Source organism: Cervus canadensis, chromosome 19 (genome assembly GCF_019320065.1).
Source record: "Cervus canadensis isolate Bull #8, Minnesota chromosome 19, ASM1932006v1, whole genome shotgun sequence".
Classification (NCBI taxonomy): domain Eukaryota; kingdom Metazoa; phylum Chordata; class Mammalia; order Artiodactyla; family Cervidae; genus Cervus; species Cervus canadensis.
In genome coordinates this window covers 10,934,975-11,007,063 of record NC_057404.1, presented here as the reverse complement: position 1 = coordinate 11,007,063, position 72,089 = coordinate 10,934,975, and the positions used below count along the sequence as shown (strand labels likewise).

Below are 72,089 nucleotides of genomic sequence, written 5' to 3'. Positions count from 1 at the left end.
TATGGATCACAAAAAACTGTAGAAAATTCTTGAAGAGATAGTAATACCAGACCACCTTACTAGCCTCCTGAGAAACCTATAGGCAAGTCAGTAAAGCAACAGTTAGAATGGAACATGAAACTACAGACTGGTTCCAAGTTGGGAAAGGAGTAGATCTGTGCTGTATATTGTTATCTTGCTTGTTTAACTGATATGTAGAGTACATCATGCGAAATGTCAGGCTGGATGAAGCACAGTGGAATCAAGATTGCCAGGAGAAATACCAATAACCTCAGATATGCAGATGACACTACTCTAATGGCAGAAAGTGAGGAAGAGCTAAAGAGCCTCTTGATGAAGATGGAAGAGGAGAGTGAAAAAGTTGGCTTAAAACTCAGCATTCAAAAAGCAAAGATTGTGACATCTGGCTCCATCACTTCATGGCAAATAGATGGGGGAAAAAGTGGAAACAGTGACAGACTTTCTTTTCTTGGGCTCCAAAGTGACAGGTACAATGACTGCAGCCATGAAATGAAAAGACACCTGCTCCTTCCAAGAAAAGCTTTGATAAACCGAGACGGCATATTGAAAAGCAGAGATATAAGTTTGTCAGTGAAGGTGCATATTGTCAAAGCTATGGTTTCCCCAGTCGTCATATATGGATGTGAGAGTTGGACCATAAAGAAGACTGAGCACTAAAGAATTGATTCTTCTGAAGTGTGGTGTTGGAGAAGACACTTGACAACAAGGAGATCAAACAAGTCAATCCTAAATTAACTCTTGAATATTCATTGGAAGGACTGATACTGAACCTGAAGTTCCAATACTTTGGCCACCCGATGTGAAGAGCCACCTGACTGTAAAGACCCTGGTGCTGGGAAAGTTTGAGGGTAGGAAGACAAGCAGGCAACAGAGGTTGAGATGGTTAGATGGTGATTCAATCATGGACTGAATGAACATGAGTTTGAGCAAACTCTGGGAGATAGTGAAAGGGAGAGAAGCCTGGCATGCTGCTGTCCATGGGGTCACAAAGAGTTGGACACAACTAAGCAACTGAACAATAATATACAACTTATATTGGCATATATATACATGCACATAACCATAGTATTCCAGGAGTTGTGACAATACCACAGACATGTATATACAGAACTGTCCTTAAATTTGTATTATTACCTATAAAAGGATCTTTAGGAAATATTACCTATAGGAAAATAGCATTTCCCCCCTCTAATCCAAACTAGGTATTGGAATCTTCATATCTGAAGCATGGACACTTAACTAGATACAGGCTGATCAAAGATGTCATTCTTAGGTCTGTCAAATGTGTTAACTTAGCCTCTCATTCAAGAGATATTTTTTGATCACTTATAGTGTAACCTTAAACACTTCAACAGAAAGTTACAGAAAAAAAGCCAATAAGTTTGATTCATTTAATGCAGAATGCATTTAATGAAGCACTATGATTATAAATAGACTCTAGCTATTATCTCCTTATTGAAATGGATGAAAAATAATGCAGCTTTCACCCAGTATGTACCAAACAAAAGGTGCAATAAAAAGTGGCTTTGAAATATATGAGCTTTCAGACAACAGTGTTAGTCACATCTTACTCACTGACCTTTCTAGTAGAAGGGACATTCAGTAAGCTGTTATAAGAAGATGGCATTTTTGGAAGTAATAAAACTCTTTACTGTGAGTCAGCTGTTAACAGGACTGCCATTTCTTGACTGATGAGTTTCTAGAGATGTAAAAATCCACCTAGGTGCTTTATGGACTTTGCCACTGTTCAGAAGATGCAGTGGCTTATCTCAAAAGAGTTAATAATGGTATCATTTGCAGCCCCTGGATGCTTAATTATCAATAAGAAATCAAAAGAAAGAAGTGATGATTGGTAAGTTGCACTCTGTAGGAATAAGTGCCAACGTAACACAGCTAGTATGCAGAGTGAGTGCTTCTTATGAGTAAAACTTCATTCTCAGGGATCTCCAAAAGTTTAGGGGCTAGCATGTTTAAATTAGGCTCTCTCTCAGTTCAATGTCAGGTCCTAATCCTGTTTTTGATTGAAAGGTATATGGCTTTCAGCATTTATCTTTATTCTGATTTATCTTAAAATGCTCAAATTCTTGAATTTAATGAAATGGATTAACGTGTTCAATTGTATTCTTCATTCCTCCTCTGGCTTATCTGAGCAACTATCTGTAGTTTTCATTAAAACTTGTCTAAGTTGGAAATTAGGTTATTATATCTGTATTATCTAACATACTTGAGTGCTACTTGCCCTTCTATAGTAAAATGTGTTATTTGTTAATTCATGTCCTTCTTTTTATCAGTGCTTTATGCAGTGTGGAATTAATGGAACCTCAATGTGATACATCCTCTCTTGAACGGTAGTAAGTTGCTATAGCACATACTCACTGCATGAGAGATTGTGAAAGGATTTATTTTAAAAATTCTTTACAATCGCTATTGGAAACCCAAAGATCAGGCATGTCTGCACATGTAGCCCGGAATAAAACTTGAAAGAAAAATATTACAGTTCATTATATATACATAAAAAAAAAGAATGACAAATCACAACATGATATTTAACATGTTGCAAATCTATCACTGTATGTAGCCCTCAAGCTTTGTTCATTTCTCCCACACCACAAAATAAATAACAGCATATATATTTATAGATGAGGGTCCAGTGAGGATAATTAACATGTAAAATTTATGATTTATTTGTGATGGGAACAATCCACAGATCTTTATACACATCATCATATATTTTCATGTTATTTTAGCTGTTCATGATCATGCTTCTTTGATCTATTGTCAACTTAACAAAAAGTCTTGATGCTTGAAAAGACCTTAAGGATTGTCCCTGGGGCTACCAAGTATATTTTCTCGATGAGGACTCTGTGGTTAATAGAGGTTAATAGCCACAAGTATTGGCTACCACAAAACGAGAGCAGCATATGAAGACCTAAGACTAAAACTCGGACCTTGGAAATTTCCAGTATTTACTTTTCTCTGCATTACATCCTTTTCTGTGGAACAGTATGGAAAAGATATCATATGGTATTCTTTAGTCACTATGCTAAAGACTGAATATTTGTCCCCCCGCCCCCACAACTGTCCAAATTCATATGTTGAAATTTAATACCCAGTGTATGTAGAGATGGGGCTTTTAAGAGATGATTAGGTCATGAGATCCCATCTCTAAATGCCATCACATTGAATGAGATCAGGAGAGACTCTAAAGAGACTCATACAAAAGAGATTCCAGACAGCTCCTTGGCCCCTTTTATCACTGGAGACCCAACAAAAAGATTGTGTATCAACCAAGGCATAGCCTTGTGCGTGTCACCAGGCATAGCTGCTGGCACCTTGATCTTGGAATTACCAGTCTCAAGAAGTATATGACTTAAATTTATTTTGTTTATAAGCTACCCCATCTTATGATATTTTTGTCATAGCAGCCAAAGCAGACTAGAACCTAGTGTAAGGCATTTTAGCTTTTGTATTTATCTTGTTCTGCCCCACAAGTCTAATATTTTGCCATTTAGTGTGTAAAAACACAAACCTAATAAGTGCTCTTACTATTCCTCTTCTGGTAAATATGTTGACTGTGGGTTTGCATTAAATAAGTTGAAGGAATAGTTCGTGTATCAAGAAGTGAATTTACCCTGCTTCCAACTTAATTTTGAGACACACAAACTTAATAGGGGATATAATAGGAAAATACGTTTGTCACTGGGATTCCCAGGTGGCTGGCCCAGTGTTAAAGAAACTTCCTGCCAATGCAGGAGACATGAATTTCATCCCTGGGTCAGGAAGATCCTCTGGAGAAGGGAATGGTTACCCACTCCAGTATTCTTATCTGGGAGAATCCCATGGACAGAGGAGCATGGTGGTACAGTCCACGGGGTCACAACAGTTGGACACAAATTAGTGACTAAGCAATAACAAATATTTTGTCACTATTGAAAAGTGTGAGTGTATGTTAGATTTTAAAATAGTTTACATCTTTAAAAATATATCTTATGCTAAAGAAATTACAGAAACTTAGAAGACAAACATGCTTAAAAGGAAAAAGAGAAGTATAGAAAATTCCTATTGCAGTATTTTATTACATATTTTGCAAAGCAGAAGCAGAGTCAGAATCAACTTTGAAGATTTAGAGAGAAAGCTTGGATTTTCAGAATGACATATAGTCTACATCCTCCACCTCCCTCATTTTAATGCTGAAATTAAGGACGTGATCCTGATTCTAAATTGTTATGGTCATGATGCTAGACCCTGACCTACATGCCGATCTTCCAATAGTCGACAAAGTCACAACTTCTTAAATTGTTAAAAGTGCTCAAATATATTAGACTCGGGCTGACATTGGTGTACTGATTTTGACTTGGGCTTTGATAAATTCATATCAAGTCTAAAAGACAATCATTACTTAGTTAAGTGGTACAAAAGAAATAAATAATGGTTAGTTTTCTAAAAGAAGGAAGAAAAACTGTTATTTTGTTTTTAACATCTGAAATATATGGCAAATGGGACCTCAGTAAATCTGGAAATTTAATAACTTTCTACCCTGATGTGAATTTCTCCACTTTCAATAGTACTTTGCAGGACTTCCCTAGTAGCTCAGTGGCTGACATTCCACATTCCCAAAGCAAGGGGGCCTGAGTTCAATCCCTGGTCAGGGAACTAGATCCCACTTGCTGCAACTTAAAAGAAAAGAAAAGAAAAAATCCTGCATCCCACAACTAAGACCCTGTGCAGCCAAAAAACAAATAAAATAAAATATTAAAAAATAGTACTTTGTTACTTCATCCATAAGATGAACATAAAATAAAACAGAGAGCAAGTTTCACAGAAGGTCACAACATGTTCCCATGAGAACCCAGATTCAACACAGGGTACTGATACAACTAAAATAAGTACTAGGAAAATAGATGAAAATAAATGCATTCCACCAGAAGATGATGAAGGAAATAAATTGAGCCCTCTAGGAGGCCTATATCAAAATTTAAATATTAAGCAATAATTTAAAATGAAGTTTGCCTTCATTTGATTCTGAAGTATTATTTGAAGTTTATTCCTCTTTTCCTAAACTGAAAGTTCTTGACTCCACCACGACAACAAATTCAATTAGTAAGTTAAAATTAGATGGTAAGAGATATATATAAAAGACATTAAGTAAGAAAAAGTTGGTTGAACGGTTCCCAGGAAAGCAATATTAGTTGAAAGGCTTTTATTCCATTATGAAATAATTAATACTAGCAGAAATCTGTTTCCTACAAAGATCTCCTCAGAATAATACACTCAGTATCAGTTCAGTTCAGTCGCTCAGTCGTGTCCGACTCTGTGACCCCATGGACTGTAGCACACCAGGCTTCTTTGTCCATCACCAACTCCAGGAGCTTACTCAAACTCAAGTCCATCCCATCAGTGAGGCCATCCAACCATTTCAACCTCTGTCCTCCCCTTCTGCACCTGCCTTCAATCTTTCCCAACACCAGTGTCTTTTCCAATGAGTCGGCTTTTTGCATCAGGTGGCCAAAGTATTGGAATTTCCACTTCAGCAGTCCTTCCAATGAATATTCAGGACTGATTTCCTTTAGGATTGACTGGTTGGATTTCTTTGCAATCCAAGAGACTCTCAAGAGTCTTCTCCAACACCACAGTTCAAAAGCATCAATTCTTCCACACTTAGCTTTCTTTATAATCCAACTCTTATACATGACTACCGGAAAAACCATAGCTTTGACTAGATGGACCTTTATTGGTTAAAGTAATGTCTCTGCTTTTTAATATGCTGTCTAGGTTGCTCATAGCTTTTCTTCCAAGGAGCAAATGCCTTTTAATTTCATGGCTGCAATCACCATCTGCAGTGATTTTGGAGCCCAAGAAAATAAAGTCTCTCACTGTTTCCATTGTTTCCCCATCTATTTGCCACGAAGTGATGGGACTGGATGCCATGATTGTAGTTCTCTGAATGTCGAGTTTTAAGCCAACTTTTTCACTCTCCTCTTTTGCTTTCACTTTCATCAAAAAGCTCTTTAGTTCTTCTTCGCTTTCTGCCATAAGGTATATAAATCCTCAAGACTAACACCTAATAACTCAATTTTTAAAAAACAAAAAATGAAACAAAACAAAGCACAATGCTATAATGTTAACTTTCAATCCAGCCATTGTGATCTAAAGAAAGTCGATCAGTTTTCCAACCTACCCCAAGTACAGTAGAAGGAAAGACATATTAGTGTGTGTGAAACAAACTTTGCACTGCAAAGACTGAAATTTAAGCACTTCTAAATATAAGTAAGAATTGTATCTGCTGTGATTCAAATCATTTATGCACCGATGGATATTTGGAGCAACAGTGCAGTGCACAGACCAGGAACCACATGTACAGACATGAAGGAAAAATACTCTAACATCTTCCCAGGTAATCCCCAATAACCTCTCTCTAGGAGGAGTAAGAAAGAGACTGATAATCAGCACTAAAAGTAAAAAAGAATTGTACATATAATGGCTATTTATGTAGCAAGTTGATTAAATATAGACCTATATTAATCTTTATAAATATATAAGCAAAATTGAGTTGTATTAATCAGAGGCGCTTTATTTTGATATACTTTTCCATAATATAAATATTTATAAAAATCCAAATATTTAATTCTGAATTTATATTAGTTCATAGATAGATATTTATTTATATGGTTTAGGCTTACCTTCCCTACCAAAACTCAATGTCTTAGGGGAAGAAACTCTCCTATTCATCTTATTTTAGTAGTAGTAAAATGTCTGACATACATAGTATGTGTTCAGTAATTGAATGTGAAACATTAATGGAATCCATTGTACAATACGAGATCATATAACATACTTATATCTGTTTTAAATAAATCATTACTCAATTTGTTCATAAATAAAAAGTGTTCATAAATAAAAAGAAGTAGGCAACATTTTTTTTCAGGTTGTCACCAACATATTATCTATCCATTTACAACTATCCATTTCAGGTCATCCTCTGCACTAATAATCATGATTGTATATTTTTCATATTTTTATTTTCACACCAATTTTGACAACCTCTAGTAAATTGATTAGAAATATCCCTTCTTTAGGAACAAATATCCTTTAGTGTGCTACATTGAGTGTTGTTACATTCACTTTCAAATCTTGACACTTTAACAATGCTTTAAATACACTCATAGCAGACATCCTAGCAAAAACAAATACTGATATTTCTTCAAAGCAATTAAAAGCAGAACTCAAAATTATGCTGTCCCAAATATTTCTTTCACAGAATGAAAAAATAAATTATATTTTTGAAGGAAGCATTTAGAAAATTATTTCTACCCAAATTTGAACATGCATTTTAATAATGCCTTAATTAGATCGAGTTAACTAATGTTATGTTCGAATTGCTCCTTCAAATATTCCTGCTACATTTCAAATTTTGATCACACACTGAGTTAAAAGCTCTATCAGAGTAATCTCTTTACTTCTAGTTTCAACAGTTCCATAGCTTTTTGTCAATATGGTCATTATATCAGGGTCATAGCAAGCTGATCTAGCCCCAGGAAACAGTCAAATATACTAGACTCAAAGCCCTGCAATTCATAAGTATCCTCATAGAATTTTTAATGGATAAGAAAAAAAATCCAGTCTCAGGTATTCATTTCAACATTATTTAATATACTTACATACCAAATTATCATTAACTATCAATGGGGACATATACAATTTGGTACAAATTATTATTAGTAATTTATTAAATATCACATAACAAATGCTTAAAGACAGATCTTGATAATCATTGCTATAGTCTGCCTTTCTTAAAATAATTTATCCTCCCTGAAAAACTACTGAAATCAAAAGCATGTGCTGACTATGATACACTGCAGGATTAAATCTTTACATTTATCGGTGTCTGAAAGTTAATAAAATGAAACTCTAGAGAAATAATAAGATTGCTTTCATTAAGAGTAGAGACTTCCAACCGTTTCCACTGAAGCTAATAATCTGTCATACTGCAGCAGCGGAGCAGTCCTATAGGCTTTATACAGACTTTGCTCTATTCAATGAAGAATGGAAAAATACAGCTTCTCCTAGACAGATGCTCCATATTCATTCTGATAGGCCATGCCATTTGAGAAAAACATTTCTGACCTTGCCTACTCTCAATTCTGGAACCTACTTTACCCACAGTATATATCATAAATGAATTACAAATACCCTATACACATAACCATTCACTTGCACCCTACTGTATTATTATTATTTTTTTTTTTTTACTATTTTTGTCAGGACTTGATTCTCTAAGAAAACTTAATTGCTTGAAAATTAAAGTTTGACTATTTAAGGACCACTTCTTAGCTGTAAACTTTTTAAGGGAAATATTTTAAAATTGTTAGATTTCTCTGGTTCTTTAACAGAATTTATTACTCCATTGTTATGCTAGAAAATTGCTGTAGATGTAATAAAGCTTTTGTGACATATGTAGTTAGCAGGGACATACTATGTATCTTGAATTCTGGAAAAATCTTCTAATGATGGCTTATTTATCTTTAATTCTTGCTTCATGAATTTGACATCTTGGTCAGTAAAACATAGAGCTTCTAAATCCATAATTAAATCAAATGCCATATCAATGTCTCACCTGCCAGGAAACCTTTATTATTATCAGAGCAGAAACATCTGGACCTAAATTTAACTGAAAGCCTAATATTGAAAGCTTTGGTATATGGTATTCAAGATGCAATCTGATATTAATATTCTGGTTATTGTACTATTTCTATTGTCTTGATTTCTATTTTCTTGATCAAAAGAGGTCAGATTTTGATATTGGGGTAGGTGGAATCTTACTGTTACTGTGGAGTATAAAAAGCCAAGGTTTTCACCATGTACTGACAAAGAAGCAATCAGATGTAGTCCATAAATGACACTATGTCTTTTGATAGCAAAAAAAGTAACTGGACTAAATCTACAGTGTTTGCAATCAGACCAAAGGCTTACGCTGATCTCAGAAATTTCATTTACAATATCTAGGCTACTGGGTTTCAATTGACAACTCCATATAGTTTGAAAGGATTGGAGAACAAGTTATTCTGAATAGTACTTGAGACATAGGAAATTAGTTAAATGGCTGCTTTTCTGTTGTTTTCTTTTCAATATTACTTAAAGTTTATCATAATCCCCCTTGCTTTTCCCAATAAATCAGTATGTGGAAGACAGATGGCTACGTGAACCAGGTAAACCATCTGACCAACAGCTTTCATTGTGGGGAAAATTTAACTAGGAATCAAATTATTTTAAGGCCACAATGGTAATCAAACTTCCTACTTCTTCTTGAGTTACTTTGAGTAAAGTCTTTCCAGGGTGTTTTCCATGCGTAACAAAGAGGCCGCCACCAATTTGGGCTAATATCTTATAAAATTCAACACTCCCTCTTTGCTTTCTGCCCCATATCTATGTAAGTTGATATGAAAACCTAAATGCTCCTACATTTAGCACCAGCAGGTCCGAAACTGTAGGTTTCTGCCACGCTGAAACTTTCAGCCTTGTCACACAGTCTAACTATAATAAAAATTGCGGGCCACTCTCCTTTTCCTGCTCTCTCACGATTTTTGGATCTGCTTGGTAGATGCTCTACTTTCCCTAGAAAGCTTCATTATGAAAATAGTACATTTTTTTAATGCCCCACTGGTGTGTGTGTAGTAGTATCATCGGTCTCTAACTCTGGGCCAAATTTGGATGGTGGTCCATCTTGTTTCTGCTGATAGTCTGCAACATTAATTCACCTAAATTTTCTTAGTGATATAACTTCCTTATTATCCTTATAATGCATTTATGATGTTATGATATTCAGTCTCTAATTCCTCATACTGATAACTTGTATTCTTTCTCTCTCTCAATCTCAACTTCTCTTCCTCTCTTTAAATACTTGATCAGTCCATTTAAATATGAATCAACTTTATAGATATTTTACACAGAAGCCGCCCTGGATTTTGTTAACAATATTTGCTATTTCTATTTCATTGATTTCCATTATTATATGAGTCTTTTTTTTCTTATTTAAGGGTTACTTTGTCTCCTTTTTTTGACTTAATAAGATAGACTTTTACACCATGGATTTGATATTATCTTTCTAATTTGAAAGCATTTCAATAAGAATAATTTGTGTCATTTGAGACTCCAGAAAACCACTTTAGCTGAATCCCCAAATTTGAATAGGCTATATGTTCATTTTCATTCATTTTCAAAATATTTTCTAATTTCTCTGTGTTTTTGCAATTAAAAATTATTGTTGTGGTGGTCATGAAGGTTTATTTCATTTCAAATGTCTGGGGTTTTTGTAGAGATTTTGTAATTGAATAATATTATGGACAGAAACATCCTTTATATGATTTTTTAAATGTTTAAAATTTGTTGACAGATGTTTGTCACTAATTTTATGATTTAATTTGTTGAATGCTCTACTAATATTTGATAGTAATATGTTACTATCAAATGGAGTGTTTTGAATGGAGTGCTCTATAAATCATTTTTTCAATTATTTTATATTTATTTATGTATTCAATATGCCCAATCATCATTTATTTGTGTTGATCTCTATTTGTATCTGGTATCATTTCCCTTTTGCCTGAATATCCCTTTTTTTTTTTAACATTTACTGTATTTTATCTTAAAATCCTACTATTCTTTAACATATATTAATTGCAGAACTATTTGTGATAAATTCTCTCATCTATTTTTCTTTAAGGTATATTCTCACTGGATATGATCCAATATTCTATGTTGACAGTTTTTTGTTTTCTTTCCTCACTCTAAAGAAGTTTTTATATTGTCTTCTGGTTTGCATAGTCTGAAGTCATCCCTTTATGTGTTCCCTTGTACAAAAAAAATTGGTTTTTTACTTCTTTAAAGACTTTATTACTTGTTATAAGCAATTTTATTGTGATATGCTTTGGTGCAGAATTTTATAATTTCTTTTTTTGAGTTCTTTAATGTTTATATATTTGTGGACAAATTTTGCAGTAAATTTGGGAAAGTATCACTTAGGTTTTTATAAAAGTGCCTTCACTCATGTTAGATCATTCAATATCAATCTACATATTATTAAGTATCATTTTTTAAAAGTTTTTTTTCAGCCTTTTTCTTTCTCTCCTTTAATCAGTATATTTTGCTGCTATATTTTTTAAGTCCCTGATACTTTCTTTATGCAATGTTTAATCCACGGTTAGTCATATGCAGAGGGGTTTTCAATTCTGATATATTTTTCATCTGTAGGAGTTCTACTTGAGTCTTGTTTTGTATTTTCTATTTATTTGCTCATTACGTTCATTTTTTCCTTTAAATACTCTTAAATAGTTTTTTAACATCTGTTTTAACATCTGTGTCTGCTAATTTCTTATTCCTGGTTTTCTGTGAACTGAATTATATCTTGATGATTCTGCTTTTCATTACGTCTGTTGATGCTATAGTCTGTAATTTTGCATTTCTGAATGTGTAGATTTTGTTTACTTCCTTCACAGGCTATCCATTTAATCACTTCAAGAACAGAACTTTGCATTTACCAAAGTGGCTGAAAAGCAGCCTTTATTCTTAGTGAGCGTGCATGTGTGCGAAGTTGCTTCGTTCACGCCACCCTGTGGACTGTGGCCCGCTGGACTCCTCTGTCCATGGGATTCTCTAGACAAGAATATGGGGCTGAGTTGCTGAGCCCTCCTCCAGAAGATCTTCCTGACCCATGGATCGTACCCACCTCTCTAGTCTCCAACATTGTCAGGCAGGTTCATTACCATCAGTGCCACCTGGGAGACCCCATTCTGGCTGTAATTGACCCTTAATACTAAACCACGACACCTCTGGAGTCTCCCCTGTGCTTGGGAATCCCACACACCCTGACCAAAACGTCTCACTGCCCTGTATGAACTCTGCGGACAGTTCAGTTTACAGCTTTCCAATAGTTTGTGCCTTCTCTGGTATAATTTCTCTCTGCTTACTTAAGGACCAGTACTCAGTAATCTTCTTGCAGTCCAAGGAACTCTCAAGAGTCTTTCCAGCATTACATTTTGAAAGCATCAATACTTTGTAGCTCAGCCTCCTTTATGATCCAACTCTCATATCAGTTCATGACTACAGGAAAAACTGTAGTGTTGGCTACAGATACCTTTGTCAGCAAATTGATGTCTCTGCATCTTGATACACTGTCTAGGTTTGCCATGGCTTTCCTTACAAGGAGCAAGTGTCTTTTAATTTCATGGCTGCAATCACCATCCTCAGTGATCTTGGAGTCTTAGAAAACAAAATCTATCACTGCTTCCAATTTTTTCCCCTTCTATTGGCCATGAAATGATGAGACCAGATCCATGATCTTAGTTTTTTGAATGTAGAGCTTCAAGCCAGCTTTTTCATTCCTCTTTAACCCTCATCAAGAGGCTCTTTAGTTTCTTTTCGCTTTCTGCTTTTAGCATGACATCATCTGCATATCTGAGGTTATCGCTATTTCACTAGGCCATGTTGATTCTCTTGTGATTTATGCAGCCTGGCATTTCACACAATGTACTCTGTGTATAAGTTAAATAAGCAGGATGGCAATATACAGCCTTCTTCATCATACTTGTTTTTCAGTTTTGAAGTAGTCAGTTGCTTCTTGTCCAGTTCCAACTGTAACTTCTTGACCTGCAAATAGGTTTCTCAGGAGACAGGTAAGGTGGTTTAGTACTCCCATCTCTTTAAGAATCTTCCACACTTTGTTGTGATCTAGAGAGTAAAAGTCTTTAGTCAATGAAGTAGAAGTAGATGTGTTTCTGGAATTCCCTTGCTTTCTCTGTGATTCAACGAATGTTGGCATTTTGATTGCTAGTCGATCCTAAAGAAAATCAACCTTGAATATTCACTGGAAGAACTGTTGTTGAAGTTGAAACTCCAGTACTTTGGCCACCTGGTGCAAAGAGCTGACCCATTGGAAAAGACCTTGCTGCTAGGAAAGACTGAAGGCAGTAAGAGAAGGGAGCAGCAGAAGATGAAATGGTTAGATAGCGTCACTGACTTGATGGACATGAATTTGAGCAAACTCGAGGAAATACTGAAGGACAGAGGAACCTGGCAAGCTATAGTCCATGGGGTCACAAAGAGTTGGACATGACTTAGTGATTGAACAACAGCACTCGGTAATCACTCATGAGAACTCCCAAGCAAGTTTTGAAGCCATTTTTGCATAGCTCTTTCATTTCTTTAACTCTGCTTCCTAATATGCTATCGCAAGTCCCTCTAACTCTTAAACTCGTTGCAAATGTCAGGCTTTTTATAGCCCCAATCTGAAAACTGGAATTTGTCTCCAGGGATAAAACTAGAAAGTTGCAGTAATTTTCAAGCTTACCCACTCTGTTCTGTGTGAGAAATCACCCCTACAATACTTAGTGTTCAGTATATGAAAGCAGATATTCCCTCATACTGTTATCCGATATAACAAAAACTATGTGTGGTTCTTGTCCCTCTGCAATATTTACAGTAGAATTTCCAACTACGTTTTAGATAACATATATTTATAAAGTATGGAAATTATAAGAACCTAAATAATTAAAAGTAATATTAATAGCAGTGTTAGTTGTACTAGAAATAGAAGTTGCTGTTATCAGTGACATAGGAACAATATACAATTTACATTCTACATGTGACAGTTTATACTTGTAGGTTTTTTTTTTATTCACCTAGTTAAGTAAAGAGTATTGTTGGTGGGAGAAGCAGTGTAACCCTAGTCCACTGATTAACTCATAGTGAGGGCATTATGTTTAGTTCTGTCCTCTGTTTATGATGCATGATAGTTATCTTCCGATATATAAGAAAGGACTAGGTTGAAGAAATATTTGATCTAAAATGAAAGACTAATGGGTTCAGCTGCCACATTTGTCTGAAACTAAACAATTCCTTAACAATTAAATTTGCCACAAAATTGAAGTTTCTCCTTAGTATTATGAATGAGAGCAGAGAATATCCAGTGCGAAACTAGATCAGATGATGCTTCTTATCCTACCTGAGTGTTTATGATTCTGTTGGTTTTCATATCTCAACATAGTTCTTCAACAAATGGAGAGAAATATGTGAAAAATTATCTAGGAAACTACAATATGAGTGAATCTCTATGATGCCACATTTTCTACTGACTAATGGGAAATATTACCACAGAAAACTTTTTCCTCACATTTATATAAAATCCATAAAAAGAGTGAAGATGCCTGTTTTATTTTTCAGTTTCACATTAACTCTTAGTTTCTGAGTAACTGATTCTCAGAAAGGTATACAATACCTAAGTAGATGTCATGTTTAAAAATTTGTATTATTTCCTAAATTTTATCATATTTTTTATCACTCAGATAAAGGTTGAGTAGCAAGAAAGGCAGCATTCTTGCCAAGGTAAGCATCCTGATTTGACTCAAAGGAAAAAAAGGTCATTGCAAACTCACTTGGCTATTCTGATATGTTGGTACATGATAAATTTTCAGAAAACAATATGCTAATCATGCTCATAATCTTAGGAAGTAATTTTTTGTGGTGATTTATACCACTAACTGAAAGTCATGAAAGTTTTAATTTACTTCTCTTTTAAAAAAGCATAATTATTTTATGTAAGAATATGCTCACAAAAGTATATATTATGTAATTTTAATTATTTAAATGGCTTCTAATTGAAAGTAAATTATGCATATTTATATATGCAAAAATAATAGCAATCTCCATTATTTTTTAAATATTAATTTTAAGTCTGTGGTGGGAAAAAAGTCTCTTCTATGAAGTAGCCTTCTAAACTTTTGAATGTTTCTAGTAGTCCTCAGCTTTGCCACATCAAGTGCTATAGAGAAATAACTCTTGTGTCATTGTATTTTTTATCTTTATATTAAATGCTATGTCATTGTTTTAAGGTATAATGACTATATTATATTCATAAGGGTAAAACTGTAAAACTATGAATGGAAGATAGCCTATTCATAGACTCCATTTCCCTAAAATATACCTTTATTCCTGATGGTAATCATGTGGGGAAAAAGGTTTTGCCTTTCAGACAAGCAAGATTTGGAATGTGAAAGGGTAGCCATCAGTCAAACTGGAAAGTAATAACCTGTCTCTTCTTGACTTTTACCATGAAAACTCTAAAAAATTTTTGGAATCAGTTCCTAGATAGTGGGTCTAAAGACAAAACATACATATTAAAGAAGACTGAAATAAGAAAAGGTACATGCAAAATTGAATTTAACCATTAGACTTGGATGAAAATATAATGAGTATAAGTATTCTAAGACCTGTGGAAGACAGCTTTTCAGATAGCTCTGAGGGACTGCTCCTAAGAGGTAAGGGAAGTTAGATTTTAAAATACAAGTAGCTGGAACATCAAAAGAAAAGAAAAGAAAAATGAATATCTCAAGTCAATTAACTTAATGCCTTTCTTTGAATAGAAAGATGCAAGAGTCAGGGGCCATGAAATTATTCCTCTGATCTGTACCTTAGCTATCTGAGGTCAGTATCTGGCTTTTTTCCCTGAATCCTCTCATGATGCAGGGTCAGGGGGCTGCAGTGGCTGATGGCTTGACGGCCTCCCTTCTTTATTAATATAGCAGGTGACATTCCTTATCCACAGAGAATAAGACAGAGGAGCTGCTGTTTGGGGTAAGAGTAACCACGGATATTTTTGACATATATATATATATGTACACACACACACATACACACACAAAATTGGTATATATATATAGAAATTGTATATCTATATCTATCTATCCATCTATCTATATACACACATAAAATTGACATTTGTCTCAATAAACTCGATTCTATTTTATTTAATGTCAGAGCTGTAATGGGCCATATTAGTAATCATTATTCATAAGATATTACAATTTGGTTCAAGATCATTGTAAAGTAACTTATCTCAAACTTACTGAAAAGGATGAGCACTTTAAAATAAAAAAAAATCACTGATATTTTTGACATTAACTGACATTTTTGACAGTGTAAGTGAAGAGGTCAAGGATTAAATTGGCCATAAAATAGTCTGAGAATTCTTGTCTCTAGAAATTTTCAGTAAACTTTGGGGAGATGTTATTGAGGAACAGAGTTCATAGAGAATAATAGAAAAGAGAATAATATTGTTTAGATAAAGGTTTTTTTTAATCTATATGATTTGTTAGGTTAAATAAGCATAAATCATTTTTTAAATATTTACACTACTTTCTGTTAATATAAAATTAGAATAAAAACAAAAATTCATCACATCAAAATATCCTTCTCAATGAGAGATTTTTCTACCAAGAAAGCAAGTTATGCCATTTTCTAGGAGTTTACTCTAACAAATCTATTTAGTTGCTAAGAAGTGAAGTTTCAGTTCTCAATAAGGAGCAGTTCAGGGTCAGTTGGACATCCAAACTGAATTCATTATTCTCTATTGTAAAGCTCAATTTCTCTATCAAGTTTCAGGGAGTCATTGCCTGACAAATGTCAGAACCACCACTGCAACTTCTAGACCAGGGAACTAAGTATTTCTATACTAGAAGAATTTTTTATTTTTATTTTTTTTTAATTCAAGGGAATACATGAAGACTTAAAGGGATTTCTCACAAAACACATTAGAAAGTTTGAGTCTTTTCAGGAAGTATTGGTGAAAGGAATATTCTGATGTAAAGTGGGAGACTTGTCCCTCTAGTGAAAATGATGGGATGGAAGTGGAACCCTATACTGAGGTCATTGGACAGTATCTCCAGAATTAGCCAGGTTCCATGGCAACTATTGTCATGGGCTATCCTGTTTTTCATTCACTATCCTGCTCCTAACCAGCCAGCTCCCCTGTCTATATTAAGGAACATATGCACCATATAGAATACTGACCAATGACCTAACTCCACCCCTTTCCATAGAAATTTTCTTTGCCCTGAGACTATAAAAAGTGAAAAGAAAGTGAAGTCGCTCAGTCATGTCTGACTCTTCGCGACCCCATGGACTGTAACCTATCATGTTCCTCCATCCATGGGACTTTCCAGGCAAGAGTACTGGAGTCGGTTGGCATTTCCTTTTCCAGAGGGTCTGGAGAGGATCTTCTCCAGAGACTATAAAAAGCGGATGCAATCCCACTAAAGCATTGACTCTCCCTTGAGCCCACCCACTGTTCTAATATCATCTCCCTTTCTGTTCTCCCTTCAGTGTGATCTCTCTGGCCCATCAGGAAGTTGGCCATCTGTCTTTGCTGTGCCCCTCACTACGTCAGCCCTTCGTTCTTAATAAATTCTCTCCATTCTAAAATACCCTGTTTCTGGAAATCCTTTTCCAGCCTGCACTCAGACTGCCTCAACAATGGGGATGAGGGAGGCCTAGAATCTAGCTCTTATCTGAACTCTGTGAACCCAGTTGGAGAGATGGATTGAGTTCTGCATATTATTTGCTAGCAGACATTAGTGAGCTGGAGTACACCAAATTAAGAATTCCTAGCATTGTAACACCTTGAAAATTTTCACTGCATTTATTCTGCATAACATTTGTGGGATAAAATGTGATCAAAAACCTCACTTTTTTTTTTTTTTTTCTTCTGGAGTCTTTCAACTACTATGTATACCACCTCACAACCTTTCCTAAACCCGTTGTTTGCCATACTAGAGGAGGAAAACCTCATTCTCTCCTTGGTTTTGATGACATTTTAGCTATTGTATAAAGCAGGAAGGGTGCATGGGGAACGTTGTATAAGAATGGACTTAATTTAGCCAGAGAGAGGGCAGTATTAAGGCAGGAGAGAAGGATGTTAAGATGTGTACAATCGTAGGTAGATTTCCTCATCTCATTGCTTCTATGAATCAGGTCTTATATAAATTATATTTTATGCAAATTTGGAGGTTCAATTATCTATTGGGAATGAGGGAAACAAAAGGGGGTGGAAATTTGGTAAAGTTTGAAATAGGTGTTATGGAAAATGGGACATTGAAGTAAATGAGAAATACACTAATATTGCTAAGTATTATGAAAGTCTATTGAAATGGTTAATCATTAATTTAGGACAGAACCAATTTGCCTCATGTAATACTTTCTCTAAGTGTTCTCTCATCTCAGGTAAATTGTCCAACACAATGACACAAAGATACAACTGGATATTAAAGTATGTGTTCAAATTGACTTCTTTTCAGTTGAGCTGCTGCTGCTGCTAAGTCATTTCAGTCGTGTCCGACTCTGTGCGACCCCATAGACGGCAGCCCACCAGGCTCCCCCGTCCCTGGGATTCTCCAGGCAAGAACACTGGAGCGGGTTGTCATTTCCTTCTCCAATGCATGAAAGTGAAAAGTGAAAGTGAAGTCGCTCAGTCGTGTCCGACTCTTAGCAACCACATGGACTGCAGCCTACCAGGCTCCTCCGTCCATGGGATTCTCCAGGCAAGAGTACTGGAGTGGGGTGCATTGCCTTCTCCGCCCATATGCCTTAAACATTCTACTAAAATATACGTGTATATACTTAGAAGTCAGGGCTTCTCTGGTGCCTCAGATGGTAAAGCATCTGCCTGCAATGTAGGAGATGCTGCTGCTGCTGCTAAGTCACGTCAGTCGTGTCCGACTCCATGCGACCCCATAGACGGCAGCCCACCAGGCTCCTCCATCCCTGGGATTCTCCAGGCAAGAATAATGGAGTGGGCTACCATTTCCTTCTCCACAATGTAGGAGACTCGGGTTCAATCCCTGGGTCAGGAAGATCCCCTGGAGAAGAGAATAGCAACCCACTCCAGTAACTTTGCCTGGAGAATTCCACAGACTGAGGAGCTTGCTTGGGTACAGTCCATGGGGACACAAAGAGTCAGACACGACTGAGAGACTAGCACTTAAAAACTTAATACTTAGAAGTTACAGCCCTTATAAAGGTATGTTAATCTTTTATCAATTAATTAAACAATATAGTATTAGTAGTATCAATATCTGTTCAGGGTATAGAAAAAACTTTAAGAGGAAAAGATATAGCAGGAAAATCAACAAAGAGGCTAATTGTTACTTAAGTTAATTATGAAGCCAAAAATAATCATTTCATCTAATTTGGAAATCTGAATTGTGAGCACAGCTTTGTGAAAATCAGTCATGTTAGCATATTATAGATGGTTTGAACTCCCAATTATGGAAGGCTCAGAAGATAGCTAATGGCTCATATCACATGAATCTGTAGAGAAAATTAAATATAATATTTAATGAAGCATAGAGACTATTAGTGCTATTACCTATAAACACTTGTAGAAAAATGAAAAGGAAGATTGGTATATGTTGCTCCAAATCCTCAGGTGACATACAGCAAAGTCAGCTGGGAAGGATGAGGAAATATTAGAATGCTGTGAATAGATGGCAGTAACCTTGAATTCCAAACAGAAACAACTCTTAAAAAGAAGGAAATATAATTCTGCTCTAGGACATTCTTTTTAAAGAGAGTACATATTCAAAGATGACCATGAATACTTCCATGATTTCAGACTTGAGAAAAAATTAGCTTTATGACTTCAATTTTATTTTGGATCATTTTAAACTTTCTAGTAATTAAAGAACTTAAAATGGATAGTATGTAAGTCAAGATTTTCCAAAGAAACAGAACCAATAGGATATATACAGATCTTCCTTGACTTATGATGGGGTTTTATCCTGAGAAGCCCATCATAAAATGAAAATTTGTAAGTCAAATTCCTTACTCTCTGAGCCATCAGAGAAACACTGGGCTGGATGAAGCACAAGCTGGAATCAAGATTACCAGGAGAAATATCAATAACCTCAGATATGCAGATGACACCACCCTCATGTAAGAAAGTGAAGAACTAAAGAGCCTCTTGATGAAAGTGAAAGAGGAGAGTGAAAAAGTTGGCTTAAAACTCAACATTCAGAAAATTAAGATCATGGAATCTGGTCACATCACTCCATGACAAATAGATGTGGAAACAGTGACAGACTTTATTTTTGGGGTCTCCAAAGCACTGCAGATGGTGAAATTAATCTCACTGTGAAATTAATTAATTTGGTGAAATTAATTGCACTACAGCCATGAAATTAAAAGATGCTTGCTCCTTGGAAGAAAAATTATGATCAACCTAGACAGCATATTAAACAGCAGAGACATTATTGTGCCAACAAAGGTCCATATAGTCAAAGCTATCATTTTTCCAGTAGTCATGTATGGATGTGAGAGTTGGACTATAAAGAAAGCTGAGAACTGAAGAATTGATGCTTTTGAACTGTGGAGTTGGAGAAGACTCTTGAGAGTCCCTTGGACTGCAAGGAGATCAAAACAGTCCATCCTAAAGGAAATCAGTCCTGAATATTCATTAGAAGGGCTGAGGCTAAAGCTGAAATTTCAATACTTTGGCCACCTGATGCAAATAACTGACTCATTTGAAAAGGCTCTGATGCTGGGAAAGATTGAAGGTGGCAGGAGAAGGGGATGACAGAGGATGAGATGGTTGGATAGCATCACCAACTCAATGAACATGAGTTTGGGTGGACTCCGGGAGTTGGTGATGGACAGGGAGGCCTGGCGTGCTGCAGTCCATGGGGTCACAGAATCAGAGACACCTGAGCAACTAAACTGAATTGAACTTGTAAGTCAGAACTTCATTTTATTCACCTAAGAAGCTGAACATTATAGCTTACTGTAACCTGCCTTGGTTCAGTAGTAAAGAATCTGTGTGCCAGTGTAGGAGATGTGGGTTGAATCCCTGGGTTGGGAAGATCCCCTGGAGAAGGAAATGGCAACCCACTCCAGTATTTTCTGGGAAATTCACAGACAGAGGGGCCTGGCAGGCTACAGTCCATGGGGTCACAAAAGAGTCAGACAGGACTTAGCAACTAAGCAGCAATAAATCAACCTACCTTAAATGTGCTTAGAACATTTCCCTTAGCCTACAGTTGGACAGAATTAGCTAACACAAAGCTTATTTCATAAAAATGTGTTGAATAGCTCATGCAACTTATTGGATAATGTACTGAAATTGAAAAACAAAATGATTATATGGGTACTGAATGGGCTTGAGTTTACCCTTGTGATCTTATGGTTCACCAGGAGCTGCAGCTCTCTGCCACCTCCCAGCATCATGAAAGGATAGTTCAAGGCATATCACTAGCACAGGAAAACATCAAAATTCAAAATTTGAAGTACAGTGTCTACTAAATGCATATCATTTTTGCACCTTTATATAAAGTTGAAAGTCATAAGTCAAATCGTCATAAATCATGGATCATTTGTCTAGATATCCCCAATTATTAGTAAATATATTTATTTATAATTGGCTTACATGATTATGGAGCTTTGTGATCTGCAGTCTTTGAGCTGGGGTGACAGTTAGTGGTGTAACTCAGTCTGAGTCCATAGGCTCAAGAACAAAGATGTCAATATCTGAAGGCAGGGGAAGATGGATGTCTCAGATCAAAAAAAGAGTAAATTTGCCTTTCTGTCACCTTTTTGCTTTCTTCAGACCCTCAATAGATTGGATGATGCTCATCCACTTTGGTGAGGGTGATCTTCTTTAGGTTACCAATTGAAATGCTGATCTCTTCCAGAAGCACCCTCACAGACACATTCAGAAATGTTTTGGCAACTCTCTGGTTGCCTGTAGTCCAGTCACATTGACACATAAAATTACATCTCAAGTAGTTAATTCAAAACATGGACTTTCAATCTGGATCAGCCTGAATTGAACTCATGCCCTGGTACTGCAATGCTGGCCTATTGTATACATCTCAATAGATCAATTTTAAACAGTAATGATGGTAACTTCTATAAAAGGAGAAAGATAAGGTGCTTGAACTGGAAGAGAAAATAAACATACCATAAAAGTCATCTCAACAATAAATAACAAACAATTTTCATCTTACTGGGAATTCTAAATAACTGATACTGGTGGTCCAGAGGCACTGTGTAGAAATTTGGGGTCAATATTAAAACTTATCAGTGAAAAATATTATCTTTAATTAATAATGTCTATCCTGGACACAGGATAGGGAGGTGTGTATTCTGTGGATTTACCAATCCCAGTCTCTTATAAGTGTCTTTCTGTTTTGAAACTTCTCACACTCATCTTAGAAAACAAAATACTGAAACCTAGACAGATAGTATGTCTGATAAGAAGAAATGTGGGACTAGCTATTGGTCTTTCTATTATTATCATAGTTCATTCCATTTTTGTTGCTATTACTTGGATTCTTAAAGTAATAACATGAATTTATTACTGTATGTATTATTCTAGATTCAGTCTAATCACTTAAATTCTATTTCAGTATTACCAATTTAAATTGAGCAAGCATATTTTATTTATTACTATGCTAATGTGAAAAAAGAAATATAACTACTAGGGGTTGGTTGTTTAAGTTAAAACTTTTATATTTACTAATAATGTCAATAAGGCCCTGTGATTATAAAGAACGCTTAAAAATCAAATGGAAAGAGATAAGACATAATCAAGAGACTAGAGCTTGTTTCATTTTTAAAAGTCTTTGAAATACACGACAAGCTAACAAGAAACAATTTCATTTTGACAAAATCACATTGTTTCAACCTACATTTGATTTGAATAACTCCTTTGAGTTAACTACCATTCTAATAAATTTAAATTTATGAGATTGTATTCCACAGATATAGCATAACTAAAACACATCGGTTATTTCACATTTCCCTTGGATCAGTCTATGGGTGCCTTCTGTTCTTGCTTTATTGGCAAGTACATGATCTCTTGATATCCAATAGGAGCCGTATCTCCTTATGGGCCAAATGCCTGATTATTAAAGAAGTGGCAGCTACTTTTTAACATGCCCCGAATGGCAACCTCTGTTTCCCTTCTGTACTTAAACACATATGTTTTCTTGTGCTATCCCAAAATTTTCATTGGTCTTCTGCCATGTATATCCTAAAAGTATAAGGAACCCTCTCTTTTGCCAAACAGACTGTTAAAGCACTGTCTCTAGGGGGAGGTTATAAAAAATATTATTTTTTTAATTTGGACTTTATACAATTTGAAGTGAAGTGAAGTGAAGTGAATTCACTCAGCTGTGTCCAACTCTTCGCGGCCCCACGGACTGTAGCTTACCGGGCTCCTCCATCCATGGGATTTTCCAGGCAAGAGTACTGGAGTAGGTTGCCATTTCCTTCTCCAGAGGATCTTCCCAACCCAGGGATCGAATCCAGGTCTCCCACATTGTAGGCAGACACTTTACAATCTAAGCCTCCAGGGAAGTCCATTTAGGTAATCCTTATTTTAAAATAATACAGTATACTTACTTTTACAAATATGGAATATTTTTTTAAAGATTGCTATTGCACTTTAAATTTCTCTACAATTTTCTAGGCTGTTTATAGAATTATTAATGAAACATCATCACAATGAATGGTACATAATATTATTCATGAGCTTGTCATGAGAAGCATGATATATCTATTAGCATTGTGCTTGTTGGTGTTCAGTCTTTGTCAAATATGACTCTTCGCAGCCCCATGGACTGCAACATGCCAGGCTCTTCTATCTTCCACTATCCCTAGAGTTAGTTCAAATTCATGTCCATTGAGATGCTGTCTACCCATCTCATTCCCTGCCACCTGTGTCTCCTTTTTCCTCCAATCTTCCAGCATCAGGGTCTTTTCCAATGAGTCAGCTCTTCATATCAAGTGACCAAAATATTAGACTGTCAGAACAGTCCTTCTAATAAATATTCAGGGTTGACTTCCTATAGGATTGACTGGTTTGATCTTCTTGCAGTCCAAAAAGGACTCTCAAGAGTCTTCTCCAGCAACCCAATTCGAAAGCATCAGTTCTTTGATACTCAGCCTCCTTCATGGTCCAACCCTCACATCCATTGTAGAAGGAAATGGCAACCCACTCCAGTGTTCTTGCCTGGAGAATCCCATGGATAGAGGAGCCTGGTGGGCTACAGTCCATGGAGTCTCAAAGAGTTGGACACGACTGAGCGAACACCTACTCACTCACATCCGTACATGATTACGGGAAAAACCAGAGCTTTGACTTATGTGGGATTTGTCGGCAAAGTGATTTCTCTGCATTTTACTATGTCTCTAACTTTGTCAGTGCTTTCCTTCCAAGGAGCAAGTGTGTATTAATTTCATGGCTGCAGTCACCATCTGCAACAATTTTGGAGCCCAAGAAAATAAAATCTGTCAATGTTTCCACTTTTCCTCCTTATGAGAATTCCACGGACAGAGGAGCCTGGTGGGCTGCAGTCCATGGGTCCCAAAGAATTGGACACAACTCAGTGACTAACACTTACACTTGCCAGCAAAGAGTATATCACTTTTCCTTTATAGGAAAATGCCCTCTTTTGCCTTCATTTTGAAAAGATGTGTTTGTAGGATATAAAATTTTTCAATGACAAGCTTTTGTTCCCTTTCAGCAGATTAATGTTGTCATTCTACTGTTTTCTGTTATGCGTGTTCTGAATTCTGCCATTATTGTTACGTCTTCTATGTGATTTCTTTTTTTCTCAATTGTTTTGTTAGGTAGTTAGAATAGGAGAAAGGAGTCCAGAATGGCAGTGGCTAAAAGACAAAGAAGGGAAAAGCCCACAAAAATAGAGCAAAGGGCAGTCCAAGGACTGGAGTGAGGGAGGACCTCAGGTAAAACAAACAGCGCTCTTGGCTAGCCCTATTTACTTAGAGCAGGCCCAGGTGGAGGAGAAAAAAAAAAAAAAAACATATAAAAAGAAGAGCCAAAATTCGGCTGGGGGCTTCTCTTCTCTTCTTGACTTTTGGCTCAGCCCACCCTCACACGTGGAGGATGTATTCTCCTTTGGTTTCTAAATAAAACTGAGCTGTAACATGGAGCCATAAACACTGGTCTGTCCGAGAAAATTACACAGGGCTTTAACACTGGTCCATCTGTCACTTCAAATCTTTGTTGGGACGAGATAGAACCAAGGAAAGTACACACTCCCCAGACAGTTTTAAAGATTTTTACTTTTTAACCTTTGGTTTTCTGTTACTTGCTTATGATGTGCCCAGCTATGGTTTTCTTTGTTTTTATTCTGTAATGGTGTCTTGAAAATCTTGGATCAGAGATTGTAGTCTGCATTAAACCTGCGTCTTCCACACTGCAGACACATAATTTACCATCTGAACCACCAGAGAAATCCAATTTGTATATAGCTGACCTTTTCTTCAGCTTTGAGAGGCTGCTTGTCTTCTGCATAAGGAAGACAAAGTAATTCTCAACTCCACACGTACCATTCACACCCTGTCCTGTCATGTAACCACCATTAATTACCTGGTGAATGTATTTTCTAACCTTTATTTATGCTCATAATCACATATATGTTGGTTTTAAAAATTAATATTACACTTATTCCTTTGTACTTAGTGTGACAATTTGACGAAATATTATAACTATTATTCCAGGTGAAATAGTGGCATGCTAGTTCCATATTAGAGTATTAGCATAATTAATTCAACCATTCCCTTAGAATATTCAAGTGGTTTGCAGTTTTTAACCACTTTTTAAATTATAAGTAAAGATATTATTTTAGAAAGATATATTTTGGAAAGACCACTCCAGAAGACAGGAAATCCCTAAACTTAAAGGAAAAGTCAGCTACATAGAAATTATTTACATAGTGGACTTTAAGATTTGAATAAATCATTTGGAAGGAAATAAAATATAGACTAAGGCTAGTTGGGACAAAAAGGCAGAGAAACATTTTAGGAAAGTACATCTGTGTGGGGAGAGTGCAAACAATTCATTGTTAACAATTTGAAATGGGAGACAATAAATTACAAAAGATGACACCTAACTAATATTCACAGACAAGATAGTAAAAGTCCACTGAGTGAGTTTGTTCTGTCGACTCCATTTTTTTTTTTTTTTTTTTTGGCTGATTTTTCCTGTTTCATTTAAGGGTCTTCCCTAGTAACTGAGATGGTAAAGAATCAGCCTGAATTGCTGAAGACCCAGGTTCAATATCTGGGCTGGGAAGATGCCCTGGAGAAGCAAATGGCAACCACATTCCAGTATTCTTCCCTGGAGAATACCATGGACAGACCATGGGGTCACCAAGAGTCAGACATGACTGAGCAACTGTTTCAAATATATCAAAATAATAATGTTATTAATTTAAACTCAAGTGTTTTCATTCTGTTTCTTAGTCTGTGAAGAAGGAGCATAATTCAATTCATTTCTACTTTTTTTTATGATTCCTAAGGATATTCTCATTTTATAAAGAAGAAAAGAAAATGAATGTGGGTTAAATAATAATTGTTTAATGTGAAATACAACTATCAATTATAGAAATTCATTAATTAAATTAAATATTTGCCAACAGTTCTATACACTTCCATTATTTTCAAGATTTTCCATCAAAACAGATTCATTAAATTTTGTATGTTAATCAGAATGTTTACAATTTAATTTTGCCTAACATTGCTTTGCATTTAGGTTTTGAAATCTTTTTCCATTATAATTTTGGAGCAATTAGCTCACAAGAAAAAAAGTAATTTGCAGGTTTGTATAATTGCACAGATGTTAGTTTGCTATACTAGAAAGAAAAAAATAGCAGGATCCTAAGATTCTCTTTCAAAGAGAAAATGAAAAGACAAGAACATGCACACATTAAGTTGTTCTTAATAATTCCTATAAATCTATTTAAAAATTGCACACAGTGAATTGAGCTTAATAAAAATGTGGTATAGAAAGTTGTCTCTGTGCTCCTGAGATTAGTCTAAGCAACTTAGAAAACTAATTAGTATATGGGAAAAATGTAATTAAGAATAACTAAGGAACCATTGTGGATGAGTTACCTTTTTTATCACTTACTCTTTTATAAACTTAAAGACAGAGAATCAAAGATGAAGAAATTATTTTCCATTAAATGTACCGAAGATTAAGAACTTAAATTTGAGACAGCTTTATCAGTTGACTCTTCTTTGTTGAGAGGGTTTTTAAAAAGTTCAGTTGTGAAGATCATAAAGGTGGGCATAAACCTCAAATTTTATGCAAGTATTTAATTACTCCTAACTTAACTGTCCCTCAAACTTGTTCTGAAATATCCTAATGCGAAGAGTATTATATATTACATATGTACATTTGGATTAGAGAAAGCTTTCATTAATATTAATATTTAATTTAATCTTCATTAAAATAGTTGTATGTATAAAATTAATTTTAATGTGTATGCTATTTTATTATATATATACTCTTCCCAGTTCTGATCTACTGACTTAGTCTGTACACATAGAAATATCAATTCCTTTGACACAGTTACATTTAACTAATTAGTATCATTATTACTTTAAATAATAAATAGTTTTAAAATATAGTAGATGAACTGCATGACCTTATACTAAATAAGTCAGTGTTAGTCACTCAGACGTCCCCGACTCTTTGCAACCCAATGGACTGCAGCCCACCAGGCTCCTCTGTCCATGAAATTTTCCAGGCCAGGATACTAGAGTGGGTTGCCATTTCCTTCTCCAGGGGATCTTCCCAAACCAGGGATTCAACCCGGGTCTCCTGCACTGCAGGCAGATTCTTTACGGACTGAGCTACAAAGGAAGTCCCATGACCTTATACCACCTAGTCATTATCAAGACATCTTCCCACTTCTTTCCATCATTGAGTTCTTAAGGAACTTTCCTCTCAGTCTGCCCTTATCTCATGCTTTTAATAAAGTGGCTAATACATGACCTTATTCATCCTTGACTGTGAGGTACAATGGCAAACCAGATTTTCCACTGGGATGCTATGGCTGACATCTTCAAAAGTAATGTAGAATTATCGATGATGGAACTTTAGAAGTTTCAGAATTCAAGTTCACCTTGAGTAAACTTTGATGCTTATCTGAAGCTCATTCAAATCTTCTGAATCAGTAAAATCGAGCTGTAAATGTCATTAAGCAGACTTTTTCGTGAGATTTAGTATATTTTAACTTCTGTTCCAAACTAGGAATACCAAGAAGACAATTTCTCTTGCAATGTCCTTGTGGCTCTTTTTCAGGTCTTAAATCAAAAGGTGAGAATGGAAATCAAAGGGAAAATAACAGAATCTAAGTTTACTAAGATAGGTAGATTGACAGATATAGATATATACAGACACACAGGTTTATGTAATATGGAAATTTTTATAAAATGCAGATGGAAAAATTAGAAAACATGATATTTTTTCTGTAGTTTTCAAAACTAAAGTGTGTCTGGATTCAGTTTTCTCATTCAATGAGTGTGTGGAATTAATAGAATGTATGTCATTAATGGGTTTTCAGGACCAGAAAAAGAATCCATCTATGAAACTCTATTTCTATCCACTAAAAAGCCATACTGTCAATGTAGATATTAAGGAAATCTAGAAGGAACATTTTAGTACCTAAGTGCCTTCAAATCTTATGCTGAGAAGGAATGACATAAAATCAGGACCAATGTCATATCTCTATAATATTAGTTATATATCTACATACATAAATTTATATTTTGACTTTTTTTATTTCAAATACTGATAATTAAATGGAATGCTGGGCATGGTGACTAAAGCTCAGTAGTAACAGAAAGGAAAATAAATCAGGTTATAGACACACTTCCTGCATTTGACTGTCAAGGTTGCTGCTTTTTTGCCATTTGATCTTGGTCAACTGAATTTAAGAAACTTCTTGTTACCAATCTGTAAATATGGGTAATGATAACAGTTAATTCATTATTGTTGGTGAATGTAAAAAATATGTGTTAATCTCTTAGCACAGTGCCAAACATAAAATTAGTATTAATGTCATTCTTAGTATTATTTCTCTAAACTTTTTTCTCTATACCTTATATGTCATGAACTGTAGAGTAGGGTTTATAATGTTTTAGCTTCCTATATTCAAACTGTTACATTTCCTATGAAATTTCCTTTTTTGAATATCTTGTCAACTCCCTGGTGCTCTACTCTTCCACTTTTCTGTCATCCAGATGTCTTGCAATTATTCCTTATTCATTCTTCAAGAACATAAACTTGCATTACATTTCATACATAAATTATTACATATACCCTGTGAAATATGTCAACAACAGGAACTCTCCCAATTTTGAAATCATGTCAAGAAACAACAGAATTGGAATAACTCACTGGTTCAAAATTGGGAAAGGAGTATGTCAAAGCTGTATATTGTCACCTTGCTTATTTAATGTATATGTAGAGTACATCTTGCAAAATGCCTGGCTGGATGAAGCACAAGCTGGCATCAAGATTGCCAGGAGAAATATCAACAACCTCAGATATGCAGGTGACACCACTCTAATGGCAGAAAGTGAGGAAGAACTAAAGAGCCTCTTGATGAAGGTGAAAGTGAAAAAGTTGGCTTAAAGCTCAACATTCAGAAAATTGAGACCATGGCATCCAGTCCCATCACTTCATGGCAAGTAGAAGGGGAAAAGTGGCAGCAGTGACAGATTTTATTTTCTTGGGTTCCAAAATCACTGCTGATGGTGATTGCAACCATGAAATTAAAAGATGCTTGCTCCTAGCAAGGAAAGCTATAACAAATCTAGACATCACATTAAAAAGCAGAGACATCACTTTGCTGACAAAGTTACATACAGTCAAAGCTATAGTTTTTCCAGTAGTCATTTACAGATATAAGAGTTGGACCATAAAAAAGGCTGAGTGACAAAGAATTGATGCTTTCAAACTGTGGTGCTGAAGATTCTTAAGAGTCCGTTGGACAGCAAGGAGAGCAAACCAGTTAATCCTAAAGGAATCAACCCTGAATATTTTTAGCAAGGATTGATGCTGAGGCTGAAGCTCAAATTCTTTGGCCACTTGATGTGAAGAGCTGACTCATTGGAAAAACACTGATGGTGGGAAAGATTGAAGGCAAAAGGAGAAAAGGGTGCAGAGGATGAGATGGTCAGATAGCATCACCAACTCAATAGACATGAATTTGAGCAAACTCCAGGAAATAGTGAAGGATAGAGGAGCCTGGCATTCTGCAGTCCATGGGGTAGCAAAGTGAAGTGAAGCGAAAGTCACCCAGTCAAGTCCAACTCTATGGAATTCTCCAGGCCAGGATACTAGAGTGGGTAGCTGTTTCCTTCTCCAGGATATATTCCCAACCTAGGCATCGAACCCAGGTCTCCTGCATTGCAGGTGGATACTTTACCAGCTAGCTGAGACACAAGGGAAGCCCAAGAATACTGGAGTGGGTAGCCTATCCCTTCTCCAGGGGATCTTCCCAACCCAGGAATCGAACCAGGGTCTCCTGCTTTGCAGGTGGATTCTTTACCAGCTGAGCCATCAAGGAAGCCCAAAGCGACCATAAATACATATATAGGAATCAAGTGAATGTTATTAAGTAAATAAGACCCCAAAATCTATGGGTGTTGCTGTTTTTAAAAGTAGGGACAAATTTTGAAAGTTAGAACAAATTAAAATTTAAAATATGTTAAAACTGTCTGTGACTTCAGTTATGACCAATCCATAAGTATGCTTGCACATGATATATATGAATATGATTCAACATTTAAGTGGACCAAACAGAAAGCTTCCAAATTATAAGCGCACCAAGAAAAAAAAAAAAAACGCAAAGGTAGATCATACACTTTATTTTTTAAAATGTTTAATGTCATTTGACTTAACAATAAAATCAATTGAAATTTTAAATGCTAAATGTATTTCATTATTCCCTTTACAGAGTAGTAAAATATTCAGTGCAAAATATCTGCAAGTCCAAACACAAAAGTGTAGTGAAGTTAGAGTACAATGTGAGGACATAATATTCCAAATCAACTTCAGTTCTCAAAATTTAATTTGACCAAGATAAAAAAATAATTAGAAATGTGTTCTGTGTTAGTAAAACATGAAATAAACATTAATGTTTATTAACAGAACTTTTAAAAATTATAATTATATATAGTTTAGAATATTAAAGAGTCATGAAACATCTATAAACAGTTTCTTATAACTAGTAAATGAAACAGATTTCAAGACAAAATGTGTAAGACTAATGTTGATTTTGAATGAAAAAAATGTTATCAAATAATTGTTGGTTACAGCCTAGAGGACTACTGACTGTTACTTTCAATGTTCTATACTTCTATATTTTTAGAAAGTTTTGCAACAGAATACATTACTCTTGTAATAATACTAAAGACATTTTCTTTAAAAATACACACTTCCTTGCTGCATAGTCTTTTGGTTGAACAACCCAAACTAATGATAAGTTCCTATAACATGTGCTAACTTTATAGGATGAACAATTCCTTCATCAACTAAATATGAAAAGATAACCTGAGACTGGGTAAAGTTAGAGTAGCTTATTTCCCAGTATTGTGAAAATTAAAATGTAAGCCTCATTTGTTAAAAAATAATCAGGAAATTCATTATTATTTTCTAGGAGTTATATCGCTAAATCTAACTATCCTATATGACATTTTGTAAATAATCCCATGATGCCTGTGGGCAAAGTTCCATAACCTGTGGAGAATTGCATTATGGTAGATACATATGTGACCCAAAGAAGCCTACCTAAAAATATTAGAAATTTATACCATGTGGCACAGAACTTTCTATATTACCTTTGATGGAGAACAATTCAGTTGTGTGTCAGGGCACAATAACTTACCCTTGCAGTAATTACTGGGATGAGTCACAAAGAATTGGATTCAAAGGTCTCAAAAGACTAAGAGGGCTCTTTTTATTAAAGGACTTATGTTAGTGCTATTTACTTCCTGCTGATCTTTTATAAATCTTGCTAGTCTCATAAATCTTCTTAGCCTCCTTTCAATCTCTTTTTTATATGTTAATACATTTTAAGAAGGGAAAGATGATGCCAATTTTCTCCTGGTATTATTGCCTTAAGGAGCAGAAAGGGAAGACCCAAGCTTTAGGAAAATGAATGCTCATATAATGAATTGGATTAGTAAATTAACACCAAACTGTATACATACAAAATAGACCAACAGTTATTTCTGCATTCCTATACAAATTGATAAAGAGTCAGTTTATTTATGACTTTTACTATCACACATTTTTTACATACTCATTTTTATAATAGTAAAATAGAGATAATATCCAAAATACTTCCAAATAATATTTAATAAGTGAATAAATAGAACTCAATGCACAGCTCCAACTTTTTAGTCATTGCATAATATTTTTTTTTTTTGCTACTTTCAGGTTATCTGAGGGTGACCTGAAAGGGAAAAGGACAGAAGAATTAAGAATAGAACACTCAGGTCTCAGCAGTTCTATCTGAGAGCCTCAGCTCTGCTGCACTGCCTCATACTGGGCTCTATCTGTGGGTTCTAAAATGCTAATAATGCCTGGTTACTATAAAAATTACTCCTTCAGATCTATGAGTTCTTACTTTCATTTCACCTCCTTTAAACTCAGTAAAGTGAAAGTGAAAATCGCTTAGTTGTGTCCAACTCTTTGCGACCCCATGGTATTTCCTTTCTCTCTGAATCTCACTTTCACAGCCTCAGCTACTAGCCCTCAACTTATTCTGAATAAGCTACCTTATTTTGTCATCAATTCTCTCTCACTAATAACTTTAAATTACCTGTTTCCTGTTCATCCATATTACTGGGTGGCCACATTTCCTCAGAATCGAGTCAATGCCCATTCTTCTTCCATTAAAAAAGGCGGGGAGAGGTCTTTAGTATCCCATGCCTGTTTTAACAAATAACCCCAAACTTGGGATCTTAAAACAGCATACTTCTCTTGAAACGATCACACATTTAGGGTCATCCAAAATCAGTTTCCCTGGGCTGAAATCAAAGAGACAGAAGTGCCAGCTTCCCTCTAGAGAGTCTCTGGGAAGATCAGTTTCATGACTTTTCCACCTTTTAGCTACATTTCTTCCATTCTTTGACCCATGACTCTTCTCTTCATCATCAAGGACAGCAGCATGCTTTCTTGCTTCAGTTCTCACCGCATCTTCCGTTCTGTAGTCAAATCCAACTCTGAATTTCTCTTATAAAAACACTCGATTATATTTATGGCATATATGGATAATCTCAGTATCTCAGTACCCTTAATTTCATCACATGTACATAATTCCTTTTGTTACAAGTTCCTATGAACTAGGTTTTAGATATTTGGGGAGGCTATTAGACATCCTACCAAAAATTCAGGTAGTTTTCACTGTTGGAGAAAAATTATAATTGTGTTGGTGGGTGCTATTACACATCCTTGGGCTTCAGTTTTATTTAACTCTTCAACCACTGTCATCTTTCTACTTTATGGCAAATCGAGTCACGGGGCTCACTGCCCCAGTCCCAGCCTCAACTGCAACAGACGACTTACAACAGAGTTACTTGAGTAAAATCTCTGCAGCCAGTGCCCATATTCTGCTCTAAATCTTGGATTTGGATTATGTAATCAAACATACAAATGGAATTTTGGAGCTAAGTCTCTTATATTCCTTCTACCCTACTCGTCTGTTAGATATCAATGTTCCGTATTTCAGAAAAAAATTAGACTATATGAAACACGTTATGTCCTTTTATATTTTTCCAATTGTGATCTCTTCTTTCAGAAACTTCTTTTTGCGTCTCATTTAAATGATTCTACCCTGGTTCGTTCCAAGTCATAATACTGCTATTCCCAATATTTGATAGATATCTATTAAATACTTTTCTCTGGGCAGGAAAATGACAACCCACTCCAATGTTGTTGCCTAGAGAATCCCACGGACAGAGGAGCAAGATGTCTACAGTCAAAGGGGTCGCAAAGAGTTGGACATGACTGAGTGACTAACACACATTAAACACTTTTAGGTTTATTAAGGCTTCCCTGGTAGCTCAGTCAGTAAAGAATCTGCCGGCAGTGCAGGAGACCTGGGTTCAATCCCTGGGTCAGTAAGATTGCCTGGAGAAGGAAATGGCTACCCACTCCAGGATTCTTGCCTGGAAAATGCTATGGATAGAGGAGCCTGGTGGGCTGCAGTCCCGGGGGTCGCAAGAGTCAGGCACGACTGATCGACTAACACTGTCACACTTTATTAAACACTCTTAAGTTTAAAATTAACATAGAATATTACTCAATAGACTATGACACCTCAACCTTTTTAAAAAATGATTATTTATGTATTTTGTCTGTGCTTGTCCTTTGTTGATGTGTGCGGTCTTTTCCTAGTTGCAGCTAGCGGGGCTCCTCTTTGATGCAGAGAGGACTTCTCATGCAATGGCTTCCCTTGTGGGGAAGCTCTAGGCGCATGGGCTCGGAAGTTGTGGCATACAGACTTAGCTGCTCCTTGGCATGTGCGATCTTCCCAGACAGGGACGGAACCCAGGTCCCCTGCATTGGCAGGCAGATTCTTAACTAGTGGACCACCAGGGAAGTTTCCTTCAATCTCTTTCTAAACAGTAATTTTACCAAATTATAAGTTATGTCCTCCACCATGCCCAAGCAGAGTACTCTAATCTATTTCTACTTGGGACCCTTGTAGCTCAGCTGATAAAGAATCCTGCAATGCAGGAGACCCTGGTTCGATTCCTGGGCCAAGAAGATCCCCTGCAGAAGGGATAGGCTATCCACCTTAGTATTCCTGGGCTTCCCTGATGGCTCAGCTGGTAAAGAATCCACCTGCAATGCGGGGGACCTAGGTTCAATCCCTGGATTGGGAAGATCCTCTGGAGAAGGGAAAGGCTACCCACTCCAGTATTCTGGACCAGAGAATTCTGGGTGGTAAAGAGTTGGACAGAAGTTAGCGAATTTCACTTTCACTTTTGCATGAAACTTCATGCTACAGGTTATATATCTAAAAAAGAAAAATCTTCCATCATGTTTTTAAAGAGGTAATATGTCTGATTAATTAAAAAGAGGAACAAGCTATGTATAGTTTGGGAGGATGAATAAAACTGTGCTGCAGAAAAAGCAAATTTTGCTTTGCTGAAAAAAAAGCTAAAATCTACATCTAAGAATAATGAGAAATAATGTTAAGATGACTTCTGAGTAGAGAACCTTCACAGTAAGCTATAACAAATTGAGGCAAAAGACAGTAAAAGTCAACCTAGAACAAGGGAAAATTTTCATAACATTTATATTGATCAGAGAGAAAGATTTATTGAAAAAATAGGTAAACATAGTATTTTATATACTGCATATAACAAATATTTTTAAATTTTTTTAAAACTGCAACTGCTATGAGTTTGTTTAAAGCAAAGGCAGAAGAACAAAAGAATTTCTAAAAGAAAAACTGCTGATCAGGGATATGACAATGAGGAAGTGGACTTGAGGTATTTGGAGGCAGAAACTAACTTGGAAATTAAACAAATTAATAATACAACTAGACTAAAAGTTCTTGCATAAGATACATCACGAAAGCTTGATACAAATCTTCATGGCAAGGAACCCTACTTCAATATTTGACTTCAAGGAAGAATGTAGGTAGATCTCAGGAATCTGTTTTTGGTTTGTTTTGGTTTTGCCTTTCTTTCTTTTTTTTAAGCAAGTTCTTATGCATATTCTGATGCATAGCAAAGTTTGGAAGACTTTTAAAAGTTTAGCTTTGTAGAGTTTAAAGGGATAAGAAAGGATTAGAGGGAAAGATATTTTATACAGTAATAAAAATATCACCAATTATATGAGCACTTATTTTTTAATATATGCTTCAAAATCTTTATGCACAGTATCCCATTTATTTATAACAATGTAATGTGGTATGTTCTATTGTCAAACCCATTGTATTGATATTTAAGCACAGAGTCAAAGAGGTAAAGTAAACTGTCTTGGGTGATAAAGGTGAATCAGTGCTCAAATCACTCAGAACACCAGAACCATCATTCAATAAATGGGGAATATAATGCTTTGCTGGTGCCCTCAAATAACCAGCCCCAGAAGAAATTTTAGAAAGGAGTAATGTTAAGAGAGATGTGTAGGAAGGTTACTTGTACATTCTTTCTAAGAACATATATTTCTAATAAAATTACATGCATGATACAAATTTATAACCATTCAAAGTCCAAGTTTGCTAAAATACTGGAATAATGTAGTTATCTCTATTGAAATAAAGAAATATGTGTAAAAATGTGCACAAGGATTCACCCTCACCAATGCCATCATCCTATATTTACAGCCCACCACCTAGGTAAAATCCAAAATGACGTGAATAAAATACCTAAGTATGACTTCACATTTAAAATGAATCTTATCAGTCTACCCAGTTAATACTAACCAAGAACTTCAGAACAAATACCTGTAGTATTCATTTTTGACATGGAATTTAAACAGCAGATTTAACAGTTGTAGATTGGAGTAAAGAAAATTAACTTTCCAATCTCAGATTTTATAAATACAAGTATATTGTCTCTCCCTCCCTCTCTCTCTCCATCTCTCCCCTCAGAGTGCAATGAGAACTGAATCTAGAGATAGAAAATATGGTAAAAGTTTACAGGATCCAATGGGACCCCACACATGAAAGCATTCATTTTGCAATCCCTGCGGCTATTCACTGGCTCTCAAAGATGGTTTTGAAGCTTTAAGAGATTATGATTAAATAGGATTTTACCAAGAGAAATCTCAGCTCTTAGCTTCAAAAGTCATCATGAAAATATTCTCCTAGCTGCCAAATTCAATTGGCACTACTGAACAATGCTTTTACTTTCAAAATCTCACTGTTAAGAAAAACAGATGACACAAATGTTCCATATTAGGGTAAAGCAAAAGATTGCCTAAAACAGTCTTTCCCAAACTGTATGTCAAACAACATGGTTGCACAGGTTTTAATACTGCAAAATAATTTTTTAGATCAAATACATTTAGGAAATTCTAGGATAAAAAAAAGGTTAAATACATTGCTTTTCCATATTACTTAGTAGACCATATGAAGAGCTTTTGTTAATCTCTAAAGGCATGGGAAGTAAAATATGCAATCTTTTCTAAACACATTTTTACACAGATTTCTTTCTATTCTACAATATAGCTTACCATGTGAAACAACATTAAAAAAAAAACACAACCTACATTGGGGTCTAACTATGTCTAAATCAGCCCTCAATAGGATAAAAATATTATCCTTTGCATTGCCATTAAATACAAAATATAGGAGAATAATATGAATATATTAATATAAAATTATAGTTTGAAAAAAATGCTGATTAACATATATGCTATCATTTCACATTAATTCAGTTTAATATAATAGTATGCATGTCATTAATATGTTTCATTTTGTTTAATAAATAGAGCAACTTCCTCTCTATCAGTTGTAAGTGTACTCAGTTTTAGTTTTACTTAGAGTAAGTTTAATGCCTTATTCACTCCTTTGTTTTTTAATCAGCTATAGATTTATGCTGACTTCTATCTTATTTGGGCTTCCCAGGCGGTGCTAGTGGTTAAAAACCCTGCAAATACAGGAGACATAAGAGACTCAAGTTTCATCCTCAGATCAGGAAGATCCCCTGCAGGAGGTCATGGCAATCCACTCCAGTATTCATGCCTGGAGAATCTCATAGACAGAGGTGCCTGGCTGGCTACAGTCCATGGGGTTGCAAAGATTTGCACATGATTGAAGAGACTTGGCACACACACAGGTATCTTTTTCGCTTATTTCCATTGTTAAATTCTATTTGAATTGCAAAATGTAAGTCATGAGACAATTATCTTTGAATTAAGTGAGTTATCCCTTATGGTCCCTTATTTTCTTTCCATCATAGCCAAATCAGCCTTCAAAAACTGAGCCTTTTAATTTAATGAGGAAATAATCAATGTCTCAGCTAGTAAAGAATCCTCCTGCAATGAGGGGGACCTGGGTTCGATCCCTGGGTTGGGAAGAGCCCCTGGAGAAGGGAAAGGTTACCCACTCTAGTATTCTGGCCTGGAGAATTCCATGGACTGTATAAGCCATGAGGTTGCAAAGAGTTTGATATGACTGAGTGACTTTCACTACTACTAATCATAAAAGAGTTGATAAGAGAAACCAGAAGAGGTAAAGATTGAACCACTCATTTTTTAATCTTAGCATTTACACATTTATATAGTTAAGACCCGAAAGGAAATACATTTCACATCAATACAGTGGGCTTCCCAGGTGGCATTGTTGGTAGAGAATCTGCCTGCCAATTCAGGAGACCCAAGAGATTCAGGTTTGATACCTGGGTCAGGAAGATCCCCTAGAGGAGGAAATGGTACCCTACTCAAGTATTCTTGCCAGGAGAATCGCATGAACAGAAGAGGCTGGTGGGCTACAGTCCATAGGGTCACAAAGAGTAGGACACGACTGAACATCTGAGCACATCAATACAGTATTGTCTGCCAGCAGATTGATTTGATTAGCCTCATCATAGAAAAATAATAACTAGGTTAACCAGTGAGTGCTTTGGAAGGACTAAACACCTGCATTTTTCTGGCAACCTCCAGTGCAAAATTTGCTATAATTCAGAGTACTCAAGAGGCCCCTAGGAAACATCGTGTTCTCCATGATAATCCCTCCTTGATATATCCTTGTGGGTATTTTCAGCTGAGTAGAGAGTACTCCCTTTGGTTGCATTTATTTGCAAACATTTTCATTTATCGATAACACATAAGAAAGTGTTATCCATGTTACACAGAAAACAAGAATTTAATGATTATAATTAGCCATTTTAAATTAAGGTTTAACAACAAGGCCGACCAAACTTTCATTCAGATATTTACTACAAAAATAATGACAGTGAATTTGTCTAAGTAAGTAGAGAAGCCATTTATTAAATGTTCCTTCCATTATCTTAGAACTGCCTAAGAATATATTCTCCCCACTAGCTCTCTCCTTTTGGAAGTTGAATTTGTATTTTCATGAATGTAAGTTATAAATATTTACTGATCATTTACTATAAGAAACATATGTGCTAGAAAGAATAGTTGTCAAGATAATAAAAATAAAGTACAACTCCTGATCTCAGAGAAGCTTCAAACTAGTACAAAACACACACACACACAATTAGAATTCTAATAAGTGATAGGTATCATTATTTACTATATCAGCCATTTCACAAAGAATGAATCATTTTGCTGTGGGATTAGTAGATGGTTTATTTTTTTCAGAAGTCTTAAGAAAAGAGTATGTTTTCAACTGACAAAATGGAAGCAGATTTAGAATGTATAAAAAAGTCACTCAAATAAGAACTAACAAATAGTTCCCCTGAATAAAGCAGAAATTTTTAAATAATTGCACTTTAAAAAGTAAAATTGGAGACATGCCTGAATTTTAACATCATACTTGATATAAGATCATTTTTGAATAGAAATGCAGTTGATAGCATGGGGAACTTGGCTCCATACTCTGTAATAACCTAAATGGGAAAATATTAATAATTTGAAAAAGAATAGATACAGGTACATGTTTAACTGGATCACTTTGTTGTGCACCTGAAACAAACACAACATTTTTAATAAACTATACTCCAAAATACAAATTTAAAAAAAGAAATATAAGTAGCCAAAAGTCAAATAGCTAAATGAAAAAATTACATTACCAAACAAAATTAATTTTATACTTTACTGTTAAATAGAGATACTGCATTTTATATTTTTCATGTCTTTTAAGTACAGAGTGTTTGCAAGAACATTTTATAACAAACTACACAACACTGGTACCTTCTTAAATAAAAAAATCAAATGAATAGAACTTTCATAGAATTTAATTGTTAATTATTATCAGTTATCAATATTATGCTGTGTGCTCAGTCATATCTGACTCTTTGCAACACCATGGGCATAGCCCATGAGGTTCCTTTGTCCATTGAATTCTCCAGGCAAGAATACTGGAATGGGTTGATATTTCCTTCTCCATATCAATATTATAATAACAGTAAATGTTATAATTGGCTTTCCCAGGCGGTGCTAGTGGTAAAGAACATGTCTGCCAGCAGGAGACATAAGAGAAGTGGGTTTGATCCCTGGGTTGGGAAGATCCCCTGGAGGAGGGCAAAGCAATCCACTCCAGTATTCTTGCATGGAAAATCCCATGGACAGAGGAGCCTGGTGGGCTGCAGTCCATGTGGTCGCAAAGAGACAGACATGACCGAAATGACTTGGCACACAGTGTTATAACTGTTTTAATTATTCTCTAAATTACAACACAAAGTTATAGTGTTTACTCAAATACATTTGAAATATGTCAAATATCCCAATCTGGATTTCACAAAAAAAGGTGTGTTGTTTATAAACCCAAAACTTTTTGTTGGAAAAATGATACTAAAGGGCACTTCTTGAGAATCAAAAAGAATGTGTGTGTGTGTGTGTGTGTGTGTTAGAAAACACCATCTTAACAGATATGATAAAAATGTACTTTATCTTACAGATAATAGTAAGCTATGCCTTTCTCTGGCTGGGCTTCCCTGGTGGCTCAGTGGTAAAGAATACACCTGTCAATGCAGGAGTGCATGTTTCAATTCCCAGGTTGGGAAGATCCCCTGGAGAAGGAAATGGCAACCTACTCCAATATTCTTTCCTGGGAAATCCTATGGACAGAGGAGCCTGATGGTCTTACAGCCCATAGGTTCTCAAAAGAGTTGGACATGACTGAAGGACTAAATAATGCTTTTTTTATGGGAATGAAAGAGTGAGCAATTCCTCCCCTTAAAAAGGGGGAATCTTTTGCAAATTCTACATACAACTTCCATGTTATGCCAGACATCTATATGCAGATGACTAGAAGCAAGAAAAAAGCAGAGTTGGAGTATATAACAATGACTCCCACATTATTTGATACTTCTATCATAATGTAAAGTTTATGTTCTATTCCAGAAGTCTGAATGGAATTCAGTTAATCCAGTGTGGTGCAGTAATACTATGTGACTTCTGAGACTGGTTCACAAAAGTAGATCCTACGTTTGCCTGGTGTTCTAAACCAGTCAGTCCTAAAGGAAACCAATCTTGAATATTCACTGGAAGGACTAATGCTAAAAGTGAAGCTTCAATACTTTTGCCACCTAATGCAAAGAGCTTACTCACTAGAAAAGACCCTGATACAGGGAAAGATTAAGGTCAGGCGGAGAAGCAGGCAACAAAAGATGAGATGGTTGGGGGGCTTCACCGATTCAATAGACATGAGTTTAAGCAAACTCTGGGAGATAGTGAAGGACACAGAAGCTTAGCTTGCTGCACCCACTAGGGTCTTAAAGAGTCGGGCACAACCGAGTGACTGAACAACAACAACTCAAGATGTTTATTTTTCGAGAAGGCAGATGCCATTTAGAAATTACAGCTACCCTGAGTCCACCTTACTGGAATGCCCCATGTAGATCCTCCAGTCACAATTCTCAGCTGAACCTCTAGCTGACAGACAGCATCAGCATAAAGCCACATGAATTACTTGAGATCTCCAGTCAGAGGAGCATTCAGGTGACTCCAACCTCATAAAAGAGTCTACCTCAGAATAGCCAAATCAATCCTTTCTGAAAGTTCTGACTGCCCCCACTCCACAATTTGGAAAAATACAGAGGTTATTTTAAACTGCTAAGTTTTGCAGCAATAGTGTCTATCAGAAAAATACAAAAGTTTTGTATGGCCCATGTGTAAGAAAGGCACAGTTGACTTCTGTTAACACATTGTCTTAGTCTGTTGGAACAAGAATAATACAAACTGGGTGGCTTATATACAACAAACATTTATTTTTCATAATTCTGGGAAAATTGAAACGTCTAAGATCAGGACACCTGCAGATTCAGTGTCTAGTGAGTGCCCACTTCCTGACTCTAGGCCCCTGTCTTTTCTCTGTGTCCTTACATGGTGGAAGGCTTCCTGGTGGCTCAAATGGTAAAGAATCTACCCACCATGTGGGAGACCAAGGTAAAAACTCAGTTGGGAAGACCCCCTGAAGAAAGGAATGGCTACCCAGTCCAGTATTCTTGCCTGGATAACTCCATGGACAGAGGAATCTGGTGGGTTACAGTCCACGGGGTTGCAAAGAGTCAGGCACAACTGAGCGACTAATACTACATGGTGGAAGAGGGGAGGAAAATCTCTAGAGTCTCTTGTATAAGGGCATTAATCTGACTCATGAGGGCTCCACACTCATGACCTAGTTACCCCTCAAAAGCCCCACTTACAAATATCATCACACTGGGGATTAGGTTCTATTTGTTTTATTTTTTTAATTTATTTGTTTTAATTGAAGGTTAATTACTTTACAATATTGTAGTGGTTTTTGCCATACATTGACATGATTCAGCCTTGGGTGTATTTTTAATATATAGATTTTGGAGGATACATTCATTCTACAGCACATACTAATAATATCATTGGCTAGAACTCAGAAACATAGCCACACATTGAAATCCATGTACTCAAGAATAGTCAAGTGGAATGTGAATTTGCTAAGTATCTCCTATTGGACGTATGATATAATATTTGTATTGGGGATGAAAAATAAGAAATAAACAAGAGCATTTAAAATCATTTTTGGTCAGTAAATGTCCACAGTTTATTGGTTTCAATCCTTAATGTTTTGAGGAAGGAAATAAGTCATAAAAATTCTAGTAAAAATTTATGTAGTATTTTCCATAGCAAATTTTTATAACTGCCTCAAATATATTTTTGTGGTCTATTTGAATATCCTAGAATTTAACTTTTGGTAGAAATTCTAGACTGCCACAACTAGTTCACTAATTTTATTTCCTGTTTCCTTACTTCTAATAATTTAATTTCCATTTGCAAATCTACTCAGTATTCTTTGGGTACTTCCCCAATTCTCATGTAGTACCACATTACAGCAGCTACTCAAGAAGTTGGCAACTGAGGGTGGAAATAGAAGAGGAGAAGAAAAGTGATTTTTATTGAGAACCCACAAAATATCTTCTGTTAGTCACTGCACTTGGGTTATTTCTTTTAAATGTAAAACAATCCTTCAGGAAATTTATTATCATACTCTATTTAACAGATGAATATATTGTTTCATTGAGTTTCATTGAACAACTTTACCATTGTTGCCTGTTTCTGTGTAAGGTCTTGTGTTTAAATCTTGTGAGCAATGTAAATATCATCACCAAATATATAATCTGAAGAGTCTTCCTTATCTGTATTTTATGGTCAGCACTGGCTTCCAGGGTGGCTCAGTGGTGAAGAATTCATCTGCCAATGCAGGAATCTCAAGAGATGCAGGTTCAATCCCTGGGTTGGGAAGATTCCCTAGAAGAGGAAGTAGCAACCAGCTTCAGTATTCTTGCCTGGAAAACCCTATGGACAGAGCAGCCTGGTGGACTACAGTCCATGGGGTCGCAAAGATGTGGGCATGACCGAGCAACTAACACTTTCACTTTCTTTGCAAGAGATGAAGAAAACACTGAAATTGGAAACTGACTATAGAAGTATAGGAGTAAATAAAGTATGTCTACAGCCAGTAAGATCAAATCTATATGATTTTTAAAATGCCATTATTGTCAACTTGATCATAGACTCCACAATGACAGGGTTTTCCTTGTCTCATACCTTGTATATCAAAGGATTAGCTTGTTGCCTAATCCAAACTACCTGCTCAGAGAACAAATAGACCAAAATGTGAGGCTGGGCCATATATGAAATTCAGCTCTACCCTCCAGCACAGAATAGACTTCACCTAATCAAAATCATTTATAGACAGTAAGATTCATTCCAGATATTTTTAAGATTTCCTCTAATATTTTAAGTACCTTACATGTGTAAAAGATCTAGTAAGGGACTTTCCTAGTGATCCAGTGGTTAAGACTCTGCTCTTCCAATACAGGGGCCTGGTTTAAATCCCTGGTGGGGGAAATAAGATCCTACATATCATGTGGCATGAAAAAAAAAAAAAAATCTAGTAAATGGAGGGAAAGTGAAAGTGAAGTCACTCAGTCATGTCCAACTCTTTGTGACCCCATGGACTGTAGCCTACCAAGCTCCTCCGTCCGTGGGATTTTCCAGACAAGAATGCTGGAGTGGGTTGCCATTTCCTTCTCCAGGCAATCTTCCCAACCCAGGGATTGAACCCGGGTCTCCTGCATTGTAGGCAGACACTTTACCATCTGAGCCACCAGGGAAGTCAATGGAGGGACTATGAATGAAATCCAACTATGTCTGACATCAAATTCCATTTCCTTCCTATTGTATCTTTCTGCCACAATGTAATATTTAAAATTTTATTATATACATGAATTAGATGTCTTTACTCAATGGATTCTATTCAGAATTATTTTTTGTACTTTTATTTCAAATGTTAAATCAGGGAAGGTTGTATCCCCAGGTACAAATGCTCCAATTTAATAAATCAATTTTAAGTTATATTTTATATATGCAATTGCTAATGAGAAAATTGCTTTTCTGATGTCCTATGTATCCTAAAATTTAACATTTCAGCTAGAGCATTTTATTGATTCTAAAGGAAAACAAAACAAAATGTTCCATTAACATAGAGGACCCTCTGTGTAGCTTAAGTAACTACTATTGGAATGAACTCATTGCTTTATACAGATTTCACTAGCTAATGATGTTGGAAAGTTGGCAGATTCAACATATTCCTGTGGTATTGTCTCCCATTTCCTATCAAGATATCAACTATTTCTGTTGAAGCAGACTAAAATGAAGCTTGATGGTTGTGAGCAAGGCTTAGAACCCAGATGAGCAGGATATCTCTGTGAGCTTGTGAACCAGCATTGAAATGTATCAAACAACATGGATTTTGGGGAGATCTTGGCCTTGTGGTCTCCCCAGAATAATCCAAGAAGTTACTCAATAAAGGATAATGAGCAGTTCTTTTAAAATATAAGTTTCCCAAATTGAAGACTCTCAACTGTAGATTGTCCTTCAAAAACCCATCTTCCTTTTAGCCATACAGACTAACAAGTTAATCATATCACTTAAATAGGTCTGTTCCTGATTTCTGAGATTTTTTTCAGAAAAAGGGGTACATACAGATAATTTTGTGAACAAAGACACAAGTCTTCAGAATCCATCATAAATTTTAGTGAAGTAAGCAATAGGTATGAGCTTCCTGGGTGGCTCAGACAGTAAAATAATCCACCTGCAATGAAGGAGACCTGGATTCAATCCCTGGATTGGGAATATCCCCTGGAGGAGAGCATGACAACTCCAGTAATCTTGCCTGGAGAATCCCTATGGACTGAGGAACTTGGTGGGCTAAAGTCCATGCAGTCTCAAAGAATCAGACACAAATGAACGACCAAGCATAGCACATAAAAACAGTAGGTATAACGGAAAGTTTTAGAGAACATCAGGAATTAGTAGTTGATTAATGTCATGAGGATGACCTACTTTCAGTGTCTTGTGGGATGACCAATATAATCCACTTCTCGATTCATGAAGTTAAAAAAAAAAAATTAGTATCTTACCCAAAGCCATGTTTGCCTCTCTGGTTACGACTTCAGTGGATGCCTTGTTCAGAACTTTCAACAGAGTTAAATCCATGGAAAATCTGTGAATTTCAATTGTTCATGACTCATGGATAATACAGACTTAATTTAAATTGACCATAGAAAATATTTTACTAATGGAACTAAAATGAACTGGTTGGGGGCAAAATTATAATTTGTAGTTTATCATGTTTTGCATATACATACCTCTTTACTTGGAGAAAAAAGCTGAGACTCATTATCACATTTAAAAGTAGTTATAAAAAATTTAGATATTAAAGGGGAAATACAGAGACTGTCTTTTTTAGAATTAAGTTAAACTCTATCCCTTCTGATCTACCAACTTTATTGCCACTTTTACTTTATAAGTTCTATTTATACAGTCTTTGGGGTATTAAACTGCTTTTTTTGCAAGTCTAGTTGCTTCTTATAAAATCTTTTCCTTTTGATTCATTGACAGCTCATCAACCAACAAATCTCAGTAGTGACAAACTATGATTGAAGCACGTATCTCAATTTCTCTCAGAATCTCAATATATTTCTGATTCAATACTGAATTTACCATTATTAGCTCATCCCTTCTCTTACTGTCTCCGTTCATCCATCAAGGATAAACTACATGTCAGGCCTAGAATCATTTGAACCAAGAGAAGAAAAAGGAATAAAATAACATTAGTTCACTATAATCCTATCATTTAATTTATCTTACTGTAAAATTTATTTCTTAATAATTATATCCAATAGGAAATTATACTTTTCCAATTTACTAATTCCTAAAAATTGAAATGATTTCTCATTTGATAATAATCAACAATTAGTACACTTTTTCTTTGTTATGCCTTAAACTACTAAGTTTGGAAAAAATACCTATAAACATAAATAATCATATGGTAATGATATCCAACTAGCATATCAAGCTAAGTTTGTATTCTGAAGTATTGTAATGCTTCAATTGACTGAATAGTGCACACCGTGTATCTAATACAAGCCAGCCATGTCTATTAAGGAAAATTTGAATTTGAATTTCATTATGAAATTCCCTTTATTTATGATTCATTGCCTAGCAATTCAGCCCAAATTCAGTTGGGCTCTAGGAATATGTAATATTTTTATCAATTTAAAATAATAAAATAAAGCTATAAAATATTATATATATATCATGATAAATTAGTTTATATCTATATATATGATTTACATTCATATGTTTTATATATATATATATAGAAAGGATATACATGATATATAAAGGATATCATATCATATATAAAGGATATACATCATATATAAAGGATATACATCATATATAAAGGATATACATCATATATAAAGGATAAAATGATATATATATATATTAGTTAAATGGCAAGCTACACTACATCATATTGGAACCAAAATAAAAGCTAAGACAATTTCATATATGGGATTTTATTTGGCTGTAAAAATAAACCTAACAATGAAAGTAATTGTGGAGTAAATATTTCCCATTTTATTCACTATCATATGTGTATTTGTAGTAGGCAGAATAATGACACTTCTCCCACCAAAGATGTCTCTCATATCTGTAATTTGTGAATATCTTACTTTAGGTAACCAAGAACGATTAAGGTAACCAAGGGGGATTAAGAGGCTGGAGATTATCTGCCACTATCTGCCATCTATAAGCTGAGACCAAGGAAAGTCAGTGATACTGAATTGTAGCACATACAAAGTACTTGAATTGAATCAAGTACAAAGTACTGAATTGTCCAAGTACAAAGATCCAAGAATTAGAGGAGCCAATGATGTAAATCCTAGTTTAAGGATTGTGGAAGACCAATGTATATTGCTCAAGTAGATAAGAAGGTAAAAAGGGGACAAATTCCTCCTTTATCTGCTTTTTGTTATATTCATGTTCTCAAAAGAGTGGATGATGCCCATTCACATCAGGAAGGTAATATATTTTACTGAGTCCACCAATTCAAATGCTAATCTCATCCTGAAACAACTTAACAGACATATCCAGAAATAATGTTTAATCTGGACACCCCATGCTACCCTTAATTAGACACATCTAGGTAACTAACCCAGGTTGCTATAACATATTACCATAGACAGTGGCAGAAACAACTGATATTTATTTCTTATAGTTATAGAGATTAGAGAATACAAGATCAAGTTCTGGCAAATTTGGTTCATGGTGAGCGCCTGATTCTTGGCTTGTAGACAAACACCTTCTTAAGATGTGCTCAAATGCCCTTTGAGGGAGAGGGCTCTCTTGTGTCTCTTTCTCTTCTCATAAAGACACTAATCCCATTATGAGGGCACCATCCTCATGACCTCATCTAAACTTAATTCCCAATGACCTCACCTCCAAATATCACCACACTGGGGGTTCATACTTTTGAGGGGAACATATTCGGTCCATAACACAAAGTAAGGTAAGTCAGTTGTTTGCATTTGAAAGAAAGCCTGTAAAAGCCCTAATAAAGATCTCTGCAAAAGCTGGGACCTCTGACCTCCCAGGAAAAAAATATGACACAGAAACTCAGCCAGCCCAACTATGAATAAGCATTGGGCATTGTTCTCCCGGGGACTTCCATGGACTATGCTGAATTGGGTTTTCAATGTACTGGGATGTACACACTGAAAAAAAAACTCCACTTCTTCGTGCAGACCTTAAGAAAAAATTGCCCTTGCAGAGGTCACTAACCTGCCAGCAGGAGAGTCAGAGAATTAGAATCAATAATAGACTGACCATTTTTAATGCAACAATGTCCTTATTATCCTTCTCACGTTCATTAACTCTGGCTGCTTAGCTTGTAGGAGGAAATAAATGTAAATATTTCATAACCAAGTGTGCATATCATTAGTAATTTCTACCAATGTTCTCTATCCTTGGATATCTTGAACTGAAGATTTTTACCTTTAACCTTCAGCTAATACCCACAACAAAACAACTGCAAAAGAACCAGTGGATACCCAGCTGGAAACATGACTAATTCAGAATATAAACTAGTTTCTGGTCTTGACAACTCACGTGATTGTCCAATAGCCCATAAAAGGAGCAGCCATGGAAGCTTTGTAGAGGCCCAACAGCACATTATGGACTTCTCAGGTGGCTCCATAGTAAAGAATCTGCCTGTGATGCAGGTGGTGCAGGAGACAGGGGTTCGATCCCTGGATTGGGAAGATCCCCTGAAGGAGAAAATGACAACCCACGCTGACACTCTTTCCTGGAGAATCCAATGGAGAGGGGAGCCTGGTGGGCCCATAGGGTCGCAAAGAGTTAGACATGACTAAGCAACCAAGCACACAGCACATGCTTCCTCTTGCCAAGACTGACCTAATTATTGATCCTTCAGTATGTCTCAACAGTTAGAAGTCAAGGAAAACACAGCTTTCAGTGTGGCACCATGTCCCCTGTTCTACATAACAAATTGCCACAAACCAAGTGACATAAAGCAAGGATCTGTTACCACACAGTTCTATAGGTCAGAAGCCTGAGACCAGTGTGAGACCCTAGATAAGCCCCATAGGGTCTCACATGGCCAAAATCAAGATATTACCCAGGCTCAGCTCCTATCTGGAACCTCTGGGGGAAGATCCACATCTAAACTCGTGTAAACCGCTAACAGAACTCAGCTCTGTGTGTTTGTAGGAGTGTTTTTCTTGGCTGGCTCTCAACAAGCCTCTCTAGCCTTCCTCGAGGCTGCTTTCAAGACCTTGCACTCGACACCTCAAATTTCAAAGCCAGCTGAAGTATGTTGAGTCATTTTCCTGTTTCCCTGTTTCTCTGGCTCGGTCTTCTTCAACCTCCAGGTGAAAAGCCTCTGCTTTTAAAGGGCTCATAGGAATCAGTTAGGTATACCTGGATCATTTCCATTACGATTAACTCAAAGTCAACTGATGGTTTGGGAGAGAATGGATACATGCATGTGTATGGCTGAGTGCCTTTGCTGTTCACCTAAAACTACCACACCATTGTTAATCTGCTATACCCCAATACAAAATATTTTTGGTGAGGGAAAAAAAAGTCAAGCGATGGATGTAAATAACTGATAGCCACATATAAATTTAGTACACATAGGTACTTAAGATTTAGTAACTTTCCTACCTCTGCACATTTTTTTTCCATGTAATGTAACAGTCATGGGCATGATATCTCATCATATTCACAGTCACAGGAATTAGGATAGGACATCTTAGAGAGTTGTCTTTTAGAATTCTTGTTGTCCAGAGACTAACCAGCCACTTGTGAGAAAAAAAAAAAAAAAGGTTTATGTCACACTTCTATTCTGGAAAAGGCAGCAATTCCTTCTGACCATGACTGGCAGTTATTCTGGATATGGTTAGCTTTTCATGTCTATAGCACTGCAGCCAGCAAAACTGTCCAAGAGCTCACAAAATATGTGATATATTGACACGGACCCAAGATAATAATGGACTACAGAGCCATTTTATGGTTAAGGAAGGGTGGCCAAAGGCATATGATTATGGATCCACTGTTCTTACCATGCACCACACCCTGAAGAAGATGGTTGCCTGATAAAGTCTTGGAATAACCTCTTGAAGGTAAAGCTAAGGAGATAGAAACGACATACTATGAGTTTAAGAAAGTGTTAGGATCTAGTTTATAGTTAAACCATCTGACATTATATAGTGCTGTGTCACCAATAGTCAGACTGTATGCACCTAGTTTAAATGTTGGAAAGCAGGCATAGCAATACTCATATCAGATAAAATAGACTTTAAAATAAAGGCTGTGAAAAGAGACAGAGAAGGACACTACATAATGATCAAAGGATCAACCCAAGATGAAGATACAACAATTATAAATATATATGTACCCAACATAGGAGCACCACAATATATAAGGCAAATTCTAACAAGTGTGAAAGGGGAAATTAACAATAATACAATAATAGTGGGAGACTTTAATACCCCACACACACCTATGGATAGATCAACTAAACAGAAAATTAACAAGGAAACACAAACTTTAAATGATACAATAGACCAGTTAGACCTAGTAGATATCTATAGGACATTTCACTCCAAAGCAATGAATTTCACCTTTTTCTCAAGAGCACATGGAACCTTCTCTAGGATACACACCCTGGGCCATAAATCTAGCCTTGGTAAATTCAAAAAAATTGAAGTCATTCCAAGCACCTTTTCTGACCACAATGCAGTAAGATTAGATGTCAATTACTGGAGAAAAACTATTAAAAATTCCAACATATGGAGGTTGAACAACACGCTGCTGAATAACCAACAATCACAGAAGAAATAAAAAAAGAAATCAAAATATGCATAGAAATGAATGAAAATGAAAACACAACAACCCAAAACCTATGGATCACTGTAAAAGCAGTGCTAAGGGGAAGGTTCATAGCAATACAGGCTTACCTCAAGAAACAAGAAAAAAGTCAAATAAATAACCTAACTCTACACCTAAAGCACTACAAAAGGAAGAAATGAAGAACCCAGGGTTAGTAGAAGGAAAGAAATCTTAAAAATTAGGGCAGCAATAAATGCAAAAGAAACAAAAGAGACCATAGCAAAAATCAACAAAGCTAAAAGCTGTTTCTTTGAGAAGATAAATAAAATTGACAAACCATTAGCCAGACTCATCAGGAAACAAAGGGAGAAGAATCAAATTAACAAAATTAGAAATGAAAATGGAGAAATCACAGCAGATAACACAGAAATACAAAGGATCATAAAAGACTACTGTCAGCAACTATATGCCAATAAAATGGACAACTTGGAAGAAAATGACAAATTCTTAGAAAAGTACAACTTTCCAAAACTGAACCAGGAAGAAATGGAAAATCTTAACAGACCCATCACAAGCATGGAAATTGAAACTGTAATCAGAAATCTTTCAGCAAACAAAAGCCCTGGACCAGACGGCTTCACAGTGGAATTCTACCAAAAATTTAGAGAAGAGCTAACACCTATCCTACTCAAACTCTTCCAGAAAATTGCAGAGGAAGATAAACTTCCAAACTCATTCTATGAGGCCACCATCCCCTAATACCAAAACCAGGCAATGATGCCACAAAAAAAGAAAGCTACAGACCAATATAACTGATGAACATAGATGCAAAAATCCTTAACAAAATTCTAGCAAACAGAATCCAACAACATATTAAAAAGATCATACATCATGACCAAGTGGGCTATATCCCAGGGATACAAGGATTCTTCAATATCCACAAATCAATCAATGTAATACACCACATTAACAAATTGAAAAATAAAAACCATATGATTATGTCAATAGATACAGAGAAAGTCTTTGACAAAATTCAACATCCATTTATGACAAAAACCCTCCAGAAAGCAGGAATAGAAGTAACATACTGCAACATAATAAAAGCTATATATGACAAACCCACAGCAAACCTTTTCACCATTATCCTCAATGGTGAAAAATTGAAAGCATTCCCCTAAAGTCAGGAACAAGACAAGGGTGCCCACTCTCACCACTACTATTCAACATAGTGTTGGAAGTTTTGGCCACAGCAATCAGAGCAGAAAAAGAAATTAAAGGAATTCAGATTGGAAAAGAAGAAGTAAAACTCTCACTGTTTGCAGACGACATGATCCTCTACATAGAAGACCCTAAAGACTCCACCAGAAAATTACTAGAGTTAATCAATAACTATAGTGAAGTTGCAGGATATAAAATTAACACACAGAAATCCCTTGCATTCCTAAACACTAACAGTGAGAGCACAGAAAGAGAAATTAAGGAAACAATTCCTTTCTCCATTGCAATGAAAATAATAAAATACTTAGGAATATATCTACCTAAAGAAACAAAAGACTTATATATATAGAAAATTATAAAACATTGATGAAAGAAATCAAAGAGGACACAAATAGATGGAGAAATATACTATGTTTATGGCTTGGAAGAATCAATATAGTGAAAATGAGTATACTACCCAAAGCAATCTATAGATTCAATGCAATCCCTATCAAGCTATCAACAGTACTTTTCACAGAACTAGAACAAATAATTTAACATTTTGTAGTGAAATACAGAAAACCTCAAATAGCCAAAGAAATCTTGATGAAGAAGAATAGAACTAGAGGAACCAACCTGCCTGACTTCAGGCTCTACTACAAAGCTACAGCCATTAAGACGGTATGGTACTGGCACAAAGAAAGAAATATAGACAAGTGGAACAAAATAGAAAGCCCAGAGATAAATCCATGCACCTATGGATACCTTATCTTTGACAAAGGAGGCAAGAATATACAATGGAGAAAAGACAATCTCTTAACAAGTGGTGCTGGGAAAACTGGTGAACCACTTGTAAAAGAATGAAACTAGAACACTTTCTAACACCATACACTAAAATAAACTCAAAATGGATTAAAGATCTAAATGTAAGAACAGAAACTATAAAACTCCTAGAGGAAAACATAAGCAAAACACTCTCCTATACAAATCACAGCAGGATCCTCTATGACCCACCACCCAGAGTATTGGAAATAACAGTAAAAATAAACACATGGGACCTAATTAAACTTAAAAACTTTTGCACAACAAAGGAAACTATAAGCAAGGTGAAAAGACAGCCCTCAGAATGGGAGAAAATAATAGCAAACGAAGGAACAGAAAAAGGATTAATCTCAAAAATATACAAGCAACTCCTGCAGCTCAATTCCAGAAAAATAAATTACCCAATCAAAAAATGGGCCAAAGAACTAAACAGACATTTCTTCAAAGAAGACATACAGATGGCTAACAAACACATGAAAAGATGCTCAACATCACTCATTATCAGAGAAATGCAAATCAAAACCACAATGAGGTACCATTACATGCCAGTCAGGACGGCTGTTATCCAAAAGTCTACAAGCAATAAATGCTGGAGAAGGTGTGGAGAAAAGGGAACCCTCTTACACTGTTGGGGGAATGCAAACTAGTATAGCCACTAAGGAGAACAGTGTGGAGATTCCTTAAAAAACTGGAAATAGAACTGTCATATGACCCAGCAATCCCACTTCTGGGCATACACACCGAGGAAACCAGAATTGAAAGAGACAGGAGTATCCCAAAATTCATCGCAGCACTGTTTATAATAGCCAGGACATGGAAGCAACCTAGATGCCCATCAGCAGATAAATGCATAAGAAAGCTGCGGTACATATACACAATGAAATATTCAGTTCAGTTCAGTTAGTCGCTCAGTCGTGTCTGACTCTTTGCGACCCCATGAATTGTAGCACGCCAGGCCTCCCTGTCCATCACCAACTCCCGGAGTTTACTCAAACTCATGTCCATCGAGTCGGTGATGCCATCCAGCCATCTCATCCTCTGTCTCCCCTTCTTCTCCTGCCCCCAATCCCTCCCAGCATCAGGGTCTTTTCCAGTGAGTCAACTCTTTGCATGAGGTGGCCAAAGTATTGGAGTTTCAGCTTCAGCATCAGTCCCTCCAATGAACACCCAGGACTGATCTCCTTTAGGATGGACTGGTTGGATCTCCTTGCAGTCCAAGGGATTCTCAAGAGTCTTCTCCAACACCACAGTTCAGAAGCATCAATTTTTTTGGCACTCAGCTTTCTTCACAGTCCAACTCTCACATCCATATATGACCACTGGAAAAACCATAACCTTGACTAGACGGACCTTTGTTGACAACGTAATGTCTCTGCTTTTAAATATGCTCTCCGGGTTGGTCATAACTTTCCTTGCAAGGAGTAAGCATCTTTAATTCCATGGCTGCAATCACCATCTGCAGTGATTTTGGAGCCCCCCCCCCAAAATAAATTCTGACACTGGTTCCACAGTTTCCCCATCTATTTGCCTTGAAGTGGTGGGACCGTATGCTATGATCTTACTTTTCTGAATGTTGAGCTTTAAGCCAACTGTTTTAACTCTCCTCTTTCACTTTCATCAAGAGGCTTTTTAGTTCCTCTTCACTTTCTGCCATAAGGGTGGTGTCAAGTGCATATCTGCAGTTACTGCTATTTCTCCCAGCAATCTTGATTCCAGCTTGTGTTTCTTACAGCCCAGCGTTTCTCATGAGTAGAGAATCTTTAGTCACAGGAAATACTAAGATCCCCAGTAAACATGAATCTCCAACTGTCACCTGATCACTTTGGCCTTCTCATGCTAATCACTCAGTAAGCAAAGGGAGGAGTTACAATATTTATAGGACTACAACCTTATTTTTAGGTATATGTATATGTGAAAGTCACTCAGTCGTGTCCAAATCTTTGTGATCCTGAGGACTATACAGTCCATGGAATTCTCCAGGCCAGAATATTGGAGTGGGTGGCCATTCCCTTCTCCAGGAGATCTTCCCAACCCAGGTATCAAATCCAGGTCTCCCGCATTGCAGGCAGATTCTTTACCAACTGAGTCACGAGGGATGCCTAATATACATTTATATTCATATAATATGTATGTACGGGTCTTCCCTGGTGGCTCAAGGGTAAAGAATCCACCTGCCAATGCAGGAGACACACATTCAATCCCTGGGTTGACAAGATCCCCTGGAGTAGGAAATGGCACCAACTCCAGTATTCTTGCCTGGTAAATTCCATGGACAGAGGAGCCTGGTGGGTTACAGTCCATGGAGTCACAAAGAGTTGTAAATGACTGAGCAATTATCACTTCACATCTATAGAATATGCATACATGTTGCTGCTGCTGTGGTCAGCAGCGTCCAACTCTTTGTGACTCCATGGACTATAGCCCGCCAGGCTCCTCTGTCCATAGAATTTGCCAGGCACTAGGTGATTATGAACATATTTTCTGGGTAAATTACTGACGAATTATAGCATAAGTTACTGAAGATTTTTAAATTAACATTATGAGGGTTTGTTCCATAAACCAAAGGGATTTATGCTATGTACGTATACATATAAATATATAATTATATGTATGTAGGTTTAGTTGTACTCATGTCTGACACTTGTGACCCCATGGACTGTAGCCCATCAGGCTCTTCTGTCCATGGAATTTCCCAGACAAGAATACTGGAGTGTGTTGCCATTTCCTTCTCCAGGGTATAGTCCCAACCCAAGGATCAAGCCCAGGTCTCCTGCACTGCAGTCAACTCTTTAACTACTGAGCCACCGAGGATAACTATATATGCTTATACATAAATACACTTACTTAACTTTTCAAATGAAACATTTCTTCTAAAATGTGGTCCATATTTTTAATCAATATCATGTTACTAATGTTATGTTTAAGTTATAAACACCAATATGTCACCTTGGTTTATGGAACAAACACTCATGAAGATTACTTTAAATCACCAATAATTTATTCTGTACAATGATCCAGGAAATATATGCATAATCATCTAGATATATATTATAATCAATATATACAATAATATATATGAAGAAGTCAAGTGGGTCATAGGAAGTATTATTATGAACAAAACTGATGAAGGTGATACAATTCCAACTGAGCTATTTCAGATCCTAAAAGATGATGCTGTTAAAGGGCTGCACTCAAAATGCCAGGAAATTTGGAAAACTTGGCAGTGGCCATAGGTCTAGAAAAGGTCAGGTTTCATTCCAATCCCAAAGAAGGGCAATGCCAAAGAATGTTCAAACAACTGTACAATTGCTCTCATTTGGCAGGCTAGCAAGGTTATCCTCAAAATCCTTCAAGCTAAGCTTCAGCAGTATGTGAACTGAGAACTTCCAGATGTATAGGCTCAGTCTAGAAAAGGCAGAGGAACCAGAGATCAAATTGCCAACCTCTGTTGGATAATGGAGAAAGCAAGTGAATTCCAGAAAAGCTTCTGCTTCATTGACTATGCTAAAGCCTTTGACTGTGTGGACCACAACAAACTGTGGAAAATTCTGAAAGAAATGAGAATACTAGATCAGCTTACCTGCCTTCTGAGGAACCCGTATGCAGGTCAAGAAGCAAGTTAAAACCAATATGACTATTTCAAAATTGGGAAAGGAGCACATCAGGCTGTATATTGTCACACTGCTTATTTAACTTAGATGCAGAGTACATCATGCAAAATGCCAGACTTGAATAAGCACAAGCTGGAATAAAGATTCCCAGCAGAAATATCCATAACCTCAGATATTCAGATGACACCACCCTAACATCAGAGAGCAAATAGGAACTAAAGAATTTCTTGATGATGGTGAAAGAGGAGAGTGAAAAGCTAGCTTAAAACTCAACATTCAAAAAACAAAGATCAGGGCATCCAGTCCCATCACTTCAAGGCGAATAAAGGGGACAAAATGGAAACAGTGACAGACTTTATTTTCTTGGCTCCAAAATCACTGTGGACAGAGAAATTAAAAAATGCTTGCTCTTTGGAAAACTATGACAAATGTAGACAGTGTTTTAAAAAGCAGAGACATCACTTTACTGACAAATCTTTTACTCAAAGCTATGGTTTTCCAGTAGTCATGTATGGATGTGAGAATTGGACCATAAAGAAGGCTGAGCACCAAAGAATTGATGATTTCAAATGTTGTACTGGAGAAGACTCTTGAAAGATCCTTGGACTGGAAGGAGATCAAACCAGTCAATCCTAAAATAAATCAACCCTGAATATTCATTGGAAGGACTGATGCTAAGGCTGAAGCTCCAATACTTTGGCCACCTGATGTGAAGGGGCAACTCACTGGAAAAGACTCAGATGCTGGGAAATATTGAGGGCAGAGGAGAAGGGGGTGAAAGAGGATGGGATGGTTGAATGGCATCATTGAGTCTGTGGACATGAGTTTGGGCAAGCTCCAGCAGATGGTGAAGCACAGAGAAGCCTGGCATGTTGCAGTCCATTTGTCACAAAGAGTCAGACTCGAGTAAACAATAATAAATCATTGGCATATAATGAGGCTAACAAAGGTATAAAACATATTCAGCAGCTGCAAAATGAAGAGAGAGTGAAAAAGGTTTTAGATGATATATAATAAAGTGAAAGATGGGGATGAATTTACTTGTTACAATATATCATATAATTGAAAAATAAAATGTAATATTCTAAATTTACAAAGACTTGTAAGGGATATCTTTATTAATCAATACCGCAATAAAATCACTGTTTTCTGAGAAATCATTATGGGACATGAATAGATTTAATTGGACTACAGTCTATGGGGTCACAAAGAGTTGGATGTGACTGAGAAACTGAGCACACATGCATGTGCAACAGACATTGTAGAAATAAACAAACAATTGTCAACATGTAGTATTAGCCCATACATTTGTTGCACGAGATTTTGCTAATAAATTTCCAGTAAAAGCAATTTGATTGACAGTAAGTTGGGAGGTCATTTATTTGAAAATTAACATACTCTCTTTTTTCTGTGTCCTATTTGGATTATTTTCAAGAACTATGTGTCTGATTTTCAAGTTCTCAAACATTTTAAAGATCATTTTTGTTTATACTGTCACTTAATTGCCTTATAATTAAGGGAGCAAAATTTCCTACTTTCATACATTCAGTATCCACTACCGTGGCAACAGAAAAGGAATGAAAATAATAAATACTCACATGTATCAAATGCCAATTTGTAAAATAAAATCAGCCAAAAATGTTAATTTTTTTTATGATTTTCCTAGGACTATTTCATTATTTACTCTGTAATATCCTTTCTACTATCCTTACTCAGTTTGCTTGTATCAAATAGTTTTCATATTCTTGTATTCTATACTCTTACAAATGAAATTGCCAATCTTGTGAGAACTATGGAAAAGTATGAATAGATGTTGAGTGAGCATTTGAGATAAGCGCCAATATTTTTATTCATTATATCTAGTTTTCACTTAGAAATCTGTCCTTATGACTCTCTGGTTTTCATTTGCATTAACACATTTTTTTCCCAGAAGTGCCGTCTGGACACACTATAGGTCAGAAATGAAAAGAAAAGAGTTTCAGAGTCAGGTTGACTCCAAAGAGAGGTTTGAGCCTCAACTCAAGACACCAATTTGCTGAAATATATTAGACAAACTGATTAAATATTTCAAGTCTTCATTTTCTTATCTATAAATGTGAAAAATAAGAATTCTACTTTCTAAGGATCCTTAGGTGTCACACAGAGTAAGTATTCCACAGACATTACTTATCATTGTCCTGTTATTGTTCTTAAATGAAAAATTAATGAACTATAAATAAGATCAATTGAAGAAATCTCAAAAAATGATGTCTCAGCTATCAATTTCTTGGACCATTGGTTTTGAAAATAAAGATTAAATCAGCCATACTCAACCCAAAATAAAAGTTATGTCTTTTTAGCTATGGTATATATTCCAGTACCTGAATTATACTTTATGAATTACAATGAATTTTAAAAGCAATATATGTCCCATGGATACTACAACTAAGGGGATTTTTGATGTTTCCAATTTATGCTTTTATTTGTTACTTATTTTTGTGAGTACAGAATAATTCTATGATTTCAAATATGAAGATTTAAGTATATATCCTCTAAGAATTCAAAATGTTAATATTTGCAAGTATACAGCAATTAATCCATATTGAAAGTACACTATTTGTTCCAATAGATATGCCAGCTTTGAGTCATATTCAAATTTTCTACATATATATATTTGGGAGTGAAATTGGTTTATTTATATTAAGTTAATTTTATTACATTGTATTATGATATGCACATGAAAAATGCATTTCAAATATTTCATTTAAATAAAATCAGTGCAAACAAAGCTTGACTTCTTCAGATGTATTTAGCCTAGAGGTTCTTGAAATGGTTATATAAACCCCTTAACAAGTGGTAAGAGAAATAGTAATTCCTATTGTTAATACTGGAGTTCCAAGAAATAAATGTTCTCCAATTTAGAAACTTTATACATATTCATAATATACTCTTCCTTATGAATATTTGTGGATGCATATTTTTAACACTGTTCATTAAAACAACCAAGGAAATATTCAGTTGAAAATCTCCAGCTTAAAATAGTGGAAATTTATCTCAATGAGATAAATATTCTCTTCATACATATGATAGAGTATGTGTGGTGTGTGTATGTGTGTGTAGTTAAAATTAAATCTAATTTTATCCCAGAAAACTGTAAATGAAAGAATATGTAACTGATCTTGGTGAAACTGAGGAAAATTTAGAATTTCCACTTATATTTTTGTTCTTCATTTAATATAGAAGTGAGATATGTACATCACATACATATGTATGTAATGAATATACATGTAAATGTGTATACACATATGTATATATGTCTTCTTCAAGGCACTAGTGAGCGATATATATGTAATGAGGATAATAATGGCACAGAACTTTTTTTTAGTATATACTGATGTGTAGGCATTGAGAGAGAGGAGAGGAAGAGAAAGAGACAGCATGGCAATGTCTACAACTATGAACTGTTCAGAAGAGAAGTTCAAACGTGTGAATTCATTTCTTCTGTGTAATTTTTGGCAGCCGGGAGAATTTTGAAGTCACTCTATTTATTGTCCCACTGATTTTTTTTAAGATGGTGGTAAACTTCTGTGTTCACTGACTTCTACTCTTCTGACTTTTGTTCTGTTTTGCACCATTCCATTCTTGCTGACTCTCTAGGCCATGGCTAATATAGTGAGATGCTCTTCATGTCATCTTATATTGGGTGTGAAGCAATTTATTAAGAGCTGATGTTGATGATGCTATGAAGTGTAGATTGACATACTATGTCCAGTTTTGACAGAGGTAATTCATCCATAGCCAAGTGTGTTTGAAATTGCCACCTCATCACTGATCACATTGAGTGCTAGGAGTGGCAGAAAGAATGTAACTGGCTGTCATGCTTTCTGAGCAGCATGGCATAGCTATGCCATCAGCAGACCAAAAAGACAGGGTTTTCTAGCAATTAATGAACAAAGTCAAAGCCCTCCTTGAAAGCAGCAGTTCACTATTTCTATTGCTAAACAATAACACTGGCCCAGAGGGATCGGGTGGAGAGGGAGGTGGGAGGGGGGAACGGGATGGGGAACACATGTAAATCCATGGCTGATTCATGTCAATGTGTGACAAAAACCACTACAATATTGTAAAGTAATTAGCCTCCAACTAATAAAAATAAATGGAAAAAAAAATACTGGCCTACCTACTCTGTGCCAAGGGCTACCTGGTGGCTCAGTATTAAGAATCTGCCTGCAATGCAGAAGACATTGGTTCGATCCTTGGGTCGGGAAGATCCCCTGGAGAAGAAACTGAAAACCCACTCCAATATTCTTGCCCGAGAAATCCCATGGTCAGAGGAGACTGGCGGGATACAGTCAATGGGGTCATAAGAGTCAGACATGACTAAGGAACTAAACAACAACATTCTGTGCCAGGCATTGTTCTAGATGCAAAAAGCAAGTACACCTCTGAGCACAACAAACCTTGTATTTTGCTCTAATGTTCATAATCTAACATATTCATAGACTTTATTTGGGGGAGTCACTAAGAAAAGTCTAACTATAAAACTTTAGATAAAATGCAAATGATTTGTTCCAAGGGTATAATCATATGTAAAAGATTCTCAAAAAAAAATAAAATAATTTGGCATATATACATCCTTCAAAAGAGGAAACACATTCAGAAAGCTTAAAATGTTATTCTCAAATGTAGTCCAATAAATTGTCATCTGTCATGATAAAATCATCCTAGAAAATGCTCCAGCCATCTCTCCTTCTTATCGATTAGAAATATACATTAACAGATTAAATTATTTCAGATTTGTTCAGTGCAAAAACTACTACATGTGACTGAATCCCATGTTTTTCAAACCTGAATTTTTTATAAAAATTGCTTTTCACTGATAATTTATCTTATGGAATTAATATTTCATAGAATAGTTTTTGAGGCACCTTGGTTTAGTTAGTATATCTATATAGGTTCATATAAACCTTCAAAGTTAGGTCATATACTCCTGCTGAGGTAAAGATATTTTTACTGTAGGAAAAATTGGGCAGAATGGTTATATTTCTTAATTATAATCTATATTCATGTTTCTTCCTTATAAATAATCATCCTCATCTGCATCATGAATGCAACATGGTCATCAAAAATGCAAGTCATAAAGGAATCAAAGATTTATTCAACTGTATGATAAATTTTATTGCAAATTAACGTTACTCAAAATGTCACTAAAATACTCCTTTTCATGGGGTTTTTTAATTGTTTTACTTTAGGAATAAAAATAGGAGTAAAACTTTGACCATGTCTATCCCATATGGCATTTATATTGAGACAAAAGTACTAAGTTTGCAAGAATCTAACTCTAGGGACCTAACTCTAGGGAACACTAGGGAGCTTCACTTTAAAATACCCAGCTGTGGGAAAAAGGTGAAGTTGATTGTTTTGGGGTGAAATGTCCTATAGATATCAACTAGGTCTAGCTGGTCCATTGTGTCATTTAAGGTTTGTGTTTCCTTGTTAATTTTCTGTTTAGTTGATCTATCCATAGTTGTGAGTGGGGTATTAAAGTCTCCCACTATTATTGTGTTACTATTAATTTCCTCTTTCATACTCGTTAGTGTTTGCCGTACATATTGCGGTGCTCCCATGTTGGGTGCATATATATTTATAATTGTTATATCTTCTTCTTGGATTGATCCTTTGATCATTATGTAGTGTCCTTCTTTGTCTCTTTTCACATCCTTTATTTGAAAGTCTATTTTATCTGATATGAGTATTGCGACTCCTGCTTTCTTTTGGTCTCCGTTTGCATGAAATATTTTTTTCCAGCCCTTCACTTTTAGTCTGTATGTGTCTCTTGCTTTGAGGTGGGTCTCTTGTAGACAGCATATATAGGGGTCTTGTTTTTGTATCCATTCAGCCAATCTTTGTCTTTTGGTTGGGGCATTCAACCCATTTACATTTAGGGTAATTATTGATAGGTGTGGTCCCGTTGCCATTTACTTTCTAACACCATACACAAAAATAAACTCAAAATGGATTAAAGATCTAAATGTAAGACCAGAAACTATAAAACTCCTAGAGGAGAACATAAGCAAAACACTCTCCGACATAAATCACAGCAAGATCCTCTATGACCCACCTCCCAGAATATTGGAAATAAAAGCAAAACTAAACAAATGGGACCTAATGAAACTTAAAAGCTTTTGCACTACAAAGGAAACTATAAGTAAGGTGAAAAGACAGCCCTCAGATTGGGAGAAAATAATAGCAAATGAAGAAACAGACAAAGGATTAATCTCAAAAATATACAAGCAACTCCTGCAGCTCAATTCAAGAAAAATAAATGACCCAATCAAAAAATGGGCCAAAGAATTAAACAGACATTTCTCCAAAGAAGACATACAGATGGCTAACAAACACATGAAAAGGTGCTCAACATCACTCATTATCAGAGAAATGCAAATCAAAACCACAATGAGGTACCATTACTCGCCAGTCAGGATGACTGCTATCCAAAAGTCTACAAGCAATAAATGCTGGAGAAGGTGTGGAGAAAAGGGAACCCTCTGACACTGTTGGTGGGAATGCAAACTAGTACAGCCGCTATGGAAAACAGTGTGGAGATTCCTTAAAAAACTGGAAATAGAACTGCCATATGACCCAGCAATCCCACTTCTGGGCATACACACTGAGGAAACCAGATCTGAAAGAGACACATGCACCCCAATGTTCATCGCAGCACTGTTTATGATAGCCAGGACATGGAAGCAACCTAGATGCCCATCAGCAGATGAATGGATAAGGAAGCTGTGGTACATATACACCATGGAATATTACTCAGCCATTAAAAAGAATTCATTTGAACCAGTCCTAATGAGATGGATGAAGCTGGAGCCCCTTATACAGAGTGAAGTAAGCCAGAAAGATAAAGAACATTACAGCATACTAACACATATATATGGAATTTAGAAAGATGGTAACGATAACCCTATATGCAAAACAGAAAAAGAGACACAGAAATACAGAACAGACTTATGAACTCTGTGGGAGAAGGTGAGGGTGGGATATTTCAAAAGAACAGCATGTATACTATCTATGGTGAAACAGATCACCAGCCCAGGTGGGATGCATGAGACAAGTGCTCGGGCCTGGTGCACTGGGAAGACCCAGAGGAATCCGGTGGAGAGGGAGGTGGGAGAGGGGATCGGGATGGGGAATACGTGTAAATCTATGGCTGATTCATATCAATGTATGACAAAAAATAAATAAATAAATAAATAATAAGAAAAAAATAAATAAAATACCCAGCTGTCCCTATTTCTAACACTGGAAGCAAGTTCGGTAGAATCATAAACTTAGGTTTAGGACTAATACTAAACTCCAAGCCTGAATTTTGGAGGAAAAAAAAGAAATCAAGATCTAGCTATTTAATGAAACTCAGTTTATTTATGATGAATAAACGTCGTATTTCAAAAAGAATCTGAGGTCTTCAGATGGATCCTGTGAAGGTGTGATTGCCATTTATAACTATGACATTAAGCTTTCATAGATTACAGATGGATTTACTGGTTAGGAATAATAAATAACCTGAGACAATCCACCTAGAACAGCCTTCACCATCTTATTCTGCAGGTCACTTGAAGAACTGTCAGGAAAGCAAACTGTTAGAGGAGAATTAGTTTTGATTAAGCTAATGTTTTCTCTTAACTATTTTTTCTTAAGTTCAGAGAAGATATTAATTTATATCAATTGACTAAGGTGTTCTGTAACAAGGTCATCCATACTCAAAAATAGATTAACTTTTAACCTGTTTCAGGGATGAAGCATTTAAAAATTCCAAGCCATTTTTTTGTACCAGCAGAATTTTGAAAATGAGTTAGGGAGAAGAAAAGCAGGTTATGAGATATGGACACTAGGTACAATCCTTGTATCTTAATAAACAGTAAAATACAAATAGAAAATACAAGAAAGAAACAGAAAATTGTTTCACCTAGTGAAACTCTTTATTTCTTGAATGACAAAGAGGAAAAGAATAAAGTGTGCATCCTTATGTAGCTTACACACACAAATGTAATAACTTGGTAATATTTGTTAATGTTGATTATTATAAAATAAAGAAAGGAAGCTAAGAAGTAATTACAATGTAAATTTTGTTAACAATTCATGTTATTTTTATTCATTAAATTGAGAAATAATCATTTGAATAGACATCTGTATGCATTTTAGACAAAATGTTGGAATAATAACAGAATAATTATATCCTTCACTTCCCACTCCCACTGAAAGAAATAATTGAAGAGAGAGAGACAGAAAATGTGTATCAAGATGTAAAAAAGAGGACTTCCCTGGTGGTCCAGTGGTTAAGAATCCACCTGGCAATGTAGAGGACACGGGTTCGATCCCTGGTCCAGGAAGATTCCAGATGTCACAGGGTAACTGAGCCTGTGTGTCACAACTACTGAAACCCATGTGTTTTAGAGCCATGCTCTGCAACAAGAGAAGCCACTGCAGTGAGAAGCTTGAGCACCGCAACTGGAGAGTAACCCCCGCCTCACTAAAACTAGGGAACGCCTGCGAGCAGCAACAAATACCCAGCCTAGCAAAGTTAATGAAGCAATTTTTACTTCTGTTTATAAATTTACTTATTTTTAAGTTTATTTATTTTTTAATTGAAGGACTATTGCTTTACAGAATTTTGTTGTTTTCTGTCAAACATCAACATGAATCAGCCATGGGTGTACATATGTCCCCTCCCTCTTGAACTTCTCCCCCATCTCCCTCCCAACCCCACTCCTCTAGGTTGATACAGAACCCCTGTTTGAGTTCCCTGAGACATGCAGCAAAATCCCGTTGGCTATTTAAGATGGAAAAAAAAGAAAGCTTTGGATAGGTGCTATTGGTGTACTTGATACAATTTCAAAACTACACCCTTGATAGAAGCAGTGAGAATCTGCCACACCCCTCTCACTCCATCTGACCCCGTTTGCCTCTGCTGCTGCTGCTGCTAAGTCACTTCAGTCATGTCCGACTATGTGCAACCCCATAGACGGCAGCCCACCAGGCTCCCCCATCCCCGGGATTCTCCAGGCAAGAACACTGGAGTGAGTTGCCATTTCCTTCTTCACTGCATGAAAGTGAAAAATGAAAGTGAAGTTGCTCAGTCGTGTCTGACTCTTAGCGACCCCATGGACTACAGCCCACCAGGCTCTTCCATCCATGGGATTCTCCAGGCAAGAGTACTGGAGTGGGGTGCCATTGCCTTCTCCGCCTTGGCCTCTACCATCCAAAAAAAGAGAACAGTGTTTCAGGAGATAAAGATTGGGGAGATCTTTAAAAAACTCTCTCTGACCTTCCCAATGAAAAGGATGACAGACGAAGGTAAGGAGTCTGGGGTCTCATCTCTTCCCACTGGTCAAAGAAGGATTTTAGGGGCCAGGATTCCCTCCCACTGTAGAAAGTCAGGCCTGTTGAATTTAGCCATGGCAACTTCATATGACTCTACGAAGAGCAAAGAAAAACCTCAACAAAGAAAACGCCTCAGGATTTATGATAGAAGTTAAGTATCATGTTCTGTGAGTTTCACAAAGATGCTTTCATTTTTTAAAAAAGGCCCCCAAGACATTCATGGTTATCTATAAATTCAACTCTTTTTGTTCATTGCTCCCATACTATGTTTTTGAACTCGAAATTTACCAAGTAGTTTTTATTCTTTCACCTCCATCCCTTGAGGTCCTCTAGGTAAAATGTGGTCAGGAATGTCAACTAGCAATGAAAAACACTCTCAGTCCTTAAATACATTATAAGCCAATGCAGTGCAGGTATTGCCCACATTTGTGTACAAACAAATGAATAGCATCAAAGCTTAGATGTTTCTACCAATCAAATGATCTTCCTGAAGATCCAAAGAAAGTGGAAAGTGATCTGCAACAGGTTTACTGTTGAAAATATGAAGTAAAACAGCCACCTAATCTAGACAAAATTCCAAAGAAAAGTCTATCCATAAAACGTATACAGCAAAAAAAATTGTAAGATTAAGAAACATTGTAAAGGTAAATAACATAATTATTGAGTTAAAACTATAATGTTAATTGTGAAGAACAGCAGATGCTGATAAAATTTTTTAAAGAGAGAACACTAAGTTACCCATAAAGAAAGCTGGAAAATTTTCCTAACAAGAAACAATAGAGAAGTCTTTTGATTTTTCAATGAGAGAAAAAAAGAAAACAACATGAAGCTATACCAAGTGTGTGGTTGGTTTTAATACTATCAGTTAATAGAAAATGAATTTATTAAAGAAAGTTACATAGTTGATGTGTTTTCTTAGATTACACAAATGATCAATAAAATCTCAGTATAGAAGTTCCAGAGCAAAGAGAAATAAGTTACAGTTTAAGCAATACAAATATAGCCAAAGAAAAAAAGTACAATATTGCCCTAATATATCATCCCAAACTTGACAATAAGTTATGTGTTCAAAATTAATTTTAAGAGAAACACTCCTGAAAATGGATATTCTTGTATAATTCTATATTGTCTCTGCCATGGGGGAGGAAACTCAATCATACATACATATATTTTAAATGTGCTTTCTAAACTGTCATTTCTATTTCTATGAAATGAATCTAAGAACAGACTCATATATATGGAAAAAGACTTAAGTTCATCTTTGTTCACTGAAGCCTATGGCAATCACTTTTAGAGATTGAACAATAAAATTATATCTGTATAAATAAATATTATGTATTTATTCAATAATTTGAAGAGAATATTTCAAATTATTATGTTATGTAAAAATATCAAATACAAGCTGGATAATAGTATGAACCAGTATTATAGCTATTTTACAGTAATATATCTAAATAAATAATAAAATATAGTATTGACTAAGTATTCTCTTGATATTTAAATTATGAAAGATTTCAATTTTCACATTATGCTTTCTATATTGTCATATTTTCTGCCAGGTGCATCAGTAATCTTATGTAATCATAAAAGCTACATTATTTGTACTAATAAATAGGACTCTGGATGTGTCACTTTGAAGTTTTCAAGGATAGTTTATAAAATAAAATAAATCTATAGAACTCCAGGAAAGAAAATATTGTTATCCATAAAGAAATAAAAACCTAAGCAATATTATTGATTTTTCTGCAAAACCAAACTGTAAAAGAAAAATTTTACAATAGCCACAAACTGCTGAAAATAAATTTGTGATTCCAAAGCAGTTTGAATATAGCCATAGAAATTCTCAGATTTGTGTAATCTCAGAACATGTGTCAACTATGTAACCCTCTTTAATAAACTTGTTAGCTATTAAATGACATTTTTAAACCCAGTCACACATGTAGTCTAATTATAGTTTAAATTTGGTTACAAAACCAATTAGAATTTGCAATGTAAGAAAAATTCAAATAGCATAATTTATGACTCCATTTAAAATTTTAAAAGTCAAGTAGATGTGTGAAAACCTGGAAACATATCTCAAAAAAAGCTTTAAAGTTATCTTGTAAAATATTTTCTTTGATAGACACTTAGCTTAATAAAGATAAAAGAATCTCTGAAAGGACCTCCAAAGTCATCAACAGAATTAAAAGAAATGTGCCATTTCTTCAAGATCTTTGCAGAGGATAGTATAAAGCAAGGCCATATAATAGAATTATAAAGAAAAAATACTTAAAATGAGTAAAATTAAAAATTTTGAAATATATGTATTTGAAAATTGAAATAGGTTCATAATAGAAAAATAAACATGAATGTGAATAACATATATATATAATAAACACATCTATTAAAATCAAAAGACAGACTCTCACACATTAGGCTGTAAAGACACCAGTAATTCTATGGCATCTTTCTTAATAAGGGATACTCCTAAATCATCTACTAAACACTACACACATGATAAAACTACTAGAAAAATAAAAATTACACCACAACCATTGGCTATATTTTTATATATGAGTAGGAACATTCATAAGTTATAATAGAAAAAGGACTAATCCACAAGAGTACCGAAAGATATGAAGTGTCTAGACACATTTGACAGCTCTGATGTCTGAAACTGCTATGATATCAGAAAGAGACTTTCAATAAATCAACGTAGGTAAGAAAATATTACATATAGTAAAGAGGTAAATTCCTCCAAATTCACTTATAAACCCAAAGTAATCAGTAAAAGGCTACTAGGAATTTAGCTTATTTTAAAATTCAGCTAAGACATTTGGGGAGAGGGCAATGGCAACTCACTCCAGTTGGAGTGAGGATGGAAAATCCCATGGATACAGGAGCCTGGTAGACTGCAGTCCCTGCAGTCGCTAAGAGTGGGGCATGACTGAGCGACTTCACGTTCACTTTTCACTTTCATGCATTGGAGAAGGAAATGACAACCCACTCCAGTGTTCTTGCCTGGAGAATCCCAGGGATGGCGGAGCCTGCTGGGCTGCCGTCTATGGGGTCGCAGAGTCGGACACGACTGAAGCGACTTAGCAGCAGCAGCAGCAAGACATTTGGGTGATGGTCAGCAAAATAGGAATTGCTAGCACTCACGCCTGACCCCAAAACATCAACTTGAAGAAGTCTCTGTGCATGAAAAAAGCCTTCGCAAAAGCCCAGGATTCCAGGCGAGAGCTGACAGCAAGTGGGTGAAGCACAGTAATAAGAAAAGACATATTGAGATAGAAGATAGATTCACAGTACCCCCATCTTTTGCTCGCCAACCACTAGCAGCCCAGCATGGAGACACCCTCCCTGCGGTGAGCACTCAACTTCACTTTGAATTCCAGATCTGACCCATCCATCCCAACACCATGCTGACTCATGCAGTCTTAGGCAACTCCCAGTGGGCTAGTGTGACTTCAGTCTGCTGGCTAACCATGGGTGCTGGATCCAATGGCCCCAGTAGCTCCCAATGGGTGCCCGTCTCACCCCAGTGTGCCTACTGTTTCAGTGGCTCCAGGAAGCCCCTGCAGCTTCATGCACCTTCTTTGGTTTCAGGGCCCTAGAAGGCCCAGTGACTGAAAGCCCTCAGGCAGCTCTCATGGCTCCAGGTGGCTTTGAAATGACTTATGAAACCTCATGTCTGATTCACTGATACCAGAAGGTTCCCATGGCCACTGGTGGCTCCTGTGGCCCTAGGCTCTCAGTGGGCCCTTTTCCTTATCCCTCCCACTAAGTTGGCACTTGATCTTATATATTAGGTAAACATATGAAGACTTTGAGAGCTAGATAAGTAGAAAGACCAATGAGGAACCTCAAAGTCAAAGAACACAGTGGTGAGTTAGAAAGAAAACTTTTATACAACAACCACTTTATTCCATGCAAAGTTCACAAGAAAAACATATGACTCCATCCCCATGCATGCTAACAGAAGACAAGTAAAGATCCTGTACTTCTACCCTTGCCCAGCTGAAAAGAGGCAGCCAATGTCTTCTCCAGTTCCTGCTAGAGTGGTAGCAGAGAAGCCTAGGGAGAGAGCTGAGACTTTCATTCCCATCAAGCAGTAACAAGCCCTCTCTCTTGGGGAGTCAATGAAGACTGTGTGGGGTATCCAGACTTCAACCTTCACCTAGCAGTAATGAATTCTACTCCATTTCCCCAGTAGTATCAGCGGGGATCTTGTGGACAATCAGGACTTTCACCACCATCAAGCATTAATGAGGTCCCACCTCTCATGTGTCAATTGAGTTCACACGAGAAGCAGTAAGTAGGCATACATGCCTTTCCCAAGCAAGGTGGTATAATGGAGGAACAGTGAGGAGCAAAATGACCAGATGACCCAGCAGTAATGAGAATCTCCTTGTGTATTAGCTGCAGCCAAGTGGGGAAACTGGAATCCATCTCCTTCTGGCAGTAAAGAGGTGGTAACTCCCTCTCTTGCCAAAGTGGTCTCAGAAAAAGCCAACTAAAACAAAAGGTTTAAGTCTTACAATACTCATAATGTCCAGGTTTCATTTGAAAGTCACTTATCATACTAAGTACCAGAAAGATATCAAACTGAATTAAAAAAAAAAAAGACAATCAAAATACCAATGCTAAGATGAGAAAAATGTTAGAATTAGCTAAGGGAGATTTTAAAGCAGCCATTTTTAAATGCTTCAACAAGCAACTAGAAGCATGCTTCAAACACATGAAAAATAGTCTTAGCAAAATATAAACTATCAGTAAATAAATACAAAGTAAAACCAATGGAAATTTTACAACTGAAAAAACACAAATTCTAAAAATTAGAATGTCTACTATAACGATGTTCATGAATCTGAAGATTCAACATAGAAAAGATGTCAGTTCTCCCAAATGTATATATGGGTTTTATATAGTTCCTATGAAAATTCAAGCATGATATTTTCAGGCATAAAAAGGTAATTTGAAATTTTATATAGAAAGCAAAGAAACTATAATTGCTAAAACAATTTCCAAAAGAAGATTGAAGGGGGAGCAATCTCAACATGGTTTCAAGACATTTATATAGCTACACTAATCATGACGATGTGGTATTGGCAGATAAATTAATGGAAGAGAACCCAGAAATAAACCCCCAAAATATGCCAACAATAAAGATGTTGGCAAAGTGCAATTAAATATCAACATCATTAGCCACTAGGGAACTGCAGATTTAAACTACAATCTATAATGCCTATCAGAATAACTAAAATTAAAAAATAGTGAAAACACCAAAAGATGATAAGGATGTAAACAAACTGAATCACTCATATACTGCTAGTAGGAAAGTACAATCCTACAGTCACGTTGAATAACAAACGGTTTCTTAAAAACCAAAAGATATGAAAGTCTCTCAGTCATGTCCAAATCTGTGACCCCATTGACTACACAGTCCATGGAATTCTCCAGGCCAGAATACTGGAGTGGGTAGCCTTCCCCTTTTCCAAGGAATCTTCCCAACCCAGGGGTGGAACCCAGGTCTACATGCTATTATTAGTACCATTCAGCAAAGAGCCTCTTGATAAGGGTGAAAGAGGAGAGTTAAAAAGCTGGCTTAAAACTCAACATTCAAAAAACTGAGATCATGGCATCTGATCCCTTCACTTCATAGCAAATAGATGGGGAAAAGTGGAAACAGTGACAGATTTTATTTTCTTGGCCTCCAAAAATACTGCAGACAGTGACTGAAGCCATGAAATTAAAGGATGCTTGCTCCTTGGAAGGAAAGCTATGACAGACCTAGACAGCATATTAAAAAACAGAGATATCACCTTGTCGACAAAATTCCATGTAGTCAAAGCTATTATTTTTCCAGTAGTCATGCTATGGATGTGAGAGTTGGACCATAAAGAAGGCTAAGCACCGAATAGTTGATGCTTTCAAATTGTGGTGCTGGGGAGGACTCTGGAGAGTCCCTTGGACTGCCAGGAGATCAAACCAGTCAATCCTAAAGGAAATCATCCCTGAATATTCACTGGAGAGGGACTGCTGCTGAAACTGAAGCTCCAATACTTTGACCGTCTGACATCTAGAGCCAACTCATTGGAAAAAACCCTGATGCTGGAGAAGACTGAGGGCAGGAGAAGGAGGAGAGAGAGGATGAGAGGGTTAGATAGCATTACTGACTCAGTGGACATGAATTTGAGCAAACTTCAGAGGCTTCGCAGGTGGCTCAGTTGTAAAGAATCTGCTTGCCAATGCAGGAGACTCGGGTTGGATCCCTGGGCAAGGAAGATCGTCTGGAGGAAGAAATGGCAACCCATTCCAGTATTCTTGCCTGGAAAATGGCATGGACAGAGGAGCCTGGTGGGCTATAGTTCATGGGGTTGCAAATAATGATATGTGACTAAGCACACACACCCCCCAGAAGATAGTGAAGGACAGGAAAGCTGGCATGCTGAAGTCAGTCCATGGGGTCACAAAGAGTTTGACACAACTTAGCAACTGAACACAAACCACTCAGCAATGTGCTTCTGAGGATTTATCTCATAGAAATGAGAATTTATGAACTCATGTTGACTATACATGAATGTGTAAAGCAGCTTTATTTGTAGTAGCCAAAACCT

At 36.1% G+C, this 72,089-nt stretch overlaps 1 non-coding gene across 1 annotated transcript; it reads right to left on the bottom strand.

Annotated features, from left to right (window-relative positions):
• Positions 1-43,833: 43,833 nt before the first annotated feature.
• TRNAC-ACA lies at positions 43,834-43,905 on the bottom strand. Its single transcript has one exon. It is a non-coding gene; the product is annotated as a tRNA-Cys (tRNA).
• Between the last annotated feature and the right edge of the window lie 28,184 nt (positions 43,906-72,089).